This window comes from Pinus tabuliformis, chromosome 4_1 (assembly GCF_031772625.1).
Source record: "Pinus tabuliformis cultivar Carrire ecotype Pingquan chromosome 4_1, CPIR1, whole genome shotgun sequence".
Classification (NCBI taxonomy): Eukaryota; Viridiplantae; Streptophyta; class Pinopsida; order Pinales; family Pinaceae; genus Pinus; species Pinus tabuliformis.
This window is the reverse complement of record NC_142303.1, coordinates 357,080,217-357,152,305: the sequence shown is the minus strand read 5'-3', so window position 1 is coordinate 357,152,305 and position 72,089 is coordinate 357,080,217.

The following is a 72,089-nucleotide window of genomic DNA, read 5'->3' as shown; positions in this document are numbered from 1 at the left end:
CAAGAACATTGATGTTTGTGGGGAGTTGTTCGACATCCCTCCAGATCGCCCTGCTAGACATAGAGGTTCGATTCCATTGAAATATTTTAGAATGTTGATGTAGACCCTTTTGTGTATTCATTGGAGCTTGGGGCCAATTCCCCCACCATGACTAGGCCACCATTTATTTTTTGAAGCATTAATATACAAATTTCTCTTACATATGAGGTTGAATTATAATGATATCAGATCTCATTGGCTTGGGACGTACTTATGCGTGCGAGGGGGATCGTAGGGACCCTGGGCATGTACCACCACCTTTGAGATTCTTGCCACTACCGTCTTGGATCTTGGTATTACCGACAGAGCGAGAGGAGCTATCACAACTCAATGGTGAGATCAGGGAGACTATTATAGAAAACATGCAGATGTCATTAGCCAATGCTTGTGTTGCATCAGATGGAGAGATTAGGAGACCACCACCATTACCTCATGACCTGCTAGTGCCCTTATAAGATGATGCATTTCTTGCGAGTATACCCATTGACCAAATTTTGACATATGCATATATGTATTGTGATGTCATTCATGAGACTTGGAGGGTGCATGACCTGTGTGACATAGACTAGGTACATATATATACAAAAAATTTGACTCTTATTTTCAAGTTATGCATAATTATTTATATTAATTTCTAGTTCGTATTATATTTCAATTATATTAATAAGTTCATGATAACATGGAGAGACAACCCATCTACATGGATTAGATTATGAGGTCATCCAAGGAAGAAGTTGATCATCAAGGCCATATTCGACTAGAGCATGATTCCAAGGAGAGTCATTAAGTACGACCACATGGACCAACAATTGAGTTAAACTTTTTTATTCCCAATATTTCAACATTTTGTTTTTTTAAGTTACACATATATGTTAATTAATGTATAGACTAATTATAATTTTTCCTTGCCATTGTGTACACATGCCCATATGTAGAGTGTCATTGATGTAGTTGTTATGTGGACACATGAGTGGGATGCTGGGTTTAGAGGCACTGATGATGTAGGTCCATCGATGCAGGTTGCAATCATTAATCCACAAGAAAGGGAGCACCAAACCCAAATTCATCAGACCCCCATGCTATTTGACTTGCATTTGGACTCGACTGAGGTTAGTAGATTCATGTATATGTAATTAAAAATGTGGTTTAAAATCATTTATTTCCATATTGTTTATTTTTTACAAATAATGATCTAATTAGTTTGAATTTGAATGTGTTATATTGTAGTACCAGCTTATGGACACTTACTTTGCACGACATAACTCACATAGTAGTTTTGGTGGTACTTAGAGTGGATAATTTGTATATTTTCAGGCTCATTTCATAGGGCACATTCACATGTGATACAAAATTTGTATATTTTCATACATAGACAATTTACGGATGTGAATGAGCATTATTTTAGTTTATGGATGCTTGTTCTTCCAATTTATGGATGTTCATGTGATATTTGTAATTTGTATATATTTTCATATGGATAGTTTATTGATACATGCATTCATTATTTCAGTTTATGGATTTGTATTAATATTTTTTATGGATGCTCATTAATTTTTGAAGTTTATGGATCTATTAAAATTGTTTTGCTAATTTAAAAAATAATCTATATACTATAATTTTTATTAGTAAAATATAACAATTTTGATTTCTAGTTTCATAGACTAAGAAAATAAGTACAATCTTAAGTTATGATGCAAGTCACTTTGATACTTAAAATGAACTAGAATATATCATGTATCAATTTAATATTGAACATGGAAAGAGCTCCAATTGTGCTTCATATTGGGTTGTAGAGAACGTCTTTTAGTGCTTGATCAACATGTATGTTATTATAATTCAATTTTAAAAATAAATTATTTGAATTATAAAGTCATCCATATTATAATAAAAAATATATATGTGAATTTTTTTGTGACCCACCCATATACCATTGCATGGACAACTTTTTAAAGTATTTCAATCAATTTCTTATCTCAAGGTTCAATTAAAAATCACAAATAAGATTGAAATAAATTTTATTCAATTTTAAAAGATGTCATGTAAACAAAAAATAGGTTTTATTCAACATTATTTCTTTTGAGATTATCTATAAGAGCTTAGTCATAACATTATATAAATCAATAGTATTGAAATTTAATATATAGGTCAAAAAACAATATATGACAACATTTCTATAATTTTATATAATCTTATCGACTTTCCTAAATTTACAAGTAGTTATCCAAGTATTTCAATCAATTCCTTATGAATTAAATAATTTTACTCAATTTTTAAAAACTACAATATGAATGAAATAAGTTATATTAGATTTTAAAAGATATGGAGATGTAAAAGTTTTGTTTTATCTATTAGACTAACCTAAGTACCCATGGGGGATTTTAACCGGTGACCTATCGCAGGGAATGCCTTAACAGTGCACCCATTCGCCATCAATCCAAAGCCCAATGGGCCATGAAGATGTAAAAGTTACAAATACAAGTTTTATTAGATTTTATTTTGTCTGAGGTTATCTACAAAATCTTAGTCATAGTGCATGTGGTAATTTTTTTTTGTGCTTACACTGAAATCAATTCACAATGTTAAACTAATTACCTTGAAATTAATGTACACCATACATCTAGTAACATCAAATCAAAAATCAACATCTTCACTGAAATCAATGCATTTAATGCAAGCTCAATCAAACAACATTATAAATTAAAATATTTAATGAAAATAATGCATATAATGCAAGTAATTAAATATAATTAGAAATCAACATCGACACAGAAATCAATGCATCTAATGTAAGAAATCAAATAGGATTAGAGATTAGCATCTTTACACTGAAATCAATGCATCTAGTGCAAGCAATTTTCTTCCCTTTCTCTCCCCCCTCCATCTCTATTGATATCTCCATCTATCTCTCCTTCCTTGTCTCTCTATCTCACCCCCCTAGACACACATGCTCCCTCCCTTTAGATATATTTATCTCTCCTTCCCTTCCTCTATCTCTCTCTTCTTCCCTTCCCCCCTTTCCATCTATATCTTTATTTCCCTCAGTCTCTCCTTCTTCATCTCTTTATATCAACCCGAAAACATACACATTATTTATACATAACTATCTATATCTCCCACCCTCTCCTCTCCCTCTCGCCCCCTCTCTCTCTTCCCCTTCTCTCCCTTTGTCTCCCCTTCTATCTCTCTTCCTTCCTACTATCCTCTCTCCCTCTCTCTCCATCTCCCATGTCACTACCTCTCTCTCTATCCACCTTTCTCTCTCTATGTATTTATTCTTAGCTCCCTATCCCCCCTCACCCCCCCCTCCAACTCCATCTCTCTCTCTCCCTCCTTCTCAAGTCCTCTCTCTCTTCCTTGCTCTCCCACCTCCCTATGTCTCTCCCCCTCATCACTCTCTCTCTGAAGCTTCATCCCACAACTTTGTTGACTATCTCCTTCCCTCCCTCATGCTATCTCCCACTTCCCTCCATCTCTCCTTCACTGTCTTTCTATCTCACCCCTAAACATACACACTGTCTCTCTATCTGTCCCATGTCACTCCCTAGATATCTCTCTCCACCTTTCTCTCTCTATATGTCTTGAACTTCTTCCTTCCCTATATTTTCCTCCAACTCCATCTCTCAAGTTCCCTCTCTTTTTCGGATACTCTCTCCTCATCTCCCTCTATCCATATTTGTGTCCCCTTCTCTCTCTCTTACCCTTATCTCCCACTCTCTCCCTTCTATATTTCAGAAATTTTAAAGTACTTTGACAATTAAAATATTATGTTTAAATACTTTTTTATTTTTATTTTGACGTCGTACAATAATTCAATTTTTTTATATAATACATATTTAAAATGCAATATTTCAAATTTGTTTTGTACATTCACCTAGAGGTAAATGATATTTTTCCATGGAAATATTATCAAATTTTTTCCAAAATATTAATGTTCTAGCTACCTCCATCAGACAAACATAGAGCACTTCGTGTCTTCCAATTACAACTATTTAGTTTTTATTTCTTTAGGTAGATTTAGGTTATGCTTACTTAAGGATTTTAAAAGTATTACATATTTTATTATTTTAGATTTATAAAAAAAATTAGGTTAAATAAAATTAACATATTGAGTCAGCTTGTATGACTCTTTTTGTGTTAATGACTCTTTTTCTGACACCTATGGTGTATATCAACCACATTGATTAATGTGGTTGTGCTAGTATATATTATAATATAACAAAATTTATATTATATTAAAGTTAATAATATTATATTAATCCAAAATTAATAAATTTAATATTAAAATCAAAATATTTTAATATTATTTTTTGTATTAATATCAGATTTCATAATTTAATTTAATAATAATAATAATTTTTTAATATTAATATTAAATTTAATAAGGTTTCTACATGACATGATAAAAATAATAATAATAATATTTTGAATTTTAAAATGTGGTAAAAACTTAAATTTTAAATATTTATTGATTCTAAAATCTAAATTATGGGATTCACAATTTTTTTAGAGAGGCTCAATCGAGCTTAATAGCTCAATTGAACTATATAGCTCGATTGAGCCATAATGCTCGATCGAGCCCCTATTAACCTTGTAAATGGCTCAATCAAGGGTTTACAAAACCCTCGATCGAGCTATTGAAGTCCTAAAATCCACAATTTTAGCACCCCTTCTACAAAATTTCCTACAACACCATTTTGTACCCTAGCATACATAGGGAAAAATTTGTCCTTAGGTGGTAGAGTTGATCATGTTGGATTCATGAAGGAATCTTCTATCCAATGACATATGAATTTGACATTTTCGAATTCATATGATATTTTTCATCTAATTTCTTTTAAACACAACGCTTGAATTTTTTTGAACAATTTTAAAGAGGTTGAAGAAAAAATCAATATCATAAAATATACACAACAAATTAAAAAAAAAAAACCACTATCTTCGTTTACAAGTCCTCTTCAAAAGGGTACTCTTGGTTTTTCAATTTATTTAAATAGTTGAAAAAAAACCTTATGCAAACACATTTGTTTGCAAAATGCAATTGAAATATTACTTCGCCAACTTTGAAAAATAATAAGAAAATATAATTTTGCATTAAAAAAGTAATTTTTTAATATGAAAAATGTAGATCTCTCTATGTAGATCATGATGATATATATATATATATATATATATATATATATATATATATATATATATATATATATATATATATATATATATATATATATATATATATATATATATATATATATATATATATATATATATATATATATATATATTAAATTTATACATTTTAGACTAAGTTATGCTATGTGAACACACGCATACCTCTTAAGATGTGTGAAAAAATTGATATATATGACACTAATTTTTTTTACAAAAAATATCATTAGGACAGCAACATAATTATCCACAATTTGTCTTTTTAACTTGAATCAAAATTCACAATGTTTATATGAATTTTGAGGGTTTCAATTTGATAAGAGAGGAAAAACATAAAATTTCATCGCCACATTTGGCCCAAAAGTGTAACCCATTTTCATGCATTCACCCACAAGTCCAAATACATTATTTTCCATGAACTGTAATATTCTCTATGACCTCATAGAACCATATGAGAATATTACCTATTTTTTCTTCCCATATAAGAAATTTTCACAAAATCAGAATCTAGATAGCAATTAGACATACATTCTACCATACCATTACTATGTAGTTCTTGAAGGCCCTTCTCTCTGATACGTCCTAGTATTCAATTCCATAGCACAATATTTTATCTAGAGAATACAAGAGTTTTTCCTTTTTCTACTACACTCTTAGGAAGGATTGAACTGGTGCACCCATAATTATTAGTGCTTCCCAACAACTTATATGGAGTTCCAATTTGAACTCCACCTCAACATGTATACCATTGTTAATATTTAATGAAAATATCAAGCTTTTCAAGCCTTATTCTTACTTGTATATATTGTAGATTGATGTTATTGTATAATGCAGATATGATAAACTTCCATTTAACACTACAACGAGCCTTGTGTTCTAGTAGCCTGCATTATAACATGGGTCCTTTATTATGCAGCCCACATTACTCTAGGCATAATGCGTTGTCTAATACTGCCTTGATAAAATTGCCTCGTCTTTCACCTTTCGACCCCTGTAGTCATTCATTATTTGAACTTAGTCACTGCATTAGTCTTGATTCTTCATCACTAGAAATTTACTTGAGTCTTCCCTTAATTTTTTCCTTCATCTTCATCAATGTATTAACCTTTCAATGTTTTGCCTTCATCTTCATATTCATCATTGTATCAACCTTCTTCAATTTCAATCAACATCACTTGATTTTCCTTCATAACCACATCAACATTTGACATGAATACCAATATATCCAACATTCTCCCCCTTTGATATTGATGGAAACACTGTGCTCAATGTGCTCCTCCCCCTTTTGTCTTGAGAATGATCTTCCTTATTTATCTGACCAAAACCTCCCCCCTTTAACATAAATGGAAGGGGTTTTGCTATCAGATCATTTAGGCATTTTTGAAAGTCAACAAATATTCCCAAGGCAGTTATCTTCATGCTTATGAATTTGACAAGGATTAGTTCCTTATGAAGGAAACAACCATCAATTAAAGCATTCAACTTCTAGGTCTATGTCATTTTATTATAATTTTAACCTTCTCATGAACTGAATACTAGATAATACCACTCTTTTTGTCTTCTTTGATAGTGCAGGGATAATATATAGTAAGGTATTGGTTAAGTATTATTTCAAAACGTGTTGATGGTTATGAATGTAGTTCTGAAGCAATTATCATAGACAATTTTATCTATACCACATAAAGATGATCGTCATTAATCCAAATAAACATGACTTTCAGATCACATAAGAAAGAAGTCACAAGTTTTGTCGCATAATCCTGGTAATATCACTGATCGAGGAATACCAAATGTGATAAACCACATAAGTCTATAGAGTTAATCCATCTCTTTCTTGAAATGAGGCAAACCAAACACAATAGAAATGTAGATGTTTGTGTGTCAAGCAAAGTCAACAAGCTTCGTATGTCTTCATGGGCATTTCTTGTAAGAATTTTTTTATTAATTTGTTATGATTTAACTTTATTTGGTGTCCTTTGCCATTCTTGGTAACTTCAACATATGAATTTTTTCTTGTCTCAATGCATATTCTCTTTAGTATCCATCTGGTTCCAATGCATACTTTTGAGAGTCCCAACATTCATATTCTGAAACCTAATGATGCTCTATCTTGAAACACCTATGGAAAATCACAATCATGTTCTGTCTGTTACATCCATTCAATCGTTACTCTATGAAAATGGGTTACCACTTCCCAGGGTATGATTTTGTCCTCATTTTATGTGTTACTTTTATCCTCTATCAAGACTCATTACTTTGCTTCTCCATTGTCGACTTCAGAACCATTACCTCTATCATCTAGTCTCTCTTCCATTTCAGTATTGTGCATTTCCATTCCCCATTAAGCATCTGATCTCTATCCTCTGGCGACTTTGTCCATCTATCTCTCTGGCAGTTTTGTCAATACATGAAGACTGCTCTAGGACTCGGCCCATTACAACTATTCATATTTCTTGTTATTTGGTTCTCTTTAGGATGTATTCATTCATAACATCCAATTTCTTCAATTTTATCATAGTTTGTTCCTTCATGGTCAAATTTCTTCTCTTTTGACATTGTTTCCTTGATGCTGGTTGATAGTCTTTAAGATTTGAAATTGAAAAATTTGTGTCGATCTATATGGTGTTTTTATTTTGGCCCATTGTTGGTATTCTTATTGAATCACTACATTGATATTTGTCCCTGCATTCATCTTTAATTGTAGATTCTTTGTGTTGTATTTCCTTCTTCATACCATCTTGCTCTAGATTTCTTTCTTGTTTTCTTGTATGTCTCTGTCCAAATGCTAGGCTTTTTCATACTGTCTCTAGTCATTAATGGTTGGTTTTCACAACAAGATTAGAATTATTGGACTCTGCATTATATCTTTGCATTGGGATCATTTCTTTGAAATTTTGGCAACATAATTACGACATTGGACTTTTACTAATTTCTTTGCTGATATCTACATTAAATATTTAGTTTACCTCTATGTTGCATCAATATTAATGTTCGGTGTCCAAAATTTTCTTTGGTGACATGATCTGAGCTATGGCTTTAGCACAAGACTTCTGAGTATGGTTTTTTAGTCAATAATATTCCTCTTTGTTTACTTCTGTGCTTGTTTTCTCTAGACTATTTTATACTTCTCATTGAGACTAGTGCAAGGATGTCACACAGTAATAATGTCATGATGAATTGAAATTATTATCATAACCTTGCGAGACTGTGATTCTTCACTTGATCAATAATTCTTTGATAAAATCAATCTCTTTGTCTTCAAAATTGCAATTTTTAACTATGGTTTACTATTCAAGCATACTGTTGAGGAAGTCTCAATTTGTGTGCTTGTTTTTATGACTTTGATTTAATTAGTCCTTTTTTATTTATTTTTAGAGGACGTTTGAAAATTTTAGGCATCCATTGCTTGTACACATGAGTAGGTAAGTCCAAAAATTTTACATCAATACTAAGCATATATATATCATTCAAACTATTTGTGATTATAATGGCAGAGCTAAAGGATTAAGAGGAAATCCTAGTCATGCAAGAATATACATATATTGAGCTAGATTCATACTACATAAGCTTTTGACTATTTATGTCCAACTATTTATACTTTTGATGATGATAAGTTAGATATACATTTCTTACATATATTTCGATACTAATGCTATATGATCAAATGATGGCTTTCTATGTGTTGAACCAACTTGATGGTTTTATACATGAAGATGATTGATCCAGCCTATATACATTATTGCATTATGGACAGTCTTATTTGTCATTCTTGTTTTGTTATTTCTCATATGATTATGGAGACTCCCACTTAGATGATCCAACATTTCCATATTCTTTACTCCTTTGAAGCTCCTCTTTGGATACACACTAATGAGAAGAAGGGGCAAGGACTACCCCCAACTTGTGCCTTAGATATTCTGGAAGGCCCACATAAATCCATATGTGCTAATTACAGTGGATTATTACTTGACAAATTATATTTGATCTTGAATGAAGTTCAATCTTGATTTCCCATTTGGCATGATTTGCAAATAGGATTTTGAGGTTTCGTTATCCTCGGTAGATCTCTAGTGGCTCCCTTTTCACTAATCCTAGTGATGTGATCAAAATTGAGATGCCCTAGTCTCCTATGCATCAACCAAGACTCATCTTGTTTACTCATGTAGAACTCTTCATTATCTTCCTTTATAATTTACACAATATTTTATGATCGAACTTGTTTAGCCAATACCTTCCCTATTGATGTTGACCTTATCTAATAATCCTAAGCTCTGAAGAGGAAATCACAACCTATGTCACACATATGACTAACACTAAGAAAATTACTATTTAATCCTTCAAGAAACAATACATCCTGAGCCTTTCCTCTACCATTGTTCAAATTGACTATACCCTTTCCTTTAATTATTCCTACTACATCATTTATGAATGTGACATTCCCTATTTTATTTTCATCTAAATATAATAATATACTTTTATCCCCTATCATATGTCTAGAAAATTCACTGTCAAAATACCATTGACTATTTTGATTTTGAGCATACAAGACTAGACCACACTTATCAACTTTCATTTCTTCCTTTTTCTTTCTCCACCAAATATGTTCTTCTATCCTACAATTTTCCTGAGTTTGTGACCTAGTATTTCCTAAGCTGGCGTTCATATGACTTATCTTCAAAATTTTGATAGTGGTAACATTCATTGATATCAAAAAATGAAGCAAATGTATTCCTATCCATATTCATGTTTACTTCGATATTTGCAGATCTATTGGTTACTTCACTTCTTTTAGGTTTTCTCATTTCATTTCTTTTGACATATGATTTGCAATTTATAGCTTTGTGTACAAATTTTTTACACAAGTAACAATATCCATAGAAAAGGTTTCTATACCTAGAAATGGATAATACTTGAGAATAGAACCTCCATTTGATAACTTAGTCTCTTGAAGAACTATGACCTATGGTAACTTATTATTTTTTTGTCAATTCTTTTTGTCTGTTGTAGTTGACTGGAATTGGTCCTTTCCTACTTCTCTTTAGGTGCAATCTTGCCTTGTGTTCTTCTCACATCCTTATTCTCAGGATGATGTGGACTGCCATTGTCTCCTTTAATAGCATTCACAAAACTAAAGGTAATTTTGTATTTTGTCTTTCTCTCACTAAATTCTCCTTCATAGCCTAACCAAAATTTCATAAGTGAAGATGCTTGGGAGTTTAATATCACATCCAAATTTTCATATCCTTTTATAATTTGAAGATTCATATTCAAATCAGTCTGTGCTTTCTCTAGCTTTCTCTCTTGGGTTACTACTTCTCCTTATAGTCTTTCATACTCCTTAATTTTTTCTTTTAATTGTTGTAACAAAATATCCTCCACCTTCTTTTCTTCTTCTAGTTCAACTTTCAATTTGATGAGATCCTCTAGATTAGACTCTTCTTTTACATATTTTAACAAAATTTCTTTATGTTTCTTATTATTTTGTTTGAGTTTATCTATTTCTTCTTGGGTGATAATTAATTCCCCCTGAAGGTTTACCTCACCTTCTTCTTCTTCTTCACATTCATTAAGTTGTTTACCTATTTTTATAGGTCCATCAGTCTAAATTCACTAACTCCATATTACTCAAAGGATTTATAGGAACCTTCATATGCATTATTATCTTCTTGTGCGTATAAGATCTTCTTTTTGCATTTGATTAAACTTGTTCTTTTCTTTCCCTTTAAACTTATTTTCTTCTTTATTATATGGACATTTTGAGGCATAATACCCCACTCTAACACAATTAAAGCATTAAAATGGAATTTTCCCCTTATACTTATCGATTCCTGTCTTCAGCCTTCTCACGAACGTTGCTTCTTATTCGTCTAAATCTGAACATGAACCTTCCTGGTCTTTGGTAGGTTTCTTGTCTACTTCGAAAGTTGCATCAAGTGTGCGTGTCTTTCCTTTTGATATCCTCATTGCATATGTTGTCAAGGAATCAAGTAGTTGATCCCTTGTTAGCGTCTCAAAGATGGTTGTTTCTTCGATTTCTGATACCTTGGGATTAAACTTTGTAGGTAGAGATCGAATGTTATGAAACCAGCTCAAGAAAAGATAGAAAACATAGATCAACACCTTAGAATTCAGCCTCTTTGAGGGGGCAACCTCCTTTACATTACATAAATGAACAATTCTTGGATGATACAAATGAAAAGACCTCCTTTCTATATATAGGAGTCTAAGGGGTCATAACATAATCAGAGCCGACATAACAATAATAATGTAAGGGCACAATAATAACAATATGGGCACTACATGGGTACAACAATATAATAAGTGGGTTATACTAATAACATAAGGGGTTACACTAGTAGTATAGAGGCCTAACATGCCCCTCTCCTTCAAAAAGCGTTGTCCTCAACGCTTGAGTAGTTCTTGAAGCTTCTGTATAAAATTCTTGTCCTCCCATGTGGAATCTTCAACGGGTAAGTTCTTCCACTTGATGAGATACTCTGAAATTGATCGATTTCATAGCTGTCGGGTTCTTGTTTCTGTGATTCCTCCAGGTTCCAATATGATACCAAATGTTATGAAACCAGCTCAAGAAAAGATAGAAAAGATAGATCAACGCCTTAGAATTCAGCCTCTTCGAGGGGGCAACCTCCTTTACATTACATAAATGAACAATTCTTGGATGATACAAATGAAAAGACCTCCTTTCTATATATAGGAGTCTAAGGGGTCATAACATAATCAGAGCCGACATAACAATAATAATGTAAGGGCACAATAATAACAATATGGGCACTACATGGGTACAACAATATAATAAGTGGGTTATACTAATAACATAAGGGGTTACACTAGTAGTATAGAGGCCTAACATCGAAGTATATTTTGAACCAGTATAGCCTCTTTAATGTTCTCGCCTAGTCCCATCATGAAATCAACTATTTCATCTAATCTGACGAAAATCTTGCCTATGCCTTTGCCATCATTCATTTTTAATGATTCAAATTGTATTCTATACACTTATAATTTAGCTGCTTACACTTTTCTATCTCCTTCATACATGTTATGTAGTTTTTCCGACATTTATTTTGTTGTCTTATAGTGCATTACTTTAATAAAATCTAGTTCAGCTAGTCCATTTAGAATTTCATTCATAGCTTTAGCATTAAATGTAAATTCAATTTTGTGATCCTTTGTACTTATTACAAGTGGCTCTTCATAGCCATTCTCCACTTTAGCCCAAACATCTGCACCAAGTGACATTAGGTGTGTCTTCATCGCCATTTTCCAAAAAGCATAATTTGTACCATTGAATAAGGGTGTTGTATTTATTGAACATCATTCTTGACTGTTCATTCTCATGCACTATATCTCCCTTCTAGGGGTTAAGCTGAGATAGAAGGAAACTACTCTAATACCAATTGTTGGAAACTTGACTAAACTAAGGGGGTGAATCAGTGCAGTGCATTCATGGACATTATATTCTATTTACTTTTCTTTTCAAAATTTATCTAAACTATTAAATGAACAATATAACATCATATAAATATTAGATTTAATTAGCATAATAACGTTCCATGACATAAAATCAACAAATAAAAGTAGCACATATGTACACTAGATATAAGGGGAACCCATAAAGGGAGAAACCATGGATGTTTTATTGTTGTGGTGCAAAGGCAAGCTCCTACTTCCTCTATTGAATTATCGTTTTGTAGGTTCCAACTTCTTTTCTTTTATACAAGCTACAACTTGTTGGGAAGCTCCCACTCTCACTTACATAATTTTTCTATAGGCTACAACCCACAAGAGGCTCCTACCTCAATATGTTTTATCATGTTCCTTTTGAAGATACAACTTGAAAGGAGACTACAACCCCCTAATACATGAAAATTATAATGTGTCAGTTTCCCTGGACAATAATTCTGAAAACCTCCATCTCTGTTTCAACTTGTTCTCCTCATGAAATCTGCTTCACATCTTCTTCATGTGTGCTAGGTAATTCATGAACAACATGTCAACTCTTCCACATACTCTCTAACCATTCAACCTTTCCAAATGAAAATATTTTTATAATTATAGTTTGTTGGTTGTTAGTATTCCATGCATGAATATGAAGTGAAAATTTTCGAAGGCCATCTCTTCATTTCCAAACTTTTTCAACTTTTGAATATAAAAAATAAATAAAGTGAATTTTAAAATATTCATATAACATGCATTGACATAAGCACACTCAACCAAATCATTTTTCATTGCTTTGCATCACAACTTTTTCATGCATATTTAACAACACCTCTTCAAGAAAATCAACTCAACCATCATATGCACACAATAGAACTTTGAAAAATAACACCTTCAGTAACTTCAACAATAATAAGAAAACCTCCTCAACTGCTTCAACAACATATCTTGTGTTACAAGTATAAAAACTATCACAGCATTACATCACTGCATCTTCACTTGAAGTATACCTCTACAACATACCAAGGCCATTCACCAAGCATTTCCAAGGCCATACCTTTGTTCACCTGATCTCACAAGCAAGTGGACTGCAACAACATATGCAGAACCTATGCAAATATTCACATATGGAAACAATGCCATAGTAAAACAAAAATAATAGGAATAACACTTACCCTTTTCTATCATACTTTACTACTCCTTTTCCATCAATGACAACAATGCCAACACTCTAATCCTTCAACCATGAGCTTCAACTTCACTTTTCTTTGTCTTTTGATTTTGACTATCGAGCCATCTCTGAACAAAAAATCACCACTATAAAATCTTTCATAATTGCAAAATCATTCCCTGTGATGAGTCATATGAAAGGTTGCACTTAAGTCAACCAACCGTGCCTCATGATCTACATGTATACTTGAAGAAGCCAAGTACATTTACCCTCCATCTAAGGAAGTTTTTACTTCTACAAAAGGAGCATCTTCAAATATCTTCCCCTTTTTAGTAGTTTTAGATCTATAATATTTCTTGTTATACCCTTCATTTTCACATCTCCAATGCACTTTTACAAACTTTCCTAGATATTTAGATGTTCTTTTAGATTTAGATCTCCAACTTGTACTTATTTTTATTTATGTTTAAGGAGTGTACTATTATAGACATGGAATCTCCATTATCGATTTCCATGTTTTTCCATCTTATCTCCTTCGGTAACAAGGATGAATCTATTTTATCAAAGTTTCAAGTAGTTGCATTATTACCTATGGAAAAAACCAAATTATGCCATGATTGTCTTAGAGAACATAAAAAATTAATGCACTTATCTTCATCTAAAATATTAATATTCAATATATAATATCTGACTTACCATAGTACTAAAGGGATTAAAATACTCTTTCACTGAGTCTCCATCCTTCATCCTTAGCTTATACAACTTGTTCCATTGGAACAATTTGTTCACTTGCGACTTAGGCTAACACAAAGCCTGTAAGTTGTCCCATAAATCCTTTTCTCTAACTTCTCCCTAAAAAATATAGTAATACTGAATCTAAGAGAGAAAATCGTATTGTTCTCTTTACTTTTTGATCCAACTTGGTATGGTCTCCTATTAACATCCCTATTGGTGAAGTACCCAAATTCACATCAATCCACTGATATCTATCCACCAACATATATTCTATATTGATATTGCATATCTCTAAACTTATTCCCATTGAATTTATCGATATATATCTTGGAACTCCTTTCCATTTCCATTCACCACAAGAATCTCTTCTATAGATCTCCCACTATAACAGGGTCTACTGCAGGCCCGAGCCAAATCCCTTTCCCACAAAGTTGTCCCAATGAAGATAAAACTACTCGGATACCAAATGTAGGTTTTAATCCTATACAATTAATTGTTGCAAACATATTCATAATTAAAATAGAAAAGATGTTTTATAAAACATACACATTAACACAAAAATCTTAACTTGGCAGCCCAAAAACCTAGAAAATCAATAATATTTTTTTTCGATATATATTTTTCTATATAATATTACACTATCTTGCAATATTCATCAATTACCAATCCATTCACTCTATATTATAGTACAATCATAGTTCCATAACTAAGAATACAAAGCCATGGGCAAAACCACCATGCACCACAAAACCACTTTTGTTGAAAAATGACAAATTTAATGGATGTGAAAAAATATTCCCACTTTTTCCTTTAAGGGAAATTCCCATGAACCTCCATGCAAGGGGGGACTTTTCCACACTACAAACCCCAAAAAAAGGGTAGGTTTCCTCCCCCCCCCCCCCCAAGTTCTCATCACATACTTTTATAGCATGCGGAGATAGTTGTGAAAAGAGTATAACAAATACCCAACAACAAGAAAATCTCTCAAGAGGACTACGTCCTCAACAATTTGGTGGAACTTGGACAAGATAACCTTACTATGATGATGGATGGATGGATAGATATTATGACCAATCTTTTAGGAAAAATAGTGGTTAAATCACCTTTACATGGTCTTCAAATAGTTATTAAATATGACCAAGTCAAGGATAACAATAGAAATCATTACTTAGAGTGGTCCACACATGAATAACTTCCTATTTAGAAAATTTGGTTGGAAAATAGTTGGATTTGTTTGGCATCTTTGGGGCTATTATATATGTTTTTTAAGCACATTTATTGGGTGGAATATCTATACTGACCATTTTCACTCAAAATCATAATATAACTTTGTAGTTCTAGTGAGTTAGAGGTTATATGGTACTGGAAATAGGTTGAAATGGAGGTTAAGCATGCCATTAGTGATACATTTCAATAAGACTACTAGAAGTGTTGCAAGTGACTAGATTTATAGTGATAATAGATCTCCCTCTAATGTGTGGGGTTAGGATCAAATTGTAATATTTAAATACATCAAAACTCCTTTATCTAATTACAATAAGGAGCAAGGAGGGAAATGAGTATCCAAGGAATGAGAATTGTTGAAGAAGGGGTCATGGAGAAGCAGTTTCTAATGAAAAGTAAAATAGGTGATATGTGTAAAATATGTCAATAGGATGATGATAGATGCACCAATTCTTGTTGAGATATCCCATAGCAATGGTACAATGGTGTCTCATGGTGTAAATCATCCAATCTAATGAGACAAAATTGGATCTCAATGCAATACAATATGAACCCAATGAAGAAGTGTTAGAGTACAATATAATCATATGATAAGTCCTACAAACATATGCTTAGATCAAAAGCTTTAGGTCCAAGAAAAAAACATAACAACCGCAACTTATCTATACTTAAGAATTGAGGTCCCCAAAGAGGGTGAAGGAACTACTCACAAGATCCCTACTGAATAGGAAAGGGAATCGGAAGATATAGCACGAGCTAGTAAGAGGGAACCTCAAACCAATGGCTTAGAGAATGGCTAAACCAAGCCAGGAAAATTCAACAAACTACAACTGAGGTTCAATCACCAAAATAGACATATGAATCTTGATGGTGCAATAATGAGGTGGATTTTACCATATGATACATCACTAAGTCATAAAACAATGAAGATTCTCCCTACTTGGTCCAACTTCACCCACCAATGAGGAATATGGGCCTAAGGTACACTGTCTTTTAAACTAAACCTATACAAAATAGATACTGAAGTTGATAGGGTAAGACTGTAAGTTGTAATGGATTAAAGGGACTAAGTGATCCTTAAAAAATAGCATGAGGTAGAAAGTATAGGATAACTAATAGAGATTGGAAACAAAGGATGAAGGGAAGGAAAAGAGAGAGTGACTCATGACTTCCCTTGTTTAGATCACAAAGGAAATTTCAGCCCAACAACAAATAAAGGAATTCCACATGGAATGGTCGATTACTCCGAAAAATAATATTCAAGGGACAAATCAATAAAATAAGGTATAAGGTTCCTACCAAAGAATCTAACAATGGTTTCAAGATACATAATATCCACAATTAATATTGAGAGGAAATCAAATGTGAAAATAAGGGAGATACATGAAGATAAATTCCCTGGTAAGAAGCTAGAGGAATGTAATATTTAAGGCAAAAAATATAAAGAAAAACAATCAAGGGTTGAGGCATGCATGGTAATATCCTTTAGGGTTGGTGAATGGTAGTATAAAAATGAATAATTTTTACATTATGGATGAAATGAAGGGTTTCTAATGTGTGGAAATCAAAAAAATGATATGCCTTCCCATACCATGAGAGTATGAGGGGTAAGGATATCAATATGATGAGTAAATATATAGGAGGCTCAACATTGGGAAAGTAGACTAAACAATTTCCAAGTCCTAAGGAAGTTGAAATGACATGAGCACCAAAATGCTATGAGGTTCATTAAGCTAGGGCAACCATTAGGGAAGTATTTACCATTGAGTAAATGTTAAATGAAAAATATGGGTGGGCCAAACTATCTACCCAGGAAAGGGTGCTCCTATAGGATATTCCAAGGGGAATGCAAAAAAATGCAAGATACTCATGGGAATTATGCTATGCTAAATGTTGGGTGACAAAAATTATTCCAAAAGAGAATTACATATCATATAGAGATAAGGCATATCATGATAAATTTTTATACAAAATTCAAGTAGTACCAAAGCATAAAGGTTCTGATGGAAAGAAAACCCATGCATAGAAATTTGAATTAAAAATATCACCTATTTTACTGCTTAAAGAAAAAAAGGAGCCATAAAAAGTATTAGAGTAGGAAAATAAGAGAACATACCCTTTTTTAGGACTTAAAATTATGAATCCAAGGGAGACGCTATACCCTTAGCACTCCACCCTCGATTATAGGGGATAGAGGAGATGGTTAGCTAGGGCATGATGGGCATTGCACCACCCACTTTTTTTATGTAGCATATTATGAGCAAGCGTTGGATGATGGATATATAAATATACATTATGGATGTAGTTTTTGAAGTGAAAATGTGGATCACCAATATATGGTTCTAATTATAAATGGTGATGCATGGTAGATTATATATGAATGAATTTTTTTTATATTATATATGTACATCTCAAATGCCAATCTAGAATGTTATTTGCAGTGTCATCTATGAATTCTTCTTTTCCTCTCAGAACATGTATAAACAAAACTAGTTCAAATGACTAAACCAAAGTTGAACTAGTAAATTCTTTCTAAAGAGACTAGGGTTACACATGATAAAACTAATTCAAATAGACTAAAAGAAGTTGAGAATATAGACAAACTCGAAGGTGACTGATGCGATATTCAAGGGCATCGACCAATAAAATAATCAAATCATCATATTCGACCTAGTTATTAGTGGTAGGTTTGACCTAAAGGTGATGTCGATTGGATCATTATATTGTTTTTCATTTATATTGATGCTTTTATAGTAGAAAAAATAGAGGAATGAACTTGCAAGGTAATTTTCATTGGTGGGAACTAATTTGGATAATTGGGGTATGAAACTTTTCACGACCATTTTAAGGCATTCAATGACTTTTTTTGGGGGGTAAAAATATTCCACATAAGCTATCAAACCCATGACACTATTCTATACTTGGATGCCTTTAATTCAAATGGTGCAAGAATCCTATTAATCAAATTTTAGATGCAAATGTGATTCCTCTTTCCTATCATGATTAACCACCATGGTTAGAGAGGATGCCACATTAACACTCATTACTCATGCTAAATAAACTAGAAACATGGGGACTATGAAGAAGACTCTAGGAGGACCACATTTCTAAGTCTAGTTTGGAGTTAAAGGAGTCAAACCCAACCCCTAGTTAGCTATTAGAAATGTTATAACTAGGCCACGAGAATGAAAATGGGTTCCATTCATTTTGATTGTGTCTTGTTCCACACTATAGTAGAACAACTTAGGAGTGGAAGTGAGAGAGAATAGTTAGGGAGGTTTAATCTTGTAGTAGCATATCAGGTGACAAGTCTTAGGTAACTCCATATACAATGCCCTCTCCTTTTGTACTTGAATTGTTTCCATTACAGAGGAAGACAGAGTAGAGTATCCTCACCTTCCATCTAGGTTTTCTATTGTAAGGGTTTCCTAAAGCATATCTCGTGTTCATTTTCGTGGGTGTGTGGTTGTATTTTATTATTATTTATTTCTCACATTTTATCTATTACAAGCATAAGAAAAAAACATTACTTAACAAATCTAGAATATAAGGAAATTAACCCTCATAATATATATTTTAATCTATTTTTATTAGATCTATAGCGATAAACTATCAATGGAATATCCATGATAGTTTATACATCACATTGGTATAACATTAGGTTTCTTTTGGAATCTTATGGGAAATTGCAGGGGGTCTAGAAATTGGTTTAAGAAGAAAGTCATAAAACTCCAACCATGGCTGATGAATTTTTTCATAATAACACTCATGTTGAGTACACAATTATGCTAATAATGACGGGGGTGAACCAATATATGGAATCAATATAAGATATTTTTTACTTATTTAAATATTCATGAACAATAAGAAAATAATCAAATGTAAGCTCTATTAGTTGTAGAACACAGAACACAATATTTACACGGAAACCTTTGATGAAAAAAACCATAAAAAGTTTCTTTATAATTCTTTGTGGGAAACAGCGAGTTGGATTCACACTTATACTAATAAGGGGGATGGGTAGAGTGATGAATAAATATAAGACAATTTATTTCTTATTTAAACATTCATGAATCATAACCAAGTAATCTCACATAGTAAACATAATATATAACTAAAAAATTACTTATAACAAATATTTGTAGGCACCAACCTATAAGAGACATCATTCCCTCTTGTTGTAAGATTTGTAGGAATGAACCTATAGGAGACACCAATCCTGTTAGTTGTAATATTTGTAGGCACCAACCTACAATATACATCAATTACAACTGGTATGATATTTTTGGGAACCAACCTATAGCACGAATCCCATTTATTGTAAAATTTGTAGGAAAAAAACTACATGAGACACCAATCACTAGTATTGTAAGACATTCATAGGCACCAACATACTTCACTAAGTGTTACACAGTATTTTGTCAGGCTTCCTTCACTTCCCTATGACATACCCTGAAATACCTGAAATATGATCAATATATAGTATACTCATCAATGTGTACAGCTGAAATCCCTCCTTTAACTTTTCTTGGAAAATATCTAGAGCTTTCCATGATGAAATAGCTCATGAAGCCCTAAAATGAGAATCATCGCCCTTATGAAGCTCAAAACCGCATTGATCACCTACTGCATCTTGTTAAGCCAATGATGGCAACACTCTGTTCTCTCTCATACCTGCAATGGTCTCAAAAAGGAAGTTTTCCTAAAGAGGATGTGAAGCTTCATGATCTAGAAGCTTCTAGAGCGGCAAGCTAGAGGTGGCTTCGCATAGATGAGGTCGAATCCTCCTAATTTGACCTCTTGGTATCATCCCTACAAGCTACCTCCTTAAGATGTGGGCCTAATCCTATCTTTGGAGGAGGTCTAACTCCCTCCCCCAGCCTATAAATTTCCCCTCTACCATTCCCAATGGTTGATCTATGTCCATTTGCACCCCTATGCTGAGCTTGTGCTTAGAGGTTATTCATTAGACTTGCAGAAGGAATGTTGGAGAGTTTCTTGGCTTGGAATTGGATTATCACTCAAGGAGAGCTTTTCAACATCAAGGATATGGTTGTAAGCATACCCTTTATTATTTAAATAATAATACAACTGCTGGTTCATCTTCCCGAAATATATATGTTCATGTATGTATTGGTTTGGCATTTCTTGATCAGCTAAATAGATTATTATTGGATTTTCTATTGATTTTGGCATGTTTTTTTGCCTCTTGGTTGTTTGTGTAGGTACATAAGTGCTAAAAGAAGAAGGATAAAGACCTTGACATAAGTAGTTCGAGGATCTCAACAAAGGAAATCGAATTAGCATCAGAGCAAGGTAGGCCTTCTCTCTTGTTCTATTTTAAAATCATAATCTAGGAGGATGTCTAGTTGATTGTCCCTCCAGTTGCTAGACCCACTCATTGGGCTAGAGGAATCATCTCTGTTCGTAGAGAGGATTAACCTTGTCAACCAAATGGCGACTCCACTGGGGAGCTGTTAAGTTATGGTATGTTCTATGCTTATAACAGTTTACTTCTTTTTCTTATTATATTCCACCGATTAGCAATTACATGTACATAAAGTAAAGTGTAGATAGAACATTAAACGATCGACAGAAAACAAGCCAAGACAAGAGACACAAGATGTGGCGGCTAGCCAGGGACAAACCCCACAATGTGTGGGGAAACCCTTTGATCAAATCTTCTTTTATCTTCAATAATTTAGCAGAGAGAAATAGTACAATAAATCTGATTCATATCAGCAGTAGCAAACCCTAGATCAGTAGCATCAGCATTAGCGGCTTCATTATCAAACTAGGGCAGACCATATCTCACAAACCGACAGTCGGATTGACTTCATTCCACCACCAAAAGTTTCGGCTTCCAGAGGAGGTTCAGATGAACCTACAGTGTAGTTTAGATGAGGAGATATTCTAGGCCACGCAAGTCAATCTTTGCTTCTGCAGTTGCAGCTTCAGTTTCAGTAGTTTCCGGCTTCAAACTAGGGCAGTCGATATCTTGCAAACCGTTCGTCGGATTGACTTCATTCCACCACCAAAAGTTGCGGCTTTCAGAGGAGGTTCAGATGAACCTACAACGCAGTTCCAAAGAGGAGATCTTCTAGGCTGCAGAAGTCAATCTTTGCTTCTGCAGTTGCAGCTTCAAATTCAAAAGCTTCCGGCTTCACATATGTGAGAGAGAGAGACCCATTTCAGTGCAGTAGAGAAGAGACTCATATCTGCGCAGTAGAGAGAGAGAGATGTGATGAGATGAGTGAGTCTAACTGAGGAAAAGTCCTCTTATATTTATACACAACGTTGGTGGGTGAATAGATGCGACTGTTGGGCTTCTGAGCCTACATGAGTTGTAGGTCGGCTTGATAATAATTCCATAATCAAAATAAATTCATATCTCCATGAATACTTATCGGAATTGGATGATCTTTATATCAATCCTACACCTCTCGACAAGAGGAATCTAATCAAAATATTATTAGCCATGAATAAGATGACCCACATGAAGTTTTTCCTTGGTTGCCAATTTTAACACTCCCTCTCAACCATGGAGAATTTCATCTGTAATTTGTCTATCGGTCGTTACTATTCATCCATCAAATGCACTGCCTTGTACAGCCTGACCTTTGCCCTGCTCTACTCTATTTCCCTATTCTGCTTTGTCTTGTTTTGCCCTGCACTGATTTGTACTGTTTTGTTCTGTTCTGCTCTGCTCTTGCATTGTTCTGTTCTACTCTGCGTTTGTCCGAATTATGAAGAAGAAGAAATGATCAAGGATGTATAATACTGACTCAAAGTCAGTCTCAGAGTATGTACCACTGGTCCCAGACCAGTCTCAACCAACCCAAAGTCAGCGTCATAGTGAGTACAACTCCAATGGTCCCAGATCAATATCATCCTCCACTGACTCAAAGTCAGTCTCAGAGTATGTACCACTGATCCCAGACCAGTCTCAACCGACCCGAAGTCAGCGTCATAGTATGGTGCAACTCCTACCACTGGTCCCAGACCAGTATCATTGATCCCAGATCAATGGAGGTCATCCTAGCGTAGGGAGTACGGTAGTTACAATGATGCGTCCATCGGTACTACTATGGTCCCTAACTTCATTTCCCTACTCATTGATCAGATGAGAAGTACTTCCCATGAGTCCCAGACTGCATGGGTAGGATGCCTCGACAGGAGAACTAATAAATCCTATCCTCACAGGAGAACACATCAATCCTGCTACAATTGCCATGGAGAACACATCAATCCAGGCCTCAGAGGAGAACACATCAATCCTGCTACAATCGCCATGGAGAACACATCAATCCAGGCCGCCATGGAGAACACATCAATCCAGGCCTCACAGGAGAACACATCAATCCTGCTACAATCGCCATGGAGAACACATCAATCCAGGCCTCACAGGAGAACTAATCATCCTGCTACACAAGAGAGCGAATCATCCTGTTCCACAAGAGAGCGAATCATCTTGTCCCACAAGAGAGCGAATCATCTTGTTCCAGTGTGCACCACCAGGGGAGGGTGAGTCACCCTGTGGTCGTATGTTGCTCCAGTAATAACCGCAAGGCCTCTGAGCTCCCGGAGCTCAATGTATGCAACATGCAGGACCCTTGTACAAGGGTTTCTTACCGACTCCAAGTCGTTTGGGAAAATCACAGATTAGATCTTTCCTTGGGGTTTTGACAAGGTGTATCAACCTGTACATCATCTTAATGCAATGGAGCCTCCTTGCTCATCAACTTACCATATCCCAGATGATGTCTATTTGCTGGAGCAATCGACGAATACGGGATTCCTCAATAATCGAATCCCACCTCTGGTTGTTATAAAGAATCACAGTGGTATCCAATGTAAATCCAAACAGCTCACTGAAGAGCTTTCGCAACCAGACTACCTCACACGAGGTTATGCTAGCAACAATATATCCTGCTTCGGCGGTGCTCAAAGCCACCGACTTCTGCTTCCTGCTCATCCAGGATATCGAAGCAGATCCCAAGGTGAAACAGCACCCGGAAGTGCTCTTACGGTCCACCACACTGCCTGCCCAATCAACATCAGTATATCCAAGTAGTCTCACATCTCTGGCAGTGTATCTTAATCCATGAGAGATTGTGTCCTGAAGACATCTCAGAAGATTCCTGGCATCAATCCAGTGAGGCTCAACCAAATATGAGCTCACAATGCTAACTGCAAAAAAATATGTTCGGACGGAGGTTCACCAAGAACATCAATGCGAATGAGTTTATGAAACTCAGAGGCATTTCCCAAATCTGGTCCGACATCACTACCATATAACTTCTAAAAGTTAAGATCCTCGAGGTAGTCACAGGCTTGCAGTCCATCATACCAAATCTTTCCAATATCTTTACCACATATTTCCCTTGAGATAGGAAAATTTCCCTTGGCTTCTGCCATACTTCAAGTCCTTGGTCCTTCATTTCAAATTCAGAAGCCAGCTCCCTCTTACATTTGTGAATGAGAGGGTCTGCACCTGTTAGAAAGAGGTCATCCACATACAACACCAGTATGAGAGGCTTGTCATCTTCAACCTTAAAGTAAAGGTTAGGATCGGCTTCACTCCTAGTGAATCCCAGCTTCATCAAGTAGCTATCGATCCTCTCATACCATGCTCGAGGTGCTTGCTTCAGCCCATAGAGAGCCTTCTTCAACCTGCATACATGAGATTTTCAATCATAAATCTCAACTCCTTCAAGTTGCTCCACATAGACCTCTTCCTTGATAGAACCATGCAAGAACGCGGTCTTGACATCCATCTAATGTAGGTTCCATTCTTGTGAAGCCACAAGGGCTATGATCGAGCGGATGGTCATATATCTGGCAACAGGTGCAAATATCTCATCATAGTCTATACCTTCCTTCTGGGAGAAACCACGAGCAACAAAATGAGCCTTATACTTTTTCGTACTTCCATCTGCTACATGCTTTATCTTGTAAAGCCATTTTGAAGTAACAATTGTCTTGTCCAGGGTCTGGGAACTACTTCCCAGACATCATTCTCCATAATAGACTCATATTCTATGGTCATAGCACCCTTCCATAGTTAATTCTTGACGACATCTGAGAATGATGAAGGCTCATTTTGTATGATCGTGCTCATAATGGTCAGGTATCCCTGATACCTGTTAAGTTTCTTACTTTGACGGAAGGTTCCTCAGGGTGCAGCATGTCCTTTAGCATCATCAAGTATCCCCCTAAGCCGTGAAGGCCTCTTCCTAGAAGAGGAAGGCTCATGTGGATGAGAATCTATCAGATCCATGGGTTCTTCTACATCAGGCATTGATTCATCATCCTTTTCTTTTGGTTCCCTGGTGTTGGCTTCTTGAGAGCTCCTCAAAGTCGAAAGATTGTTCACCTTGCGGTGAACTTTTCTTTAGGAGTCTTGGAACCCAATGCTTGATGAGGGCATCAATTTTGTACATATACAACGTTGATTGTAGTTTCAGCCCATAGAAACATCAGAAGTCATTGATCATGTAGCATGGCCCAGACAGCTTCCATCATCGTGCGGTTCTTCCTTCCCACCACACCATTATGCTCAGGAGTATGTGGTGTAGTAGTCTCCCTCTTAATGCCAACCTCAGTCTGCCTGAGTGAACCAATTGTAATATATCAAAGGTCTTGCTTTGGATTGAGGGGAATGTTCCCCTTTTGAGCTTTCCTCCAGCACATCCTGGACATACACCTTCATTCTCTATTCAGAATTCGGGCATCCCTATCACCATTTGTCTTACACCGAGTATAGCTTTATAATGAAGGGGGGAAAACCTCTAATGCCAAAGTTCGGACTGAAGAGATGTGTCATAAGACATGACACCTAGCAGACTTCCATCGACCTGATATAATGAATCAACACTAAACCCAAGAGTAAAGGCATCTTTAACATTATTTTTCCATATACATACCTTGCCATCACTGAAGGTTACCTTGTAGCCTTTGTCTTCCATTCCCGAGATGGACACTAGGTTCTTTTTTTTTTTTTTGAGGTCAGGTGCATTTAATACATCCTGGAATTTCTGGCCTTCTTGAATGCTTGTCCTCTTCCTTGATTCCCAGCTCTCCTCTTACCTTTGCTGTTGAATTTGTCATTCCTTTGATTGCCATCAGAGGGATTTTGATCATCGTCCTAGAGTGAGTCCTTTCTATCAAGGCACTCCCTTGCATAGTGACCTGCTTTATTGCAAATGAAACATCGTCATTTTCTTCCACCCTTAAATCCAGCCTTTCTTTTCGATTTAGACCTAGAATTATTTCTTTTCTTAGCATGAGAAGAAAAAGCAGCAGGAGGACCTTTAGGCAAGGGCATTTCTTGCTCTTCTACCCTTGTTTGTTCTTGAATGCATCTAGCCATTAATTCCTCGAAACTAGGAATTATATTATTGTTCAGAAGAGTAGTCCTGAACACATACCATTCAGATGGTAATCCTCCGAGAGTTGTGAGTGCCATTTCTCTGTCAGTAATGGTTTCCCCAATAGATAGGAGATCGTCCTTGATCTCGGTGATTCTTAAGAAGTATGCTTGCATACTTTTTTCTTTCTAAGAAACAAAACTTGATTTGCATCATTAACTTTAAATAAACTCACCAGTCTGTCGTAGATTTCCTTGGAGGTGTCTAGATCAGAGATGTAGGCCACCAAGCGCTTGTCGATAGAGTCCCGGATGATCTTCTTTGTTTTGAATTCTCCATTTTTCCATTTGTTCCAGGTAGCAGCAGATGCATTTGATGAAGGCTCAACAATATTGCCTCTTACATGGTCCAGAACTCCTTGATCTTCAAGGGTTAGATCGATAGACATCTTCCATCCATGATAGTCAGCTTTCTCACGGAGCTTGTCTTCGGCAGGAAAGAGTGTTGAGGACCCCATAGTTCTTTTACGATAGCCTTGCCAATCTTCTCTTCAATGATTGCTCTTGCTCTTGCTTGGGCTTTGTCTTCACCTCAGCTCTGATACCATGTTAAGTTATGGTATGTTCTATGCTTATAATAGTTTACTTCTTTTTCTTATTATATTCAACCGATTAGCAATCACATGTACATAAAGTAAAGTGCAGATAGAACATTAAATGATCGACAGAAAACAAGCCAAGACAAGAGACACAAGATGTGGTGGCTAGCCAGGGACAAACCCCACAATGTGTGGGGAAACCCTTTGATCAAATCTTCTTTTATCTTCAATAATTCAGCAGAGAGAAATAGTACAATAAATCTGATTCATATCAGCAGTAGCAAACCCTAGATCAGTAGCATCAGCATTAGCGGCTTCATTATCAAACTAGGGCAGACCATATCTCACAAACCGACAGTCAGATTGACTTCATTCCACCACCAAAAGTTTCGGCTTCCAGAGGAGGTTCAGATGAACCTACAGTGTAGTTCAGATGAGGAGATATTCTAGGCCACGCAAGTCAATCTTTGCTTCTGCAGTTGCAGCTTCAGTTTCAGCAGTTTCCGGCTTCAAACTAGGGCAGTCGATATCTTACAAACCGTTCGTCGGATTGACTTCATTCCACCACCAAAAGTTGCAGCTTTCAGAGGAGGTTCAGATGAACCTACATCACAGTTCCAAAGAGGAGATCTTCTAGGCCACGGAAGCCAATCTTTGCTTCTGCAGTTGCAGCTTCAAATTCAACGGCTTCCGGCTTCACATATGTGAGAGAGAGAGACCCATTTCAGCACAGTAGAGAGAGAGAGATGTGATGAGATGAGTGAGTCTAAATGAGGAAAAGTCCTCTTATATTTATACACAACGTTGGTGGGTGAATAGATGCGACTGTTGGGCTTCTGAGCCTACATGAGTTGTAGGTCGGCTTGATAATAATTCCATAATCAAAATAAATTCATATCTCCATGAATACTTATCGGAATTGGATGATCTTTATATCAATCCTACACCTCTCGACAAGAGGAATCTAATAAAAATATTATTAGCCATGAATAAGATGACCCACATGAAGTTTTTCCCTGGCTGCCAATTTTAACAGGAGCCTATGACCCTTTTCTTCATTTCCTTCACCTTGTCGTTTGACGAGTTTGGTCAACCATTTATTTGTAGATTTCATTGCTTGCTTGCATCCACTTTCATTGCGTGGTAGATGTCTGAATATTTTTAACTTGAGTTGTTTTTGAAAATTTTAGATTTCTTTGTGCTTTTCCTCAACCATCACAGATATGAGTTGACAGTCGCAATGATATTGACTATTTTTTAGTTACAACAGTGATGGTTGCTACTTTACTGCTGACACGTACAACGATTGTAGAACACTTAGAAATTTATGGTTTTCCCTTTGATTTTCGGTTTCAGTTGTCTTCTCCTTGTAATTTACTAGTGTGTTTCTCATTGACTCTCTCAGTGTCTACTTTCAATTTCGTTTTGACTTGTCTTGAGTTTTTTTGAGGCTTGATTAGCCTTTTAGGGTTCTAGGTCTTCTAGTTCAACCTTAGTACACTCCTTGGTCTTCAGATTAGAGATTGATTGCATACGTTAAAAAGTATTTGTGTGTTCAGAAATGCTTTCAGAATACTTTTGGTTCTTGTGACTTAAGTTGATTTCATTAGAGGATATAGTGAAATTTTCTTAAGCTTCATTTGACAAGCGATAGATTATAAATCGACTGGCTCTTCGGAATTAAAAGAAAATGTTTTCTTTGAAGTTCTTATGTTTCGAACTGAAAGTGAAAGTGTTATTCTTTCCCTAGCTTTTAGAATATTTTGTGTTGCATTCGAATCATTGATGTGAAAGTGATTTTCATACTTCTTGGTTTGCTTGCATTCTCTTTCCCTTTGCACTAGATTACATTAGTTGCATTTTGAAAAAGTGAAAAATCATCATTACATCTTAATGAAATTTTTCTTTAAGATTTGTTTTGGCATTGCATTTGCTTATCATGTGAAAGATTAAATTTCATATTTTGCATTTAGCATTTGAAGATGGTCATAGATGCATATTGCATTTGGTTTGATGCATGGTTTGAGTGATTTTTTTTCCCTACATAGATAGCCTTCATCGAATTGAAAGATTTCATTTCATTATCTAGTTTTCATTTTAGGAAGAAGAAACATCATTAAGGCCTTGAAATTGAAACATAATTACAAGATCAACTTTAAAATCTATAAATTAACCTAAGGAGCATTTGAAACATTAATGATCATATCTAGTGGTCTAGGTTAGAGTCATGTTCCAACGTCTTTAAAACCTAGCAACTATTATTCGCTTTGGCATTGGACAATGTTAGAATGGAGTTGTGCTCCCCGTATTGTCGCGTATATAAAGGGAGCCCCCTAGGTTGCAATCCTTTATCCGTAGGAAGCTGAGTTTGCTACCCTGTAAATGTGATACACCGAACACAACATTCGGGGAGGTTGCCCTCACGTACGTCATGTTCTTTGTCAATTTATTGGCTAAGGTGTATATTGCGGTTCATGGTTACTTGGTACTCCTTTTACCTAGATTCACCTGAGCAGTCATTTGATATTTTCTGACTCTTTAAATTTGAAGAGATCATTGAGAAACTTGTCCTTTCACGCTTGCAAAACTATTGAAAGTGACTGGAGTCACCTTTTTTCCCTTTTCTCAACTCTTAAAAAATGAAAAGGCAATGTTTTTGTTTCTAAAATCTAACTGCCGACGGTAAACATGTCAATCCCAAGTAGTTGCTTCTTAGACCAAATTGAGTAATTCCCTGTTAATTTCAACATTATTAAAGCCTTAATCAAATTGTTTCCTTTCCTTTTCTATTGTTGAGGGGAAGCCATCATCGCTGAACCATTGAGTCCATCTCATAGTTCCCCTTCGTTGTCTAATACTGAAAGGTCATTCTAAGGAGTTCATCCGGAACTTCCTCAGTCGCTTGAGCATCAAGGTGTTGAACTTGGAATTGTTCTTAGTATGCAACCTTTGTCTTCGCATCTGCCTCTGTCAAATTCCTAGTCACCACAAGAATCTAATCCAGATTCCTCTAATAATCCTATCCGGACACCCAAGAGTCTGCAGAATCCAAAATGTTTTCTGACTCCAGAAAGTCTGCAAAGACTACTTGTTTATCCAACGAACCCATTGTTCGATCCTATTGTGATATCTCCATAGCATCCATACAGTCCGAACAATTGTCCTGTTGTTCCTTTGGAGTTATCTCCTCTCACATCTCTGGTTCCTCGTTGCTAGCTATTTCTGTTGGCTTGTTGGGGCCTAACCCAGGTTCGGAGGTGATTTAGCCAAACAAATCCCGGTACTACTAGCCCTTTCGGCAACATTCTGCAGAGCACGGACTGAGGTCTCATCCGAAGTAGTATGGGATGGTGCTAGAACCAGGTTTCCACACCTTGTGGATGTCTGATGGCTTCCAAGTGGTCTGTGATTCGATCATGCACACACGACTCTACATGCACTTATCAGTACCTTGCAGCCTGAGATACTGCCTTTGCACAGCCCTACTCGGGGGTTGAACAGTGTTATTACCCAAGTCCTTATTAGTTACTCGATCTTAGCTGATTAAATTAGTTTATATGTATGCTTTCAGTTATACCTAACAATATTCACCATTCATACAAATGCGTGCAGTAACTAAACAGTATAATTGCAAATGATATCACGCATGTAATAACACAAGAATAGATACATGAAATTTAGATAAAACTTCTCTTTATTATTCTTCCTCCTCGATTACAGACTCGACTCTGCCCTGCGCACTCAGTGGCAGACTCTACTAGGCCTCTATGCACTCAGCTGCAGAGCTTCTTCCTACTACTACGACCCAAGATACTTAGACTCTTGCTCTATGCTCACTATATTATTCTATCTATCAGATTCCATCCTCTTCCTTTACAACTTAGAGCCTTGCTCTATTTATACAATCCCATGGTCCGCGGACCATGGGTAGGCTGACACTACATTCAAAACTTAGGGCAGACAACCCTATGACTCTAACATACAATTCACGCTCCGCACCCACAATTCGCGGGGCTTTACAATAATATTACTCAAAACTTGGGCTTTGAGCCCCAAAACATGCTGTGGGTGGATTCCATGCCCAATAGGCCCCCAACACAAACATGCGACTCACCCTCGAGTCATTGTGTTGGTGCGACGTTCTTGGCGCAAAGTTCCTCCAACTGGTCTTGAATGGTCTTGATGTCTGCAGCGCATTGAGGTACTACTTGCTGAACCTGCTACATTTGTTCTTCTAAGACCTCCATGTTTGAATTATTTCCTTACATCTGTACCAGCATCTACTACATATTTTTAAGTCCCGCGCCCTTATCTGGCTCCTCGAGTTGCGAAGACTGTGCTTTGGCCAGTTAGTTAGATAGTCAGCCCACACATGTAGGGCTTCAAGTGACTACTGTTTACTTTGCCCGGGAAGGGTTCTCCATTTAGTTTGACTAGCTGGACCGCACCTCTGTCTTTGACATCCTTAAACATGTACGGTCCCAGCCAGTGCATTCTGAATTTTCCTGGAAATTTTTCAAACTTACTGTCATACAACAGTACTAAGTTGTTTACCTTAAAGGTGCACAACTTGATACGGCAGTCATGCTAGGCTTTTTCACGCTGCTTTTGTACCTGCTGATGAAATCCAGCCAAAAACCGTTCCTCCTCGAGTTCTTCAAATTGTGCGAGCCTTTCCTCCAAAGCTTTGTGGTCCGTCATCCCTATGAGCACTGCTATTCACATACAAGGTACGATATATTCCATCAGCATGATAGCTTCCACGCCATAAACTAACCGAAAAGGTGTCTATCCTGTTAGTTTCTTGCACATTGTCCTGTAAGCCCATGGTACAGCAGGTACGCGTAGGTCCCAATCATTTCTCTACACGTTGCACACTTTGGTCAGTGCAGTCTCCAGTATTTTCTTGAATGCCTCTATTGTCCCACTAGCTTGTGGGTGGTATGGTGCACATTTCTATCGATACACTTGAAACTCTTCTGTGAGCACGCCGATGGTTTCATTTAGGAAATTTGTTCTGTGATCACTCATTAAGATTTTTAGACAACCAAATTGGGTCAACACGAAAAAAACTTCGTTGTCGTAGCGGCCGTATAGTCTTTGACCAGTTGCGTTTTCGCCCATCATGTTAGGTACTCCGTCGTGGGGATGACGTAGCACACGCCCGTCTTTCCCTGAGGTTTGATCATTCCCACAAAGTCGATTGTCCATTTTTCAAATGGTTGTAGTGTCATTTTTGGATTTAATGGCATCTCACCCCTCTATGATGGTTTTCTAGTGCTTTGACATATATCGCAGGCCTTACAGTGCACTTTCGAATCCTGGTGCAGGGTTGGCCACCATAAACCTGCACGAATAATCTTCTATGTGTTCGCGCGTCCTACATAGTGTCCTCCTACAACACCCCCATGTGCTTCCACGAGGATCTGACCTCGTTCAAATTCAGGTACATATCTTTGCAATTTCTCATCATTTCCCATTTTTTATAGGTGCCCCGTGATGACAGAAAAGTCCACCATGCATACCACTAATTACTTCTTCTGTTGGATGGAGTATTCCTTTGGGATAGTCCCTGTTGTTAGAAAATGGATTATATCTTCGAAGTGCTCGTCCGCAACGCGCATCGCAAAGAGCTGTGCATCAAGTAGTCCCTCCTCCAAATTAGTGGGTTCCTCGGCAGTCTCAATTCACGACAAGTGATCTGGTCCTGCGTTTAGGCGTCCCGACTTTACTACGACCTCAAAAGCATATTCCTGGAACAATAAGAGACAACTGCATATGCCCCCCCCCCCCCCCCCACAACACAGGCTTATTGACCAGTTATTTTAGCGTGGAATGGTCGGTATACATCTTGAAATTTCCTCCGAGTAAATAGTCTCTGTATTTTTGGAGCACGTACACCATCACCAACCCCTTGCGCTCGGTCGTGGAATAGTTCTTCTCTACTTTGGACAACCTTCGCATGCAAACGCGATAGGGTGATCCAAGCCTTCCCTGCCCTGCTATGTGAGCACTGCTCCCAACACAATACATGAAGCATCAACATGGACATGAAACTCCACATCCCATTTTGGGAAGACCAAGATTTGAACAGAGGCCAATTTCCCCTTCAGGACATCCAAACTTTTCATACAATCGTCATTCCAGCAAAATGTAACATCCTTTTTCAATAATTTTTCCATCGGCGTGGTGATTTGGGCATAGCTTTTGATAAACTTTCTGTAGTATCCGGTGTGTCCCAAGGTAGCGCGCAACTGTTTAACACTTCGTGGTGCTTCCAAATTTAGAATAACAACAATCTTCACAGGGTCCACCATCAGTGCTTGTTTTCATACCACATGTCCCAGCAGGTTTCTGAAGGGAACGAAGAATGTGCACTTATTAAGGTTCAACGCGATCTGGTGGCATCGGCACATATCTAGCATCAAGTGTAAGCTTGCTACATGGTGCTTAACTAATCCGAAGATATTCCAATCATCTAGATAGACCTCTAAGAAATTGTGAATGTATTCTTTGAACGCAGCAACAATGATGCGTGAAAAGATGGTTGGCGCGTTCTTTAATCCAAACGACATAACGGTGTATTGAAAGCAACCCCATTTCATTGTGAAGGTCATTTTTCTCCTATCTTTCGGTGCAATCTTGATCTGATGGTACCCTAAGAACCCATCCGTGAACGAGTATGGTTACTGGCTGCCAGCATTTTCCAATACCTCATCTATGAACAGTGTCGGGAATGGGTCGTGTACACAGGCGTTGTTCAACCTCCTGAGGTCCACACATATTCTTATTTTTCCCTTCTACTTTTTCTCCTGCACTACCATAGGACTCACCCAGTTGGATTCTTCTATTGGCTCAATAATTGCAACTACGAGCATTTTGTCTAATTCTTCATGGACCTTTTCCTTATACTTCAGATTCAAGCAGTAATGCCTCTGCTTAACCAACTTCACGTCAGGTTTCAGGGTGATCTTCATCATCCCTAAGTTGCCAACGATCCCTTTTAAATTTGTAATTTTGGTTGGGAACAAGTCTTGGTATTTGTGGAGTAACTCAGCAACCTTATCCACTGTGGAATCATCCAAATAATCTCCAAGTGTTGCATACTTTGGCTCCACCTCCGTTCCAATGTTTACTTGCTTCATTTTTAGCAACACTGTGATGTTAGGATCCTCAATCAATGGTCCTCGAACCTCGCAACAACCTTCTATTTCTAGAATGTTAATATTTCATGGGTCCTCATCATCCTCCTCAACATTTACATTGTAACACTCCAACACGCAGCTCAGCTATGTCACCCATTCTGGCTAAAGCACTTCCATTGGCTCCTGGGGTATTTTGAAGATAGCTGCTTTTACTGCTTGTAGCGCATCATCAACAGTATCCCACCAATGATCTTCAAACATGAAGGTTAGCAAGAATCCTTCACGTAAGATATCCCATTCACTCATAGCATGGCAGAGCTCCATCTCACCATACCAATTCATGGGTATGACATCCAGGATATGATAGAAAAAATGCACCCATTCAGGTTGTGGCTCTTCCCTGTAGACCTTGGTCCATTTCGCGAGGTGTGTACGTGGATCATCCCATCCGTCATGCTTGTTAGCTAGCCACATTTGTAGTTTCCCAAATCGTAGGCGCATCATCCTTCTGCATCTCTGCCAGTCCTCAAAGCTCCTTTGATGCGTACCCCACCATCTTGTCGGCGTACCACACAGTGCCCATTTCAGAGCATCAAACCACTATTGTTCTAGTACTATGCTTTCAAATTTGATCAAGAATTCATCCACTGCTGTCAACCTGTCATACACAGGAAAATATCTTAACTCTATTGTCACGTAGTGCAGTGATCTTACCATCATGTTGCAATTGAGTGTGGTTACCTCATGTAACCGATTCTTCCATCATTCTGTTTCCTCATCTGAATTTGATGTGCAGGAGTTTTCGTGCTCCCATGAAATCTGACCATCCACTATAGGATTCACTCAATCCTATTCCTAAGTGGTTATCTTGTAGATATAGTCTAGCTCATTGTCGCTCTCATAGTGGCGCACTGGCTCTGTGTAGCTTACTCCTTCCGCAGGGTCTAAAGGCACCACTATGCGTAGTGACTTTTTCTCAAAAATCATTTTACGCTTCTTTAGATTTATTACTACGTTAATATTAGTGTCCTAGTCTATTCCCAATAGTGTAGGATAGGGATTTCTCTCATCAACAATCTCTATCACCTCGAAATCTACAAGAGTGATTACACCTTCGATGTCTATTATTATCCCTTGCAATCTTCCCATCGGTAGGATCTTCTGCTGGTTCACCATTTGTAATTGAATAGGGGACCATTGCAACACGGGCCTACCCATGTGCTCCCATGTCCACTTTGGCAACACAGTCACATTCGATCCTAGATCCAAAATTACTTGATCCATTTCATACTCCCCGATTTGCTCAGTCAATCTCATTTCCCTTCCTATTCGCGATGTATGTTTCCTGAGTTTCTGGACTACACGGGGTTTTCCTGACCCAACACACCTAGTGATAAGTTCATGCAGTCCTTTCATAGCCTTGCTATCATGCAACAGTTTCATACATGTCTCCAGAAAGGTAGTGATAATTGAAGGATCCATCTCCGACTCTAGTTGATCCTTACTACCCAAAGTGGAGGCCTCCGTGAAGCTCTTCTTAACTTCCATGAGTGTCTCCTTCGAGCGCTCTAAATCAAATTCAGGTTCCTTTGTAGGAGCCTCACGAACCCATGCACTTTCTTCAGGCTGTTGTTGGGCATGGAATCCCCCCACAGTATGTTTTGGGGCTTAAAGCCCAAGTTTTGGTCAAAGGTTTTGTAAGACTCTGCGAATTGCGTGCGTGGAGCATGAAGTATAGGTTAAGTCATAGGGCTATCCCCCCTAAAGTATTGTAATGTAATGTAAAGTCATGTCGGCCTACCCATGGTCCGTGGACCAGGGGATTGTATAAATAGAGTGAGGCTCTAAGTTGTAAAGAGAGCAAAGGAAGAAAAGAGAAGAATACGAATGGTTTGAGCATAGGGTAGGTGTCTAAGTGTATTGGGTCATAGTAGTATGAAGAGGATCTGTAGCTGAGGGCTCAGAGGCCTAGTAGAGTCCACAGCTAAGTGCGTGGATCCCTACAACTAAGTGCGCAGGGTGGTGTCGAGTCTGTAATCTGGATCAAAGAATAATAAAGAGAAGTTGGTTCCTTTTTCTGTGTATTTGTTGTGCATTGCTTTCTTTACGTTTATATTGTTTTATTTATCATGCGCACTGATATGATTGTTGAATAAGCTGTAATAATAATTAGTATTGCATAAGCAAGTTAAGTAGTCAGATGATAACAGATTAAATAGCAAGGGACTTGGGTATTATATGGGTTACTCCCCGAGTAGGGCTGCATGGAAGCATCCTCGTAGGTTGCGAAGGGATAGCAAGTACGCGTAGCGACGTGCGTGAAGGGTCAAACCGCAGACCTCGAGAAGCTCATTAGACATCCTGAGGGTGCAGAAACCTGGTTCTAGCACCCTCCCATACTACTTCAGGTGAGACCTCAGTCCACACTCCATGGACTATTTCTGAAAGGGCTAGTAGTACCAGGCTTTGCTTGGCTAAATCACCTCTAAACCTGGGTCAGGCCCATATAAGCCAACAAATGGTTCCGTTGCCAGGACTGGGATCTGCATAAAGGATTTCTGATGTCGTGCCACTTGAATCCAACAAAGAAAGAAATTGAAGAGTGGTTGGAAAAAAAGATTCATGAGTTTGCAGCGCAGGAAAATAGAAATCTGCGAGTATCTAAGGCATAGTCGTTGGAGCGCTACTTGTATATGGAAATCCATGAAATTTTCATTGCATCCTTTCCTTCAGAGCTATATGAGTGGATCACGAAGTTAGCAGACAACTAGGGAAGGTGTAAGTCGACAAACCAATAGTTTGGACTACAGAATTAGTGCACATGCTAGAAGCGTCAGGAGATAAGATCGCACGAGTTGTGGACCATTGGCTCGACCAAATAATAGGAGGATTTATCACTGAGTTTGTGGTAGACGCGACCATCAGCTACAGTGAGGAAGAGCGACGTTTTCTCAAGGGACCACGAGGTAAGCATATTAAATCTTTGAACATTTGGATTAAGATGCTATTGTGTGAAAAACAGGTTCTGTGAATAAATTAATGTTTGGGACTACACGAAGTGGGAAGATATACAGAAGTGGAAGTAGTGAAGAGTTGGAAACTAGTACCTTAATTTCACCCTCGCGGGAAAGTGAGGAAGAGCTCACGAAAGTTTCTCCAAGAAACACGGTCAGTTTGATAAGGCACCATATTCTACGATTACCACCTCCACCAACACCACCACCCATATCACCCTCCTCACCTCCGTCTCCACCCACCCCACCTTCACGACCTCCGTAGTTCAGTATGGCGAGTGCGATCAAACTACCGGTATTCAGAGGAGTGGGGAATGAATATCCGGACCAGTTCTGGTTCATGGTAAGAGTAGTATGGGAAGCACAAGGCGTCGTGGATGACAATATTAAAAAGGCTACACTGGTGAGCATGCTGCAGGATCACACATTAACATGGTATATCAAGTATTATAATGACCACCCAAATACAGGAATCAAAGAGATCTAGGCCACACTGAATAGGGAATTTAGCAGGCCAAAATTAGAAACACAATCAATCATGCTGTTTAAGGAGATCACGATGCTCCCGGGCGAGAGCCCTTGGGATTTGGACCAAAGGCTGAAGAGTACGATCTGCGAAGCTGATATGATGTTAATATATGCACAACATCGCGCATGGTTTGTGGCCTCACTTACACCACACTTAAGGACAGCGTTGTCACAACAAAAACTTTCCACCCAGGGTGAAGCATTGGAAATGGAAATGAGATTACATGAGACCCCTATACAAGACCCTGGGTTGGGAGTCTAACAAATCCACGTGCAAATGTAGACTCTATGTCTGGAAATGCAAAGTTTGAAATGAGATAGGACACCTCGGCTAGAGGTGGCAAGGAAGTATGGTGCATAAAATGCGAAGGCCAAGGGCATGACAAGGACCACTATCCAGTATTCGCAAACTATTTGGCAGGACGAGAGCCGATACCATTAAGACTAGAGGCATAAGCAGGGTTGAGTGTGCCATCTGCACTGTGGTTCAAAATCTACTAGATAGGAGGAAAACACACTATGGACAATTGTCACATGTTGCAGAAGTATATGCAGACGTCCCAACAATTGTTTTGTAATTTCTATAGGTCGGTAGGCCATGATGAATGTACCTGCCAAAGTTATGAACTGATGATGGATCGAACTCCTGCCTATAAGGTGCGGATTGAAACGTGAGCCCTCAACCCAAATGTAGGGATGGCACACTGGATTTCAGTGGTGTGGTCGAGGTCGAGGCAGAATGGGACCAGGAAGGGGTTGCAGACAACTAATTTGTTAAAATTGTGGAGGGCCAGGGCACTGTGCCTACGATTGTAAAAACTTGACAAGGACATCATGTTGGTATTGTACTCAGTTTGATCATGAGGTAGAAGACTGCCCTTTGGTGATAGCGAGGATGCGCAAAAAGGGGGTACTTCAGCCCCCTCTGACTTAGAATTTATAGATGATGAGGTCTGAGCCACGCGAAGAAGACTCGAATGTAAACATGATGCTCAGGAGTAGTATGACCATGGGAAATGATAAAGGGAAGCAGCAGGAAGAAAGTGTGTCGGTTCATAAGGCTCCTACAAAGGAACCCGAGTTTTATTTAGAATGCACGAAGGAGACATTCATGGAAGCTACAAAGAGCTTCACAGAGGCCTCCACTTCAGGTAGTAAGGATCAACTAGAACCAGGGATGGATCCTTCAATGCTCACTACCTTTCTGGAGACATGCATGAAACTGTTGCACGACAATAAGGCAATCAAAGGACTACAGGAACTTATCACTAGGTGCGCTGGGTCAGGAGAACCACGTGTGATCCAGGAACTTGGAAAGTATGCATTGCGCACAGGAAGGGAAATGAGGTTGACTGCGCAAATCGATGAGTATGAAATGGATCAGGTAATCCTAGATATAGGTTCAGACACAAATGTACTACCAAAGAAAACATGGGAACGCACGGGCAGACCCACACTAGAGTGGTCTCCTATTCAGTTACGAATGGCGAACCAATAGAATATTTTTCCGATGGGAAGATTGCAAGGGGTAATAGTCGATATTGAAGATGCGAGCGCGCAGGTGGATTTTGAAGTGATAGATATTGTCGATGACGGTAATCACTATCAAATGCTACTAGGAATAGACTGGGCCATCAATATGAACAGAGTCATAAATCTGAAGAAGCGCAAAATGATCTTTGAGAAAAAGTCATTATGCGTAATAGTACCACTAGATCCAACTAAAGGAGTGTGATACACTGAACCGATGTGCAACGATGATAGTGATGATGATCTTGATTTTATTTACCAGATAACCACGTGAGAAGAGGATTGGGTGAATCCAACTGCGGATGTAAGGATTTCATGGGAGCGCGAAAGCTCCTGCACTTTGAATTTAGACGAAGAGATAGAGCGATGGAAGAATTGGCTGCAAGAAGTAACAACACTAAACTGTAACATGATTATTAGATCATTGCATTGCGTGACAACAGAGGCAAGGGAAATGCCAACATATGATGGATTGTCAGTGGTGGATGAATTTCTAAACAAATTTGAAAGCACAGTACCAGAACAGTAATGATTCGATGTGTTGAAGTGGGAACTACACACAACACCTGCACGATGGTGGGGTACGCATCAATGAAAATTTGAGGACTAGCATGGATGTAGAAGAATGATGTGCCTACATTTCAGAAAACCCCAACTCCGAACGAAAACCAATCAATAGGGGTAGAACCATGTGCGCGGCCACCTTTTCCCGATGGGTACAAACATATGCTATACAACCTGCACAAGTGCACACCAACCCTAGAATAGCAAATCAGAACAAACTGAAACAGTAGGAAAGGTGACGTGCGCTACCAATTCTCTATGACGAAGCATTTGATAGGGTGTGTAGAGTACTGAACAAGGTTCACCAAGCGAGATGAACTAATTGGGACTTGCACGTACCAGCAGTTCGATGGACCTATAGGACCATGTGCAGAACCCTGAACATGGAGACGATTCCAAAGGTGCAGAACAGAGTAGAGACTGTAAGTTATGAAGAAAATACAAAAAGGAATCCACACGTAATGACTCCCGTAGTTGTGACGGTGTGCGATGGCCAAGAGGAAGAAATCACACATCTACGCAAGGATGAACATCTAAGGATTCAGGAAGCCATCTGGCGAGGGAACCTTAGACTTCGTGAATTCGAAAAGGATTGGGTACGATTGACTAAGAAAATCATTTTGACGGACGCTGAGATATAGAGGCTGGAAAATGAGTTCGTGCAAGCATGTCTCGATGATAATTGAAGGATGACAAGGCAAGATATTGATGATGGTACCACTGCATTAGAAGATTGTCGCCAAGAATTTATGACTCTGTTGCCATGGCTACAACTGCAACTCACCAAATGCAGTAACCATGGGAGCACACTACATACAGTAGACCACCCGATGCTGGCTATCGCAAAGGAAATTGAGGAGTTTCCGTAGACTCTACTGGGAGGCGAGTTAAACTCTTGCATGGGTAGTGCGACCAGCTGAGTAGTTGAAAGAGAGTGCAGGACTACAAAAGAGTCTATTTGGGAGCTACGTGATGAGGGAGGTTTGTGCAGAATCAACATGTCCCAAGGTTCGCACCCACGCACGGGGGACTGCGCTGCTGCGCGGGTAGGCTGGGAAGTGACCGTTGGTGTCACTATTCATGACAAGATGTTTGATTTAAGGGAATGGGGAGCGGGAGACAACATTTAAGGCATGAATTAAGGGCAAGATTTGGGGAAATCTACCGCCAAAAAAGCATTGATGGACCAGAAGTGGGGGGAACGGTCGAATTTGAATTAAAAAGGCGCTATAAAACACCAAGGGCTAACCACAAGACATCACTTGTTCATTTGAGAATTGAGCAGTTGATTAGAGCATAGAGTGTTGAGCACCAAGCAAGATTTGAGCCTTGAAGTTCGCGAACACCCACAGAAAACTCAACCAAGATGACGACTACCAGGAGAGGTTTGAGCTCGGTAGAAGGAACCATTGACAAGGCCGCGCAGAACCCCATGGTACATGATGTTCCTGGAGACATTGAGGTCACGATAGAAATCCCAAAATCGCCTGGAACGCCGAGGCCCAAGAAAAATATGCAGGCAGCGGGACTAGTTCGCATGTCCCTAAGGAATTCGCGGTTCAGTAAGCTCTCAATGGAAGAAAAGGGTAAGGCTATCACCATTGAGACATATGAAGAGGAGGAGGACCTACAAGCTCTCATCGATGAGATAGAGGCAGTAGAAGACATGGAAGAGGACATCCAGCCAAGGCAATTTGTAATGAAATTGCTCGAGTACATCCCTCCACGGAAAGGGAAAGCTAAGATACCCAAGGACTTGGATGCCACTAAGAGCGCACTCCAGACCCCGCTCCTCCCCGATGGAATCGTGTTTGAGGGCTCAAACCTGGGTCACATACCCACAATGAAGTTTGAAGATTGGGACCTCATGGACAGTGAGAATTTCCCACACTTGGAGATGGAGAGACTCATGAAGAAAAGCATGGAGGGGCCAGTCACAACACTAGAGCTGCGGAAATGGCTGCACGGTGTGGAGAAGTCTGGATTACTTCATCTGTTGTGGATTCCACACTTTCACCATGTGCCTATCACTATTTTCGTCATCAGGTAGTTGCTTTGCCTAGTGCATGATGGGTACTTATGGCTAGAGGAGCCTATTCCCATCGCGATGGATCTCATCCATAGGATTTCTCCACTCCCTCGTAAGGGAAAGGACCCCACGGTGACAGTAGGAAAAAGTGGAGATTTGGTGGTTGCAGAGGCCATGAAGAAAAAATACAAACTGGAGATGAAAAAGAGGGGTTACGCAATCAACAACATTAAAGATAGAGGGGTGTGCATAGACACCCAACTCTTGGCCGGGAAGGTAATGAGAAAATGTCGTAGAGATGAGGTACCATCGCCGGTAGTTGCGCTGGCAGAACAATGTGTAGAGGTGGCCCAATGCAATTGGGCTGAGTTCCTCTGCGAGGAGTTCCTAACTAACTACAAGGAAGCCCAGGAGCAAGGCAAGACCTTCCACTATGTGTGGCTGCTCTTATCCATTTTATTGGTGACAGGGGAACTGCCCAAGGACAGTTAGCTCCCCAGCATTGAACAGGACCTACCAGAGGCCGCAAAGTACACATCGCTCTGGGCCACCAAGGACACCAAGCAGATTCGCGAGGCCAAAATATTTTGGGTGCTCATGGAAGTGAGCATCCAGATGTGGATCAACAAACAACCATGCTTGTCCCCCACAGTGTACAACAGTCTTCGGAGCTTTGCAGACTTCAAGGCAGACATGCATAATGTGTACATCAAGGTACGTAAGGACCTGGCACAGCAATGGACCAAGCTCCCCTTCATCACCATTGATGATGCAATCTTTTCAGTGCTAGAATCATGGCCCCCCGAGTGGTGCACCCTAGATTTGGCAGAGATGGATAGAACAACAACACAGAAATAGAAGGATGAAGCCAAGCTGCATGTCATGAAGTTGGCCCAGAAAAGGCGTAATGAACAAGCGGCCGAGGAGGTAAGGGCTGTCCGCAAGGCATTAAAGGTAGCCACAGAGCAGGAAAAGGCAGCCGAAGTGGCAACAATAATGCAGATAACAGGGGCCACCACAACGTAGCAAGAGGAAGGCTAGGACTTGTCTATAGTATAGGAAGCAGAGGACACAGAAGAAGGCATGGACCCTGGCATGATGTGTACCCAACTGAAAAGGCCACGCATCAGAGCGAGATCGGGTCCATGGAAAAATGTCAAGGCCTCCAAAATTACCTTCAACCCAATCACGTTAACAGAAGGCGACCTCTATGACATCGGCGACACGGTTCGTGAGGTCACCAAGGAAGCGCTCCAGGAAGCCATGATAGAGCAGCAGATTGTGTTGGGGGCCCTAAGAGTGTAGCTGTAGGAACTTTAGGTGCATCCCCCACGGGAAGGAACCATAGCCACCTATGGCGCAACAAGCACATCAGCAACAGAACAACTACTACATGCAAAGATGGCCAATACTGTAGTACTACCAGAAGGAGCACTAACAAGAGAGAAAGAGGACAACAGAGCTGCAGTGGGCAGGATCAAGGGACTTGTTCTAAATTTGGCTGCCTTCCACTAGACACATTGTATCAACTGCAAGATGGCATAGTAGCAGAGCTCCGTGCTAGGGAGGGCCGCGCGATCCAGGTAATGAGTGAGAAGAAGATCAACATCAAATAGCTCAGCCTGCAGTGTCACAAACTGGTGTCACAAAACCAGTAGATCGTGTAAATAGTTGATGAAGCATGCTGACGATTCTCAAAGTTGTCCATGACCGCAGACCTACCCACAAAGATGCAGATCCATTGTCTGGCAAGTGGAGTCTGAAGAGCACGCGAGGAAACAATGTGAGTACAACTGGAGCTGAACCTCCAGATTGCCGATTTGTGACTGAAGGCACAGCCTTCCACCCCTTCGGGAGTTACAAAGTAGCATGTTAGCGCAATTCAAACAAGACTGTAAGAAATTGGATGGGCAGTGTAGGACTGTACCAATGTGTTGGACCAAGCCTTTGACGTCCTCACATCCTTGCAGGAGGACCCCAACATACAACGCCTAGAAATAGAGGCATGCGAATTGTAGGAGCAGTATGATAATGTAAGGGGAACTATGCAGATAGTTGTCCTCACCCAACAGCTAGCCAAGATGTAGCAAGAAAGGGCACTAAAAGTGCAGGTGGATGCCGCCAGATAGAAAGAGGCACTTATCAAGTCGTGCATCCAACCATCGATTGATGAGGCCTTTACCATTATGGCCGATATTGAGGGCAAGCTTGCAAAAGTGTAGGGACTCTATGCACTAAGGCATGTAGCAGATCCTCACAAATAAGCATTGGAAGAGCGCATGCAGTAGGTCCAGTAAACCGCAGAACAGTGCGTTGCGGACCTCCGAGCAGTACGGGACCAGTTGGAGGGGCTCCGTGCTAAGGTTTCCGCACTAGCAGAGTGACTCGAGACAAGTCACGATGATTGTGTTGGGGGCCTGTTGGGCATGGAATCCCCCTACAACATGTTTTGGGGCTTAAAGCCCAAGTTTTGGTCAAGGGTTTTGTAAGACTCCACGAATTGAGGGCACGAAGCACGAAGTATACGTTAAGTCATAAGGCTATCTGCCCGAAAGTATTGTAATGTAATGTATAGTCATGTCAGCCTACCCATCGTTCACGGACCATGTGATTGTATAAATAGAGCGAGGCTCTAAGTTGTAAAGAGAGCGAAGGAAGAAAAGAGAAGAATACGAATGGTTCGAGCATAGAGTAGGAGTCTAAGTGTATTGGGTTGTAGTAGTAGGAAGAGGCTCTGCAGCTGAGTCTGTAGAGGCCTAGTAGAGTCCGCAGCTGAGGGCACGGACCCCTGTAGCTAAGTCCATGGGGCAGTGTTGAGTCTGTAATCTGGATCGAAGAATAATAAAGAGAAGTTGATTCCTATTTCTATGTATCTACTATGCATTGCTTTCTTTATGTTTATACTATTTTATTTATCACGCGCACTGATATTATTGTTGAATATGCTATAATAATCATTAGTCTTACATAAACAAGTTAAGTAATTGGATGATAACAGACTAAATAGCAAGGGACTTGGGTATTATACGGGTTGCGCCCAAGTAGGGCTGCGCGGAAGAAACCTCATAGGTTGCGAAGGGATAGCAAGTACATGTAGTGACGTGCACAAAGGGTGAAACCACGAACCTCCAGAAGCTCATTAGTCATCCTCAAGGTGCAAAAACCTGGTTCTAGCACCCTCCCATACTACTTCGGGTGAGACCTCAGTTTGCGCTCTGCACACTGTTGCCGAAAGGGCCAGTAGTACTGAGATTTGCTTGGCTAAATCACCTCTGAACTTGGGTCAGGCCCATACAAGCCAACAAATCAATAGCTACCTACCTTTGTCATCTCCTGTCGTGATACCGCTTCTGAGCACGATATTTACATTCCGGTCCTCTTCGCGTAGCTCAGACCTCATCATTTCCAAATTTTGAGTCAGGGGAGGCTGGAGTATCCCTTTATGACGCAGCCTCTCTATTAGTGTAGCGAAGTCCTCTGTCCCATGATAAAACTGAGTACAATATAAACATGATGCTCTGATAAGATTCATACAATCACAGGCATAGTGCCCTAGCCCTCTGCAATTGTAACAAATTAGTTGTCCACGACCCCTTCCTAGTCCCATTCCACCTCGACCTCGTCCGCTTCCTGCATTTGGGTCGAGGGCTTGCGTTTCGGTCTACACTCTGTAGGCAGGAGTCCAATCCATCATCAGCTCGTAACTTTTGCAAGTGCGCTCATCATGGCCTATCGACTTGCAGAAATTACAGAACAATTGTTGGGACGTCTACGTATACTCCTGCAATAGATGACAATTATCTGTAGCATTTTTTCCTCCTTTCTGATAGATCGCGCACCATAATACAGATGCCACGCTCGGTCCTACTTGTGCCTCTAGTCATAATGGCATCAGTCCTCCTCCCTGCAAGTAGTTTGCAAATATTAGGCAATGGTCCTTGTCATGCCACTGGACTTTGCATTTTATGCACCATACCTCCTCGCATGCTTCTAGGCAAGTTGTCTATCCTGTTTCAAACTCTGCATTACCAAACACAAATTTTACAGTTGCACATGGATTTGTTGGACTCCCAGGCTAGGATCTTGTATTGGGGTCTCATGTAGTTTCATTGCAATCTCCAAAGCTTCGGCCTAGGTGGATAACTTCTGCTGTGATAGCGCTGTCCTTAGATGCGGTGTTAGTGATGCTACAAACCATGCGCGGTGCTGCCCATCTGTCTAGGTCATGTTGACTTCCTGAATCATACCCTTCAGTCTTTGATTCAGATCCCATGGGGTCTTGCTTGGAAGCACCGCGATCTCCTTAAACCCGATAATTGATTGTGTCTCTGACTTTGGCTTGCTAAATTCCCTATTCAGTGCAGCCTAGATATCTATGATTCCCACGTTTGGATGGTCAATATAATGCTAAAAGTACCATGTCAGTGTGCGATCCTACAACGTGCTCACCAACGTTGCCTTCTTTATATTGTCATCCACAACTCCTTGTGCTTCCCATACGGCCCTTACCACGAACCAAAATTGGTCTGGATCTTCGTTCCCTACTCCCCTGAATACCGGCAATTTTATCGTGCTCGCGATATTGAACTGTGGTGGTGGCGGACGTGGTATGGGCAGAGATGGAGGTGAAGATGGTGAGACAAGTGGTGGTGTAGGTGGAGGTGGTAGGCGTAGAATTCGCTGCTTTATCAAACTGACCATGCTTCTCGGAGAAACTTTCACAAGCTCTTCCTTGCTTTCTCACCGAGGCAAAATCAAGGGGCTATTTTCTGTCTCTACGCTACCTTTGTTTCTATAGGTCCTCCCACTTTGCGTAGCCCCAAACATCAACTTATTTGCATAACCTGCTTTCACACAATAACATCTTAATCCAAGTGTTCAAAGATTTAATGTTCTTACCTCGTGGTCCTTTGAGGAAGCATCGTTCCACCTCGTTGTAGTTGATTGTCATGTATACCGTGAAATCGGTGATAAACCCCCTATAATTCAATGAAGCCAATGGTCCACAATGCGCACGATCTTATCTTCTGATGCTTATATTCTGCGCACTGATTCTAGAGTCTGCATAATAAGTCTGTTGATCCTACACCTTTCGTAATTGTCTGCTAGCTTCGCAATCCACTCATACAACTCAGAGGGAAAGGATGCAAAGAAAATTTCATGGATTTCCATATATAAGTAGCACTCTAACCACTGTTCCTTTGATACTCTTAGATTCCTATTTTCCTGTGCCACGAACTCGTGAATATTTCTATCTAACCACCCTTCAATTTCTTTCTTCATTGGATTCTAGTGACATGACATCAGACATCCCTTCTACAGATCCCGGTCCTGGAAACAGAATCATTTTTTGGCTTGTTGGGGCTTGACCTAAGTTTGGAGGTGATTTAGCCAAAAAAATCCTGGTACTACTGGCAGTTTCAGCAGTAGTATGTGGAGTGTGGACTGAGGTCTCACCCAAAGTAGTATGGGAGGGTGCTAGAACAAAGTTTCTGCACCCTGGGGATATCTAATGGGTTCCAAGTGGTTTGTGGTTCGATCATGCATGCACGTCACTACGCGTAATTATCAGTACCTCACAACCAGAGATACTACCTTCACGCAACCCTAATCGGGGGCCGAATAGTGTTATTACCCAAGTCCTTATCAGTAACCTGATATTAGTTGATTAACTTAGTTTATTTGTATGCTTTTGGTTATACTTAACAATATTCACCATTCATACAAATGCACGCAGTAACTAAACAATATAATTGCAAATGATATCACACATGTAATAACACAAGAATAGATACATGGAATTCAAATAAAACAACTCTTTATTATTCTTCCTCCTCAGTTATAGACTCGACTCCACCCTGCGCACTCAGCTGCAGGGATCCACGCACTCAGCTGTGGACTCTACTAGGCCTCTGTGTGCTCAGTTGTAGAGCCTCTTCCTACTACTATGACCCAAGATACTTAGACTCTTTCTTTATGCTTGCTATCTTATTATATCTATTGGATTCCATCCTCTTCCTTTACAACTTAGAGCCTCGCTCTATTTATACAATCCCATGGTTCGTGGACCATGGGTAGGCTGACACTACATTCAAAACTTAGGGCAGTCAACCCTATGACTCTAACAAACAATTTTCACTCTGCGCCTGCGATTCGTGGGGCTTTTCAATAATATTATTCAAAATTTGGGCTTTGAGCCCAAAAACATGTTGTGGGGGGATTCCATGCCCAACAGTTTCCATCTATAGATTCATAAGGTGAGATCCCAGTCTCCTCTCTAGGCCATTCAAAAGTTTCCACTACCCACACTCCTCATGTAGATGATGAGAAAGGATATGAGTTCCCTCTAGAAGGCTCCCCTTTTATGGGAAGAGTCATTTCTCTCTCTTATCCTGAGTTTAGTGTGCCCATATTGCCGCATGGTTATACTTCTCTAGCTCAATTTGTTTCAAGAACTCCTAGTGCCTCTTCATTGTATCAAAACCCCATGTTGTCTTTCAGCACTATGCCTACGTCAGGTCCATTCATTCAGAACACGACCTCTCAACCAATTGTACAAACTACAGTCACTTCAATTCTGGTTCAACCTACCATTCCGTCTCAACCTATTTCATTGTTTCAACTGACTCTTCCAATTCAAATGACAGTCTCAGTTTAGGTCTCGGTATGTTCTTCTATCCCTCTAGTGAGTGGACAGACTGTGCCATTGCCTCGAGGAAAAGATCAGAATATCCCCATGATGTCTAGAGAAACTAGTGTGAGTGGATTACAAACTCACATGGTTGGAATGAATCAACCCTTTTACGGTGCTATTCCTAGCCATGCTGGTCCATCTGGGTTAGGCAATGTCCAATACCAGTAGCCATATATGGATTAGGTTCTATTCCAACCGGGTTATGTCCCATATGGTTCACAAGCTATGGTAAATCTGCCTTACATTCCTCAAGATGGGCCTTATGTTCAGCCTAGCCAATCCACTGTGCCTAGCGGATATGGCCAGATCCAATTCGGGAACTATCAATACCCTCAGGGTATAACCCCAGGAATTGTCTAGATACCCTTGCAGTAGCAAGGATAGCCTTCACAGTAGCAAGGGAAACCTTCGTAGAAGTAAGGAAAATATTTGTAGCAGCAAGGGTAAGCATTGCAACAATAAGGACAACTACTACAACCACAAGGGAAACCCTTGTAACAGTTGCAACAAACTTTCCAACCACAGACACAGTTTGCTCAAAAGTCCTCCCAACCGTTTTCCTCGCAAGGTCAACCTCTGTAGATGCAGGGCCAACCTTTACACAAGCAAAGCAAACCTTTGCAGCAACAAGATTAGCCTTGGAAGCAGCAAGCCTTATATGTGTATCAGCAAGGTTAACCTTTGCAGGGACAAGGTTAACCCCTATAGCAACAAGTTCAAAATCCTTACGTCCAGGGTCAGCAAGTTCATCAGCCTTATAACTCATATGTCGCGTACAATTCTCGTCAGTGGCCTATGTAAGGGCACTATTAAGCCTACCTAGGATCAAATCCTCCTTATGGGCACGACAAGCCTTAGTGGGGACAAAATCAGATTACATATGGACAAAATCCACCATTATGGGGGAAAGATCCTTACCAACAAGGATGGACTATGCAGTTTGGGTCTCCTCAAAGGCCCTATATGCCATTTAACATGCAATTTCCTTTATTGGCTACATTGGAGCTACATGATGTTTTGAGGCTCATGAATGATCCCATTCTTCATTCATCATACTGGCCTGCAGTTCCATCGAATATTCCGAGCGATTGCCTCAAATTTAAGGGAAAAGTGAAGGAGGATTCATAAACCCATGTGATGACATATCACCTATGGTGTTCTTGCAATTTGTATGTAGATTATTCTATCCATCTTCGACTCCTTCAAAGGACTCTCATAGGTGTTTCTGCTAAGTGGTACATCGAATTTCCTCGAGGTACCTACGGTGAATTCAACTCTCTCACTATGGATTTTCTCACTCATTTATAGCTTCCAGTTTGCTATGAAATTGGCACCCATTTTCTTACATCACTAAAGCAAGACACCGCGACCCACATCTCTGATCACATCCATGAATGGAGACGTCTACTTCGCCTCATCATGTTATAGACATTTTTGTGCCTTGCATCACTGAGCATGAAATGTCAATAATCAAGGGATCCAAAGTCCCTAAACATGTTGTTCCTACCCCTAGAGGAACAAGGCCAGCAAACCACAGCAATTCACAAAAGTTCTCCACCTGAAAACACTCAAAAACAAGGCAATTCTGGATCATGTCAACTGCTCCACTGAGCATCTGCGCTGAATGTCAACTGCTCCACTGTCTACCTGCGTTGAATGTCAACTGCAACAAAGGCTACCTGCGCTGAGCGTAACTGGACAAGTGGCAGGCTCATTTCTCAAGGTGTCAATGCTCAGGAAGCTTCCAAAATGACACTTGCATCAAGGAATTCAACTGGTGATGAGTAAGAGGTTCCAAATCTCCAAGTGGAAGCAAGGACCTCCAAGTGGACTCAAGAACTGAAGTGGGAGAGGAAACTAGTCAGTTTCATACCAGCCTCAAGCTGACTCATCCTCTCTCCAAAACTCCTATATATAGATCTCTCTCCATGAGGTCAAGGAGGCTGGAATTTTGTTATTGCAAAGAATTACTGTTGGTTTGAGGTTGGATCATTGGGTGCTTAATGCTTTGAAGGGAGCTGAAGAAGGAATTCCATTCTGCTGGGAAGGAGATGCTGGATTGGAGCCCTATGGGTTGTATCTCTTCCTGAACCTTGTTATCAATCAATAAAGCTATCTTGGTTCTTTCCTATATGCTGGTGTACTTTGTATGATTTGCATTAGTATATTTGATTTACTTCTAATCCTGAATCATTTATGAATATGTATATTTGCCTTTGTGTTGTGTTCTTCTCTTGTCGCAAGTAGCTGTTCTCTTGTCACAGGTAGCTGTTCTCTTGTGATCTCGTGGGAATCAAGTAGCTGTTCTCTTGAGCAAGCGAGGAGGCAAGTAGTTGTGGACACCCAAAGAGAAGAGGATCTAGATCGAGGGACAGCCGGAAGATAATGGTAAGTCTACCAATCTCCCCTCTTTTACATTTCATAAAGGAAGAAACCAAAGTAGCTGTATCTGTTTGTTGCTAAGGCGCTGTCACACCTTAGGTGGATAGGATCGTCTTGCATAGGCATTTTTCCCCACAACAAATTGGCGACTCCGCTGGGGAAGAACTTGTTTATTCATTTCATTTGTGTTTCCGTCATTTGTTTACTTTATAGACTTGACAGCAACTATTAAACTGCATCTTTCCCGGATGCAAAGTAGAAAGTTGTTGTTTTGATCCAGTTGCTGGACTTGTCTATGATATAAACTAGATCCACAAATGATTTGATGATCCTTTGTGATAGTCTTTAGTACCCTCTCAAATCATCCCTCTATTTATACCTTGCTTGTGTTTTTGATTTGGCCTGAAACAGTTGATTTTTGAGCATTTTATGACCCAGAACCCAAGGGAAACGAGAGTTTCTCTTTCAGCGCAACTGCTGTGAAGGCAGTCTGCATTTCAACGCAGGTCCCGTGAGGGCTACCTGCGCTGAATGTCAAGTCCTCAGTGTTGAGGTTGCGCTGAACCAATTTAGCCTTGTGCAGCTGGGGTTCTTTGTCCTCTATTGCCCTGTTTTGATCTCTGTTTTTGCAGCCTTTAACCAGCATAGGTACCAGTCTGATAACTCCTTTTCTTTGCTTAGATTCCGCCTCCTTTTCTACAAAAGACTGTGAGTGTTTTTTATGTGTTTTTTACCTCATTTACAGTTTTCCTTTGCATGAGTGAAATAATCATCCTGTAGCCTTTGATTCAGATCTGATTGATTGTGATCTTGAAAGAGAGTTCATTGGCTGTTTGCAGATTGATTATAGATTTACTTTTGCTTATTGGTTTGAATTTGTTTCTTTTAAATGTGAAAACAAGTCTTTATTTCGAAAATCGCAAAGTGATTGTAATCTCTTCTACCCTTGTTGTTCACGAAAAAGTGAACTTGTTTGTATTGATCATTTTCAAAGCAAATTCAAAGTTGTGCAAAAGACTTTCTTTGTAGGCATTTATACTAAGAAAGTGGAAAACAAACACCTGCATTGTGCATTTTGAATTTGATAGTTTGCATGTTGGATTTAGGAGAAGTGCATTAGAGTGTGCTGATTGCTCTTTGAGAAAAGATGGTGTCTTTCTTTTCCCTTAGTAGCTAGGATTTTCAAAGTTGAAAAGATATAAAGCTTGCTTATCATCTTTAGACTGCATTTAGGAATTTGTATCATACATCTCGTGGTGAACCTTGAAAGGCAAACTTCTAAAAAGATCAACTTAAAATAAACTGAATGAACCTAACAACGCTTTGCAACATAACGCACAACATAGAGGTCTAGGCTAGAGACGTGTTCCGGCATCGTTAAGCCTAGTGACTGTCGATCTCGTGGAAGGTGGGTGATTCCTCCTGAGGGACGATAGCGCTAGTACAGATTGTGCTCCCACGTACCGTCGCATATATATTGGGAGACCCCTATAGACATATATCCTTTATCCTTAGGAAGCCGTGTCGGCCGCCCTACTGATCGCAATGCAGTGAACACAGCATTCACGAAGATCGACCACCCGTATTGTAAAAAGTATTCTGTGGTTTTGCGAAAAGTTTGGCACACCCTTTGCCTAGATCTCCAGAGCAGTTTCTTTTGGCCTTTTTCAGACTCTATAACAGAAAAAGTCCATCCGAGCATTTGTCACTTCGGGCTCGTTAAAACATCGAAGGAGACTAGAGTCATCTTTAGCTTTTGCTCGACTCTTTAAAAGTGAAAAAGCAAGTTGTGTCTAAAGCGTCGTTAACAATTTATTTTAAACGGAACAATCACCCATTATTCCCGCGTTGATCTTTAGGTTGAAAAGATGGAGCACACCAACCAAGGAATTCCCCTTGGTGGAAATCCTAGTCCCTTCTCCTCTTGGGAAGATGTTGGTGCGCCCCACATGGCCACATTGTCACTTCCAGGATTGACAATTGGCCTACCAGTCTGGCTCTTTTCAACCAATGTTGTTCAAAATACCACCATTCCTGAACAGTCGAGTCAACAGTTAGATCAGACAAGAGTTGCCTCCCAGCCTTCTACTTCATCTTCTTCTCCTCCTTCCTCTTCGCTTGACGGAACTGGTAAATCAAAAAACCGAGTTCCTAAGGAGAAGAAGGAGAAGAAGAAGAAAGAGAAGAAGAAGAAGGAGCCTAAGGCGACTGGGGGCAAACAAGTGTCATCTGACAGAAATCCACACACAGCACTCGTAAGGCCTAAATCGCCATGCGTCATATGCAAGGGAGACCACTTCCATAGAGATTGTCCCTGTATCCCCCGGATACTAAGAGACTGGTCCCCCCGTTTGCACAATTCGGTAGCATCGACCTCTGATAACCATGTCGACTGTTCACCGTCAACTAGTGGGAGTGAAACCCCAGGACAGAATGGGAAAGCTAAATTTCCCTGCAGACTGTGTGAAGGCAATCACGCCATCCACTGTTGTCCCTTCTTAGACGAGGCAAAAAGAGTTCTGGAAGATCACCCGATTTTACGAGCACATCTTCCTCCTGGATGTCAAAAACTCTTGCCAAGTCCCTCGCTAGTTGAGAATCCGGTTGACCCGCCCAGGTGGTCAGCCGAAGCACCTGTCATTGAAGATGAACCATCTGGATCCATACCTGACGAAAGTCAAAAGGTTGAAATGGCAGTTGACCCGGTTTTGCCTTCAGAGGCTCTATCTTCGAATGACACCATCACAGAGGAGAATAAAGACGACACCGTCCAAGTTCTCTTCATCAGCACTGACTCTGATGATCAAGGGGGAAACGCCACCATTCCTTTATCGCAGGAAGGAAGTTCATCAGAGCGATATCCGGCCGTATACTCGGTCCCACCACCAAGCAACCTGGTTGTGTCCTTCGACTAGAACCAACTAGGCAGACCCCGCTTGCCAGCTAGCATACCATTCAGAATTATCGTCCAAATATACAGAATGGTAATGGCTGGTACAGTTATTGATGAAGGGGCATTTGTGAGTATCCTTTCCTCTATTGCTTGGAAAGCGCTTGGGTCGCCTGCGCTTTTGCCTGAAATGAGAAATCTATCAGGCTTTGATAAGGGAACCAGTCGACCTTTAGGGATCCTCCCCAATGTGCCCATAACATTGACAGGGAAGACCGTTCAAATGAATGTGATGGTCGTTCAAGGACCCTTGGATTATAACCTACTCCTTGGACGAGACTATATATATTGCATGGGAGCCATCGTCTCATCACTCTTTAGAGTAATGTGTTTTCCGCATGAAGGAAGAATGGTCAAGCTCGTGGACCAACTTTCATTCCCCGGATCACGCATCGCAAACAATCACGAACCATCCCTAAATGGTCTATTCACGCAGGAAGTGTCTCAACCCACGGTCCGTCCTCCTGATGAGCGCGAGTAATCCGGGAAGATATGACTGGAACCCAGGGGGCATGCGTCCTGGTCTGCTTCGGCAGAAAACTTTGGGTATAGGGTAGGTTTCCGCGAGAGAATATGACTAGTCCGTACCCCGTCTGTTTAGGAAGAGGGTTGTTCTAGAATAAGATTCTTTTGTCAAAGTTATGTGAGTGAAATAAACTATTTTTTGCTCACCTTTGTCTATTTCGGTAGATATTGCCGAGGAAGTGTTTTGTTTAAACTACTAACGAGACAATCTTTGGGTAACCTGAAAGAGGTAAGCCTCTCTCGTTGAAACAAAAGTTTTGGCGGAAGAGAAGTAGAGGTAACCTTGAAATTCTGTCTTATGCCTGGGGGCATGCAAACCTTTTGGAGTGTAAGCAAGGGGCGACTATTTATTTTTTAAATTTTTAGGACCTCTAACCCTTTAAACTAGTAGGATTAGTCGTTTCCGAACTTGCATAAAGAAAGGATGCGGAGCAGAGCGTAGTGAGATGAAGCTCCATAAAAAATAGCGATCTCCAATGAGACACTCTTATCATATGACTGGTATAAATGAGCAGTTTTAGCATAAAGTTCATGCTCGTTAAAAAATAAACGCAAGATCCGAGCAGTTTTAACGCGGCCTTCATACTCGTTAAAAAATAAATAAAAGCAGTGAGCAATGTTTCCTCCAGTGTTCAAGCTCATTTTTAAATAAAAAATGAACCTATCCCGGTAAATAACCACTGTGATCGTAAATTTATCAGCCATAAAAGTCTTGGTCGTGTTTGCACCTGCCACCTCCACTTTTCATTTGGCCGATCGTTCACCTCCATATGATTGTTTATCCATTTTGAGGAACAGCTACGAAGAGTGATTTCACCTAGCCATCCTTGTGACGCTACCGTGATTGGAAAATTCCAACCTGTACCTGGAATCTGCTGCTATCCCTGTTTATCACTCGTTCCTCAAAAGACGAGTCTTCTTTAAGCTCTTTTCAACTGACTCGTAAAATATGAAAAGATTGCCGAGTCTTGGCCTTCCAGCTCGTTAAAGGACCGGAAGTGCTATCCCTCCTCTAGATTTTAATCTTTTTGGACCTGAGGGATTATTGCACAAAAAGATCGAGCGCTTGTTTTGTTCGGCTCGTTAAAACGATCGAAAACTCATCCCTTCTGTATTGTTTTATACTTTTTCGAACTTAAGGGATTAGATGACGAAAAAGGAATTTTGGAGTTAACTTTACGTACCTTTTCAGACTCTCTAAAAATGAAAAGGGACCGAGTTGTCTTTGTCGTTAGACTCGTTAAAATCACTAAATAGCGACAAACTTGTCTTTAGACGAGAACGAGTTTCACTATCGCTAGGCTCATTAAAACATAGCGATGGGCTTGCCCGAAGGGTAGGTTATAGAACAAGCATATGTTATCCTCCTCAAGCTTGACAAAAATAAAGAGGTACTGGTCAGCAATGACTGGGGAAAAATTGGGAGAAAACTAAAGAAAACTTTGATGGTAGCAAGTCACTCTTGAACATGACACTTTTCCTCCGTACCACAATCGGGTTGGGTTGTTTCATTCACCGGTCACATCACCATGGTCTCGCCATACCATCCATATTTGGGGTAATGCTACCGATCCATCGCATCAGTGTCGCCATATGTTCAAGAGAAGTCGTTCAGAAAGAGTCAACCGGGTCCCATCCACTGCCATACATTATCCTTCATCCATTCATGACCGCCACCCTGAATCATATGTCACAGATCGTTTTCACCTCCATTAAAATCATTAGCTCTGTTCCGTGTCACTGATGTGGGATTCATTAAGGCCCTCCTTTGACGAATTGCTTCTTGTCGACATCAGCTCATTATCCAAGAAGTTGATCTAGGAACACTCCCTCAGTACTTTGAAGCTTGCATGCCTCAATGGCAAGTTTCTCACTTCCGGCGACAGGTATACATCAATGACCTTCGACCAGAAGATTTTGTGTGGTGTTCGACGCCAAGTCCTGTATTCACACCACGTGAATTGTACTGCAGTACCTTGAGGGTCATTATCATTATCGGTGATTCCTCTCGCGCTTGTTAACGGTTTACATCATTGACCGGTAATCAAGCGATGTCTTTCCATGTTCGACTTCAGCGCAATTCTCACATGGATCGACTTGTACTTAGAGTGAAGATCGAACGAGTTTGAAGACCCCGGATCTAGTTTCATCCATCCGGGCTGCGATATATATTCAGGAAAGATAAAGACATTTATCATGTACATCATTGCAGCAGATGATCATCCTACTCAAAGGATGATAATTTTGCCAAAATTATCAGTCTACTATCAAACGATTGCCTGTGCTATGTACAAAAATGAATTTATAAAGCTGAGCATCAGAATGCCCACCTCAGCTAGATGATGAAAGCAGTATGAATCATAATGTATTGTATTGTATCTTATTACAGGTCTCCTCCCAGCAAATGGATGAACTTCGGACCCTCCTGGATAAAGCATTTCACCCGATAAACGGCCTCATACTTTAGGGAGCAACTGTTATAGACATTTTTGTGCCTTGCATCACTGAGCATGAAATGTCAATAATCAAGGGATCCAAAGTCCCTAAACATGTTATTCCTACCCCTAGAGGAACAAGGCCAGCAAACCACAGCAATTCACAAAAGTTCTCCACCTGAAAACACTCAAAAACAAGGCAATTCTGGATCATGTCAACTGCTCCACTGAGCATCTGTGCTGAATGTCAACTGCTCCACTGTCTACCTGCATTGAATGTCAACTGCAACAAAGGCTACCTGCGCTAAGCGTAACTGGACAAGTGGCAGGCTCATTTCTCAAGGTGTCAATGCTCAGGAAGCTTCCAAAATGACACTTGCATCAAGGAATTCGACTGGTGATGAGTAAGAGGTTCCAAATCTCCAAGTGGAAGCAAGGACCTCCAAGTGGACTCAAGAACTGAAGTGGGAGAGGACACTAGTCAGTTTCATACCAGCCTCAAGCTGACTCATCCTCTCTCCAAAACTCCTATATATAGATCTCTCTCCATGAGGTCAAGGAGGCTGGAATTTTGTTATTGCAAAGAATTGTTGTTGGTTTGAGGTTGGATCATTGGGTGCTTAATGCTTTGAAGGGAGCTGAAGAAGGAATTCCATTCTACTGGGAAGGAGATGCTGGATTGGAGCCCTATGGGTTGTATCTCTTTCTGAACCTTGTTATCAATCAATAAAGCTATCTTGGTTCTTTCCTATATGCTGGTGTATGTTGTATGATTTTCATTAGTATATTTGATTTACTTCTAATCCCGAATCATTTATGAATATGTATATTTGCCTTTGTGTTGTGTTCTTCTCTTGTCGCAAGTAGCTGTTCTCTTGAGCAAGCGAGGAGGGAAGTAGCTGTGGACACCCAAAGAGAAGAGGATCTAGATCGAGGGACAACCGGAAGATAACGGTAAGTCTACCAATCTCCCCTCTTTTACATTTCATAAAGGAAGAAACCGAAGTAGCTGTATCTGTTTGTTGCTAAGGCGCTGTCACACCTTAGGTGGATAGGATCGTCCTGCATAGGCATTTTTCCCCACAACACATCAAGCTTGAGATTGTTGATGTTTTGTTGACAGAATGGTTCACAAAACCATTTGTCAGCAAAATTGCTAAGGACATAGCCATGGGTGGATATGTTACTGAAGAGCAAGCTATCGCTCGTGCTCAGTATTTAGACCTAGTCTATTTGAAATTTGGCACATTATATGACATGTTACCTGATGCTCTGAGACCATCATCAGATCTGACATCATCAAAGTCTCCATATACATCACCTGCTGATGGTGTGATTGGTTCTGTGTCTCAGACTCCGGTGAATGCTTCTTCAAAGCAGAAATTGGTCTCGAACACTAGTTCCAATAATCCCTTTAAGGATTCATCTAGTCCTGGTAAAACCTTTGAGGTTCATGCTATCTAGTCTACCACAATAGATAAATCCTCTAAAGGTAAAAAGAAAGGCAAAGGTAAGGCCAAAGTTGATGCCCCAAAATAGGACCCTCCTAAATTTTCTGTTGACAATGCTTCTCGTGGGAATCTGCAATATCCTTGCCTCATCTGTGAGGAGGATCATTACACTATCATCATCATCATCGACTATTTTCCAAAATTGGCTGAGGCGATGCCTACATACAATGCTGAGAGTATTACTGCCACGTAGTTCCTTTTTAACCACGTTATAGCAGGTTTCAATGTCCCTCAAGCTATCGTTATTGACCATGGATCACATTTTTGTCAGCACATGATGGAAGCTTTAACTGCTTAGTTGGGCCTTCGACATGATAGCTTGATTCCATAGTATCCACAGGCCAATGGCCAAGTTTAAGCAATCAATAAGGTTTTGATTACTATGATTCAACGTATCGTTGGGAAGCAAAGAAAAGATTGGCATTTAATGCTTTTCTCACCTCTTTGGGCTTACCGAACCTCTACTAATATGGCCACTGGATTCACTCCATTCTAGCTGGTGTATAGTTTTGAGGCAACTCTTCCAGTCAAATGTGAAATCCCTTTGCTTAAACTAGCTATCGAACTTCTTCTGAATACCTCGCCTGAAGAGGAGTAACTACTATATCTTGAGAGACTCAATGAGACTCATCGCATCGTTGTGATGGTCATCGAAGTTGAAAAGAAACGATTCCAAGCTCATTTTGACCAAACCGATTCTCCTCACACTTTCACTGAAGGCAACTTGGTCCTTCTTTATGATCAAGCCAATGATAAGTTGGGGGCAAGAAAGTTCGAACCTATGTGGCATGGGCCCTACATTGTTAAATGTGTCTTATAGAAAGGTGCCTATGAGCTATGTGATTATGAGGGAAATGCATTGTCATAGCCCCGTAATGGGTTGTATCTCAAAAAGTATTATGCGTGAAATTTGTATGATAACTTTTGTACATTAGTGTGTTAATTCATTAGTGTGCATTTTGATTTTTTGGTGTGTTTGTTTTCTTTGCAAACATATGTTTTTCTGCTTACCCTATGTTCCACTGTTAAGTCCAAAATTATAGAGTTATAGTCATTTCAAGATGAAGCTCCTAAAATCAAGAAAAGGTGATATGAGGAAGTTTGATGGAAAGGATCTGGTAAATTGGATACTACAGATGGAGCACTATTTTGATCTACATGCGGTGCAACTGTTGCAAAAGGTATGTATTGCATCTTCATATTTAGAACTTGATCAATTTTTATGGTATAAAGGGCTTTGTTCTCATAAACCACTTGTTACGTGGTCAATTTTCACAGAGGAAATGATAGCACATGATGAGGATAAAAAGAGAAGTGCCTTCTTTAGCCAATTGATTAATCTCAAACAAAAGTGTTCAATGGTAGATCACATTGAGGACTTTCAAAAATTGAATATAAGGGAAAATGATATTTGAGAGAAGTGGAGGATTGATGTCTCCTAGGGACTTTAAAGGATAACATTCAACATGAGGTTCGTCTTTGGGAACCTGATTCATTGGAGAAGGCATTTAGGTTGGCAAGAAAAGTGGAAAGAAAAATTATGGCAACAAGGAAGTATTCCCCTCACAACTATAAAGATGGAAGTGTTGCTTCTCCTAGCCTTCCACAAACTACAAGGTTGACACCACAACAATTGGAAGAAAAAAGAGCAAAAGGACTTTGTTACAATTGTGATAACAAATACATTAAAGGTCATAAGTGTGCTAAGAAGAAATTATTTTACATTGATTGGGAAGAGGAGGAAGAAAAGGATCAAGAAACATCAAAGGAAGAGGATATACACCAAGAACCAACCCCATAGAAAGAAGAAATGAATCCGACCATATCTTGTAAAGCATTGGTAAGAATTACCACTTCTCAAATGGTCAAGATAGAAGGACATATCAAGAAGAAAAAGGTTCAAGAAGTGAAAGATCACATCGAGAAAGAAGAAATGAATCCAACCATATCTTGTAATGCATTTTCCGGAATTACCACTCCTCAAACTATCAAGATAGAAGGACATATCAAGAAGAAAACTGTTCAAGAAGTGAAAGATCACATTGAGCATCAAGAAATGAATTCGACCATATCTTGTACTACATTGGAAGAAATTACCACTCAAACTCTCAAGATAGAAGGACATATCAAGAAGAAAAAGATTCAAGCAGTGAAATATCACATCGAGCATCAACAACAAGTTCTCCAACTTTTAAAGGATAACGCCACTTTGGTGCAGAATCGAATGAAACAATAGGCATATAAACATTGTAGTGAAAGAAGTTTTGATGTAGGTGATTGGGTATTTTTACGACTACATCTCAAGCAAGATATTTATGAGAAGGAAATGTTGGCAATACTACATGCACTTAAGAAATGGCGGCCTTACCTAATGGGAAGACACTTCAAGGTAAAAATGGATCATGATAGTATTAAATACTTTTTAGAGCAAATATTATCTTTAGAAGAACAAAAAAAATGGGTCACAAATATGTTGGGTTATGACTTTGAAATCATCTACAAAAAGGGGAATAAAAATGTTGTTGCAGATGCACTCTCAAGAAAGGATGAGGATGTGGAACCAATGTTTTGTGCTATTTCTATTATCCAACCAGATTGGATAAATGAAGAAAGGGATGAATGGAAGAAGGATGAATAAGTGTGGCTACTCATTCAAATGTTGCAAAAGATACCATTTCAAACAATATTGCCAGAACTTGACGAGGAAGGAAAAATCATATTGGAACCTGGAGTAGTCACAGAAACAAGAACTTGACAACTATGAAATCAATCAATTTCAGAGTATCTCATCAAGTGGAATAACTTACCCATTGAATATTCCACATGGGAGGACAAGAATTTTATACAGAAGCATCAAGAACTACTCAAGTGTTGAGGACAACACTTTTTGAAGGAGAGAGGTATGTTAGGCCCCTATACTACTAGTGTAACCCCTTATTGTTATTAGTACAACCCTTTTATTATATTGTTGTGCCCATGTGGTCCCCATATTGTTATTATTGTGCCCCATAGAAGCCCACTATTGTTATTATTGTGCCCTTACATTATTATTGTTATGTCGGCTCTGATTATATTATGACCCCTTAGACTCCTAAATATAGAAAGGAGGTCTTGTCATTTGTATCATCCAAGAACTATTCATTTGTGTAATGTAAAGGAGGTTTACCCCTCGAAGAGGTTGAATTCAAAGGTGTTTATCTTTCTTTTCTATATTTTTGTGAGTTTGTTTCATAACATCCACTCAGTTTGCAGATGTCATCAGGTCATTACATTGGTTTTGCTGATGGTGCTTGTCGTAGCACACAAAACCTCTCTTCTGCAACATGGGCACTCTACGAACATAATGGCAAGTTGATTAACTTACAAGGTATCTGCCTCAGTCGAACAACCGATAATATTGCTAAGTATATTGCAGTTATTAAACTCTTGTTAGAAGCAATTGCTCTTGGAATTAGGCATTTAGTTGCTAAGTTGGATTCACAACTCATTGTGTTACAATTGAACAATCATTATTCATTCAGAAATCCACAAATATTGCATATGTATCTATATGTCAAATTGCTGGAGAGAAATTTTTATTACATTACTTATCAACATATTCCACGTAATTTAAATACATTTACCGATGCATTAGAATTTTTTTTCTTGATAGACATTTGTGTCATTTGTAAAACTAAATCATTTTATAATCACATAAGTAGAAATATAACATGCATATATATATATATATATATATATATATATATATATATATATATATATATATATATATATATATATCTATATATATATATATATATATATATATATATATATATATATATATATATATATATATATATATATATATATCATGTCTTCTCGAGTGTTTACATCAAAATCTAAAAAAATGGAGTGTTTTGAGACACATGGCTTTCAAAGCCTACACAATGTGTAAAAGACTAGAAGAGTTATCAAATTGTGTGATCCTCATGGTAGCATGCACTGCTATGATCATCATCCTAACAGTTAACACAGTCTCGCAGAGACTCCAACTATATGTCTTTGCCAACTCAATGGAACATCGTCGATGGTGGCATAATCACAAACCCTTCGGGTGATTGCCTATAGATTGCACTCCATCTCAGCTAAGGGGTCAGCCCCTTCCTTGTAGTCTGCAACCATTATCGAATGGGTAGCATGCTGTGCTATTGGCAACATTCCTAGAGGTCTCTCTGGTCCCACATCTACATATTTATCATAAGTTGAGTCTTAAAACCAATGGAGTCACCAATTTTCTTGTACTGATTTCTTCCGAAAGATGTACGGAAAGAATCCACTTAAGATTGTGGATGAAAAATAATATCAACAATATAAATGGCTGTTAAACATTGTAGATCTACAGAAACTGATAGAAGCAAAATTTCCCAAAATTCTGATCGATGCCACAATCATAGCTAAACAAAAAAAACAAATAATAATAGCTCCAATCATCAATAGAAACAATATATACAAATAATAGTTTTATTATAACACTTGTGAAGGGAACAAATAAATGTTACTAGTCCCCCCCTATGGGATGGGTTCTTGGCTATCCTCAAACGTCTTAAGCTTGTGTAGAGACTCTCTCCTCTACAATGTGAAAAACCCAACAAATAAAATGTTTGAGCTCAATGGGAACTCAAATGGATGAAAAGTGGTGGTGGACAATGAAAATAAGCATAGTTACAGTGGTGAGTGCAACAATGAAAATAATCAAAGGTGAATAATGAATGCAAAACCCTTCTATTTATAGCAAAATATTGAGTTATCCTCGAATAATGAGCAATAATAAAATATTATTAACCCCATTCTTGGAATAACCACTTGGAATATTTTATTATATTTGGTTAGAAGGGAAAAAGTATTTAAACTTTTATTTAGAAATAATAAATAAATAAATGATTTATTTATTATCTCAAGGAATTGGTTAAGGAATAATAAACAAATAATGATTTATTTAATTATTCCTAGAGAAAAATAAGATAACTAATAATTTATCTGTAATTGGATCAAATATGACAAGGAATAATAATTGAACAATGGTTTAATTAATTATTTCTAGAAGAAAATAAAATAAATAGTGATTTATTTAATTATTCTTCATGGGTTTAATTATAAATTACTTAACAAAGGTGGTTTATTAAGTAATTTCTCATAGTGAAAGCAATTTTACTATGGTAAAATTGGCTTTACATGGTGTACTTCGATCCATCTAGTAAATTAAGCCAGATGATCAATTTTTTGGTGATAACAGATTTCCCCCCAATGTACGAGTGTTAGGAGAAAAACGTATGACTGAAGTACATTGTAGTGACACAATCACTAGACAACACAGTGGAGTCAGAGAGAGAGAGAGAGAGAGAGACCATCAAAAGCTGAAGTGAAAGAGGATAGGGGTAGATGGGGCGAGACCAATGCAAGTATCCTTTTATGTTGTGGTACCAGACCTCAATGAGGTGAAGGAGGCATACCAATACCCACCAAGATAACTTACTACAAAAATAATGGTGCACTTGGAAACATAATATGGAGTAATGAAGTACATGCGGAATGGTACATGACATGAGGGCATAATAGGAGGGAAAAAGTATTTAAAATTTTATTTAGAAATAATAAATAAAATGATCGAGGTGGATATTGGTGGCCACCCGCCTATTCCACTTGGAACCTCACTATTGTTTCTTTCGTTTTTTAGTTTCCTTAATTGTAGCGCAATTTACTATTTTTGGTAGTTTTTCGGGTCCTAAACTTACAGATTTGTTTTGAGGCCCTAAACGACATTTTTTTTGGCAAAAATTCAACTAGCGATTACAAAGGTAATCGCATCGCTAGTTGTAGTCCTCGAAGAGATGTTTTCAATGAGGTATCATACGCGTTAAATGGAGATAATATGAGCAAGTTACGACCCTAGAAAGTTTGCTGCCCAACTAACCCCAACGGTGCCCATAAATGCTCGGTGTTACATCTCCTCGGGTTAGGGTTTTGGTTGTTTAGGGTTTTCTCTTATTGTTCAATAATAAAAAGGCCCTTGAGCCTCGTAATAACTCAGTTCAGAGGCATGTAGCCACCACATCTCTTCTCAGAGATAAGCTACCATCACCCGAGCTATCTTATTTCCATGTTGTTTGTAAGCATAGTTCAGTATTTTTCTATTAATGAAATGAAGTGTTTTTTTGCTGCATCTTTGTGTTTATGAGTATTCCTATTTAAGTTCAGATCAATCGGCCCAACTTGGCACGAGATCATTCGAAGGATATGTAGGGGCCTATGTGCCCCCCAATATGCGATGGGTGTACCGAATGTATTTAGAGTGGTTGACTCCAAATATGGAAGGAAGTACACACGATGGTTCATATCATCCGAAGGATAATCAGGGATAGACATAGCTTCCATGATGTCGATATAAGAATGGAAGATTGGTGGATGGGAGGAAAATTCACTACATGATGCAGTGGCGGTACCTAGTGCATCATCCTAAGAAAGAAGGTTCACATATGCATCATCTGAAATGGTAGATGACGATCTAGTAAATGAAAAATCTACTGATGTTGAGGCCTTGGTTTCTGCTGAAGGAGGATCGATAGAAGCATGCACAGAAACCTTAGAAAGGTTTTCCTACGAGGAACTCAAGGATGACAACAAGTAAAGGACATGGCTTGTGGGGTTCATCATCTCGACATCTGGGGGAAGGATCATGATGGTGGGATCAAAGTCCCCTTGTTATGGTTTAGTAGTGGTACTAGAATCCACGGGTAGAGGAGTAGGTGATCCAATACGAGTGGTCTTGTATTCACAAAATTCCTCAAAGCAATTGCGAAATTCATTGAGATGAGGGCAACAATGGGAATAGTGACCATGATGATCACATAGGGCACAAGGGTGATTTGTGCGCAATGTTCTGAGTTTCTTGGATGGACCCAACAAGTTAACATGGACTTCAGGGTTATTTGACTTAGGGAATGTGTCATGAACCAATAGTTGGAGATGAGGAAGCTTGGGACAATTATTGGTGGTGTGCCCAACAACTTTACACGAAGCACGTGGAGGTGATGGCTTTAGGGCCTTAGGGGCTAGAGGAGCTTGGGGAGCCTTGTCCTTCAGTTCCTTCCTCTTAGCTTTTCCCCCTGTCCATATGCTTGGGCAACAGAAGTGGGTTCTTGTTGGGGTTGTGATGGAACTGAAGTAGCGAAAATGGCCGTAGGGACCGGTTGAACTAAGGTCAAAGCATGATAAAATCTTAGATGACTAGGTGGAATGCTTGTAGGGGGTCTGATATACCATACTGGGATCCCCAAAGTCATGTTAGGAAGGACCAATGAAGCCATGACAGGGACAGAAAATGCTCTTGGATGGGGAAATAAGAAAGGTATCTAGCCTACAGCATAATGTTCCAGGGGAATAGCTCCTGGATGGTTGAGACTTGGAGGAACAGTTCCTAGTGGAAACATAGGAGAGTCACGCACAAATGGAGGAGGTCCTGGGGGGGTGGATCCAGAGGGCTCAGTTGGGATGGCAACAGAAGGGTGCTGAGGAGCTAGTTGTTGCTTAGATGTACCAGACTGATTAAGGGCAGCCCGTGACACTTGTAACATGCAAACACTTATAGAGTTAGGCTCTGAGATGAGAGGGGGAGGACCAGGGAAAGCACCCAACAATGAGGAAGCTTTATAGACTCCAGGTGAAACACTAGTGAGAGGATTTCAAGACTATTTATCTCACATTGACGAGATAATGGACTCAGGAGAGGTCACAGATGCCAGCTCGTAGTAATTCAACTGATCGATGGTAATGATCTTCCCTTCATGGGGGAAGCACATCTTGTGGAAAACCACATATGCGGCGACTGAAATGGCATATGTGTAATTACGACCGAAGAGAATGTTGCAATCCAAAGCGGCATCAATAACCTCAATGTCTATATGGATAGTCTTGCCTGCAAGGGTCACTGGACAGTTGTGGTACTTGCTAAGGGGCTGGGAGGAGTGTCTGTCCCAAGCACGCAAAGTGACGGTGGAGGGGGAAAACTCAGGAGACTTGATTTGTTTCCAAATGGCAGCAAACATCACAAGGGTGGATGCACCTTTGTCAATAATGCATCAGGAGATGATGGTATTATGGACTTACATTGGTATCTGGAAAGCAACAGATGAAGGAAATGGGGGATGTTCTGATGTATCAACTCGGAAGACAATCAAACAATCGTTGGAAGGATCTATCATGTCCAAAGAAGTTAGTAAATATTTGTTTTGAAATGGGCATGATTGGAGTACTTCCAACGTCGACATGGCAATAGGTGATTGTGCCAACTCGTCTACTATACTTTATGTATGGGTAGCTCAATTAGAAGTTGTGTTATAGTGTAATGGCCCCTTAGGTATCTTGGGAATGGCCTCGATTTAGTTTCAGGTATTTGTAACAGACCATTTGGTGTCATAAGAGGCTGAGTAGATGCTTTGTTTTTGGACTCAGTGGCAGACGAAGTTGATGGCTTGTCATATTGACACGACCAAGTTTGCAGGGTGATATCAAAGGGATTAACCTCATTAGAAATCATCATAAGGATATGGCAGTCACCAGGACCAGGAGGTTGGCAGCGATGGGCTGTTTGACCTAGCTGAGGTTAAGCAACAAAAAATCCTTGCTTAGAGAAAGGATTTGTGAGCACTGTTGGTTGAGATGGTGCAAGATTCTGAGGCGATTGTTCCCCTAGAAGCTACTTGAGCTTCCCACATTTGGTGTATCTAGGGTAAGAGAGGACACTCATGTGTATAATGGCCATGTATACCAAAACATGCACAAGGCTTGTTCGTACGAATAGACTTGTTCTTCTTGGGCTAGCTGCCTTGTTGTTGTTTGTTAGTGTTAGATTGGTTCCCCTGAGGTTCACTAGGTTGATTACCTTGATTACCTTGGTTATCCTTGTTACTCTTTCGTTTGTTCTCTTTCTTTGAATTTTGGGGATTGGTCGCACTCTGCTGCGCAAACACTTGACCCTGAGTGGGCGGTGGCTGTTGGGGCTGAGGATGTATGGGAGGATGTCGCTCTAATTCTTGAGGGGCTGGAGCACTCGGTTGTGCATAAGGAGGAGCAACAGTTTGGTAGACAGGTTGGGGCCCTAAAAACATGTTGCTAGCAAGAAGGGCATGAGTGTTATAGAAACTGGTTCCCCCTGCAGATAGCCATAACTTTGTTGAGTATATGGCGAAGGATGTGAAAGGGTTCCAATGATATCGTCGGCAGTGTGAGATGTCCCTGGTGCATTGGCACTTCCAAGATGAAGGATGTCTGTAATGAAAATATAGACATAAATGGATTGCACATTAATCAAGTCATATCTTAGAGCAGTTTGGAGAGCTTCTTCCTCTGTCTGAGGAAAATGGGAAATGACATCTTTTCCAATGGGTCCTAAACGGCTCCTAAGAAACCAATGTAGTTATACACGGTCTTCTAAGGATGGGGCACGACATTTTCTCCTCCTTCGACGTCACTCTTGAACATAGTCAGAAAGGCCGATGGTAGAGTAATGTCAAAATGAGGTCAATAGCTTTGTACTAGTGTCATACGGGAGAGGTGACTAGAAATATGAAAGGAACACTTTAGTAAGCATCGTGAAAACATAATGAGATGCGATGGGCTAGTCTACATACCATTTTGCAGCATCTCTAGTGAGCATGCGTTGGAATAACTAAAGATGAATGGAGTCATTAGTAATAGAGTTGGACAAACACCACATGTGGAAGAAGTAAACATGGTTGGTAGGATTCTCTCCAGCATTACCATCAAACTTTGGGATGTCTAAGGGAAGCTTAGTCGTTATAACAGGGCAACCAACATCGTGGTGTATGGGGTCATTTATCAACTAGCTAAAATATGGTAAACTTAACCCAACCATAAAAGACAGCATGGGGGTTGCTAGAATGGTTCTTGAGACTATTCCACTTAATGTGACTACCGGGATAGAACTGGATCCAACACCAGGTTGGGTTCCTGCACCAGTTGTGGGTCCAAACATGGTGATGATATGTGGTGAAGGAGGCTCAGAATCAAATGAGGAATTAGGTGATCAAGGAGGAGAGTCAATATGGGGACTCGGAGGGCTATGAACTTGAACCTAATGGGGAGGGTTAATATGCCCAAGCGGAAACTGCGGGTGAAGGCCTAATAGTGTCTGTGACAAATGCCTTGTTGGTGAAATGATAGTAAGACACACGTGACATAGAAATGGTGAAGGGAGATCAACAATATGCCCTTGTCTTGATGAGGGGAGATAAATTTATTATGTTAAGTCTTCACTTGGTGGTGTAAAACAAGTGCCCTTCGATTAAGGTGTGCTTGTGTGTGCAAGTGTATTTATTGATTAAGCCCAAATTGTGTTTGTAAAAAAGAAAAAACCTTGCTAAAAATAAACTGAAATTAACAAAAAAATGAATAGCAAAACAGTTAACTAAAACCCACCCAAATTGGATTGCAAACACTATGCTAGTTGGGATTAATCGACGGAAAACACACTAAAAAGGTCAAGAGATCTAATTGTTGGTGTGGCTTTGATCAAGCGACACTAGGCAATTGGAAGGTGGTGCAGCAAATGCAAAAAAACCAGAGAGGAAGATCACTGCAAAAATATAGGGATATGGGTGAAACACCTAGGGAAACTGAAGGGACCCCAAGAACATTAGACAAATAAGTTTTAATATGAAACTATGGATGGTGACAACCTATCTTTATAGATCTGAAACAGAAGGGTACAAATATGGAAAATATGGTTGAAAGTGAAGTAAAAACTTAGAGTACTCACCCAGCTAAACTCCTCCTATAAAGGTAGAAATGTACTAGAAGACCTAGGGGACTAAATTCCACTTCAACGAGTAAATCAGAGTAGATCAAGGCCTAAGCGGGATGAGACATGGGTCAAACAACCCAGCAGACAAATCTTGGGACAAACCAGAAACAGATCTGACAAAAACTTGAAAACCCTAAAATCATAGGTAATGACCTATTTTCAGGTGAGATCACACGTTTTGGGCTGAAAGGTGTGCTCTGGACTCCAGATTGTACTTTTTGGGCTAAAAAGTGTGATTTCTACTCTGTGATCCTCAGTCAGCAAATCTACTGAAAAATTGCAGCCTCTGTCACGGTTAGTTCTTGTGACCTGCGGAAAAGACCAGAAAGCTTGCGGAAGTTGGAAATTTAATAGATATAGGGTTAAAAAGCTAGGAAACATTAAGAGACTCAAAAAATAAACCCTAAGCTGAAAAATGAAGGTCACCCAGGTTTCTAAATCTGAAGTATAAAACCAATGTAGTCGCTAATTTTGTTGTACTGTTTTCTTCTCAAAGATATATGAAAAGAATCCACTTAAGATTGTGGATGAAAAACAATCTCAACAATATAAATGGGTGCTAAACATTGTAGATCTGCAGCAACTGATAGAAACAAAACCTGCCAAAATTCTGATCTATGCCACAATCATAGTTAAACAACAGAAAGAAATAGTAATATATCTAATCATCAATGGAAACAATATATACAAAGAATATTTTTATTATAACACTTGTGAAGGGAACAAATAAATGTTACCAGTCCCCCTCTATGGGATGGGTTCTTGGCTATCCTCAAATGTCTTAAGCTTGTGTAGAGTCTCTCTCCTCTATAATGTGAAAAACCTAGTAAATAAAATGTTTGAGCTCAATGGGAACTCAAATGGAAGAAAAATGGTGGTGGACAATGAAAATAATCACAATTACAGCAGTGGGTGCAACAATGAAAATAATCAGAAGTGAATAATGAATGGAAAACCCTTCTATTTATAACAAAATATTGAGTTTTCCTCGAATAATGAGCAATAATAGAATATTATTAACCCCATTCTTGGAATAACCACTTCGAATATTTTATTATATTTAGTTAGGAGCGAAAAAGTATTTAAACTTTTATTTAGAAATAATAAATAAATAAATGATTTATTTAATTATTCCTAAGGGATTTCGTCAAATTTGACAAGGAAAAATAATTAATTAGTGATTAATTAATTATTCCTAGAGAAAAATAAGATAATTAATAATTTATCTATAATTGGGTCAAATATGACAAGGAATAATAATTGAACAATGGTTTAATTAATTATTCCTAGAAGAAAATCAAATAAATAGTGATTTATTTATTATTCTTCATGTGTTTAATTATAAACTACTTAACAAAGGTGGTTTATTAAGTAATTTCTCATACTGAAAGCAGTTTTAATATGGTAAAATTGACTTTACATGGTGTACTTCGATCCATCTAGTAAGTTAGGTTAGATGATCAATTTTTTGGTGATAACATATTGCCCCCCAACATACGAGTGTTAGGAGAAAAACCGATGACCGAAGTACATTGTAAAGACACAATCACTAGACAACATAGTGGAGAGAGAGAGAGAGAGAGAGAGAGAGAGAGAGAGACCATTAAAGATAAAGCGAAAGAGGATAGGGAAAGAGGGTGCGAGACCAATGCAAGTATCATTTTATGTTGTCGTACTAGACCTCAATGAGGCGAAGGAGGCATACCAATACCCATTGAAATAACTTAGTACAAAAATAATCGTGTATTGAGAAACATAAAACTGAGCAATGAAGTACACGCTGAATGGTACATGATATGTTGGCATAACAGAGCCATAAAATAATACAATGTGTCCCATATACATAATGCACCTGGAAAAAACATGAGCTAGGACTAAATATAGTATCATATAAGTATATGAGATATAGTGGCCCTTCCCTTAGAAAATGGGTGGGGGGAAGGGTAGAACAACCGGAGAAGCCCTGCTGAATAGGGAAGGGCTATGCAAAAATGAACGGATAATCTGAGGGAGAAGTGCATGCTATGAACACTACGATCGGTAGGAACTGATCCCATCAACTTGGTGGAACTGCATCTGAGGCTGTAGCATAATAGGAATTCATCTGGGCATGTGGAGGGCTACCGAAGGGCCACCCCCTCAGCAGGTTTGAAACATCTCATACACACCCGGGAATCACTGGTACAATCTACTACATCACTGTACCATCAAGTGTATGAATTAGGAACATGAAACAACCAAGTCAAAGGGTAATAATGAGTCTCGCTGCTTGATACGAGGTACCGAACAAGAATGGAAGTTGGAACCAAGATACACCGCCCTCTAGGCCATTCTTTTGGAATAAATGAGATGATGTCAACAGAATAGGGGCCGTGATAGGTGAGGAAATGAGGATCCTCAACTAAGGCACGATGGAAAATAGTAATGTGACTGATGGACTGACACCAGGGACAATGGGAAATGTGGGACTTAGGGACAAACAAACTACTTCCCTTGTTAGAGCATAAAGTGCATGCTTGACTTGGCAGTGACTGACTCAACTCGAGAGGGGATGGGGGACAGTATGACTGGATGCCAATATGGGCAGCACAGGATGAACAATATGAAAATATGGATGGAATACTGTGACATGATATAATGGGATATGAAATAGAATCCACGGTGACTCATCGCAGATGCTTTGAACAAGGGTGACTTGATTACTTGCCACATAGTATAGGCCTGGTGGGGCCCATGAAGGCATGATTAAATGATGGTTACTCATGGAGAAAATCGAAATGTGAGACGACAAGTATTAAGAGGAGGTGGACCTCAAAGTACCATTGTCTCTTTATGAAGAAATTCGATTTTGAGAGGCGACAAAGTGACCCTTCTTGGATAAATGACTTCCTCGTGAAGCATCAAATCATAAGAAATTGAGAAAGACCCATTATAGCACTTGATGACAGCTTTCTAATGGTGCTGACAATTCGTCAAACAAAGCTACGGTTTGGTTGCAATGTGTGACAGAAAAACTTTGAGGTTTCCTATAAAAAGGATGTTTTCCGTCCAATTTGAGAGGAGGGGAAGGCCCTAAATCTTGTGGAGATTGTAGCAGGAAAACCAACCATCAGAATCAGGATCTATCACTTTCAGGCAAGTGGCATTACTTGTCTAAATA